Raw genomic sequence first — 72,089 nt, 5'->3', positions numbered from 1 at the left:
TTTTTTTTTTATATTTTAGTAGAATGATCGTAGAATAGCAGCATTAGACACCAGCAAATGGTAAATTGTGTCCAGAAGATGAGATGACTCAAGACAAGATCATAGCACCTCCTACACACTGCTGTCAGGGATGGCACATTTATAGTGGGCCTTGCAAACACAATGAACTACCACACATAATCTTTGCCTTCCTCCCTCGGTCTCCCTTGTGTTCGATTTTAGCATTTTGGCATGTTTTGAGTCCAGTTCAGCGTTCAGTTCATGGTGCTTCTCGATGTGGTTTTGTTACTTTTTGTTTGCTTTTGTTATTATACGTGTTCAGCCAGTTGCTGAGGTAACTGAGACCGGAGACTTTATGATCTCTAATATCAAGTGAAACAAACAAGCCAATGAGAAAATGTAGGATCTTATCAGCCCTCAGCTCCGGTCACACAACATGAGTGGTGTCAGCACTTAATGAAATACATGTGAGCTGTACTTTGGGCAACGGCAGCAAGACGCTACATGAATGAAAGGACAACAACGTAAAGTCAACAAATCTGGCTCTGTGTTCATATCCTTTGACTCTATATCTAAGTCCTGTACTGGTTTTTGAACACTCCATTGGCACATTGAGAGCTCAATTTTGAACATTTGCATAAATTCTCTGCCAAATTACTAATCACATGGGGACCTTTAGCCAAACTACCCGGCAAACATTTTGATGTTGAATAGATGTCGAGACAATCGCTTGCACTAACAACAAGTATAAATTTAGCGCTAAAATGAAAGTAGAGACGACATCCATGGACATCCATAGCTACTACCTGCTTTGTTCTGTGCAATTAAGACCTAAATGTCTATCTGATATCAGTTTAAATCAGTTTCCAAAGCTGTTTTAATATGAATTGTGCACATCACCGTCCACTGAATACTCACTGTCTGCTACCTGCATCGATTTGAGAAATCATGACCTAAATACCTTTCTGACATCAGTTCAAAGCAGCTTCCAAAGCTGTTGTAACATTAATTTTTACCATGACATAATTTCCTATATTGGAAAATGTTGTGCTCATTTGGGTTGGTGTTGAACTTGTGCTGTACTCGGATCACACACTCTACAGTAAATCATGAGTGGAATGAGGAGTGGAAGGTCTTGTTTTTTTTCAACCGCAGTCTCTTTATTCCAGTTGTGCTTAACCAGTTGTTTGCAGATGACTGGTCATTCTCATGATGTTTACCAGTTCTATTCTGCAATAATCTGACTTGTTTACACATGGTGATCTAGTACATTTCTGTAGCTGGGACTTTGCTCCCGGCATCGCTCTACAGCGGCTCCCTGCAGAGGTTGGACGGCCTTTTATCCCTCAGCCTGAAGTCGCAATCAGATAATTGTTTCTCAGAGCAGCCATTTGAGACTCCAAGCCCATGTAATCCCCAGCGCTGCTCTGATGGCGCTACAATAGCACAAGACTGTTCAAATGCTAAGGGTCTTGTTGAAACTTGCTTCTGAAAAGAACTGCGCTTCACAATTTGTTAGCCTAAGACAGGAACCACACATACTTTGAAATAGTGAACTTCCACAAGGATAACACAAGTTTTGAAACTTGGCACTTTCTCTCTCTCCTGAAGGCTGTTTCTGCGTTAGAGAGGCAGCAATCCCTTCTGAGGCATTTATCTGTCACATTTTATTGTTGCTATAAAAGCTTGTAATGGATGTAAAGCCTAAAATTTGTTCTTCTATTAGAATCCTGAAGTCTGCTTTTACTAGTACTTGAAACCCTTTTTCTTTTGCATCATGCACATTTGCCATCTTACATTCAGTGTCCCCCTGGCATTTATCATTATTATACTGCCTGTCAGCTCCCTGGCTCTGTCATGTCCCTTTCACGCCATATGGGAATTTCTGTTTGCATGTTTGACTCAAGCAGACAGTGTTGCCCTATGTGGGCTGCTCTAAGGATGCAAATGTAGCACTGCTGCCGATTCAGGCTCAGATGAAAGCATTTCACAGGCCGGATTATGTGTTACTTGATCTAGCGAAAATCTCAGAGAACGAAAAAACAAAAACAGGCCATTTAGAGAGAGATTTCGCGAATGTGCGTGTGGTCTGTGGTAAGAGGACAGAGATTGTTAGAGGGGGGAGAGACGCATCTGACCTTTGGAGACAGACACTGTGAAATCACAGACATGGCATTCCAACTAAGCCAAATTATATCTGGAAATGAAATGACTAATTGCAATAGAGGGCTTCAATTCCCCTTTCTCATTATTTATTTTGACTAAATCATTACCCTGAGTAAAGAATTGATTGAACTGTACCAAGGAGAGTGTTTTTTTTTTTCTCTCTGTAAGAAACAAGTATACATAAGCACACTCCAATATAGTGTGTTTGGTATGTGCTGGCACAATCTAGTTGTCATTGCCTGAGTGGTTCAGTTGTGTGATCAAGCAGAACAAGGAAAGGTTTTGTATTCAGATGTAATTTTCCATTGTTCTTCTAGTGTAGTGAATTGTCTATTTATAAACCCGCTGAAAACACTGGCCACTTTTCAGCTTTTTTCCAGTTTAAAGTGTTGTTATTCCCCATGGGCAATCAATTTTTCATGGGAGCTTTTGGTTGCAGCCCTTAATGCTTTTAAAAGCACAGAGGAACAAAAAAGCTTTTCTGCAGATTGCTTTTGTTTTCTTAATTTAAAATTTAATTTAAAACAATAGATTTTGCTGACTACTTGCAGAACAAATATTTGTGACGGTGAGAAGCGTTGGTCGGGAAATGTAAAACCCCACCGGCATAAAAAAAATGGTTTTAGAATAGTTATTCCAAAATCAATTGATTATATTTTAGTTGATTTACTTAAGTCAAATTTACAGTTAAATCCCCATAGTTTCATTGCAATGCAATAGCCCTACTAATGGCTTTCTGTCCATGTCTGTATCACTAAAGCTTATTTTTTACTAATTTTGGGGTGAGCTATGTCCAAATGAAGAATACAGCCTCATATTTCATTTCAAACTGGAGTCAGGCTATTACAAAGCCACCAGTTTAGAACTATAGAAATCTGTCAATGCCACTGTCAAGGCCTCAGGTGTTGGTCTGTCTAAAAGCAATGATGAGACGTGCAGTGGTGTACGCTTGTCTCAAAGGTGTCAGTCATGTTGGCGAGGGCCAGTGTGCAGCTTCCTCTCGATGTGAGTCTGGAAGCCTTGAGTCCTGATGGACAGGTGCACCGCACATCCAGCCAATTCAGAGAAGTCTGCTGCCGAATCGGACGAGAGACAATGTTCCCACCAGAGGAGTTTAACTGACTCCATCTCCCATACACTACAGCATGGTCAACACTTACAATTACGGTTTGTGGTATGAGCTGTGAAATGTGTTGGCATGAAATACACAAGCTGGAGACACTTGAATGGAGGTCATTCAAGCATACTTGCCCTGCATTTTGAAGAAATTCCACCAAATGTACAAAATTGTAATAAAATCCGTAGTACATTTTCCCTTCACTGCACAGTTCATCCATTATAGTTATTCAAGTTGGCATTACTAAATTCTACTTTAATTCAACAGTGGAGATGTTGGGTGCAGATACAGTAACCAGACTTTCTCATTTCTTTATTCTTATATATTTCATATTTCAGCTAATATGAAGGCGATTTTACTACTGATTTCGCCTGTTTTGAGTGAGCATGGCAGCTTATTGTTTTACCTGTTTGTACCCCTAACTCTAGTCTCCTAATTTCTACTACTGTAATTCAACATACCAGTTTCAGCGGGCTGTGATTTATATCAGAGAAATGCCACCAACAGTTTCAGTAGAGAGATGAAAACCACGGTAACACCAACATGGCTGTATTGTGAGACATCAGCATTCGACCGTAAGTGCGGTGGCTCTGAAATGTTTATTTGGAGTTGTGTGTGGGTGTGCTGTTTTAAAATCCCACTACAAAAACGAGTTTTGCATCGTGCTTGTGAATCATGCCAAGAGGCACCCTCAAAGTCCTATTCAAATGCTAAAATCTTCCTCGATAACATAAAACAGTGTGTAACCGTCATGAACGCGTCAAAACAGTGTGTAACCATCACCGGCGTGTCAATAATGGATATTCGCCTCTAGGAAGAAGGATCACAGGTGTTTAATTTTTGAGAAATCGAGTCAAGCCTGGAGCACGAGTGTTGCATATATAGCGTGGCAGATAATGAAATGCATATCTCAAGAATGCTGTCAAATCATTAATACGAGTCAGCAGGCATATTGGCTGTGATCTGTGTGCTTTGTGAAAGATGAAGGCTGACAAAGAAATGAGGTGTAAGCGTTCGGCGCGGCAATTTGTAATGTCATGCTGAAGAGATGTCCTCATGGAAGAAAATGGCACTCAGGTATGCAACGTGATTTACAAGTTTGTAACTTTGCTGATATGATTTACTGGTTGCAAACAACTATTCATCTATTCCCTCTATTGTCTATTCCCCCTGTTTCCTCCATCTATCCGCTCTGTCTCTGGGAACAGCGAGACAGCCTGGCACCATGTGTAGCAAAACCGGCGGATGTTGCCCGATGCTTATTTCCCTGCAATCCTGTGGAAATTGCAGAGCCACTTCTCTATTTCCACTCTCACTGTAAATTCATGTGCATAGATCAGAAGGCTATCTGGCCCCAGCTCTGTGGGCTAAGATTGTTGTCCAGGCCCTGCCGATCTAATCCGGGCCACAGTATTTGTTGTATGGTGAGAATAATGAGCAGATTCTTGGCGGGTGCTGTGAGCGCGCCAGAGGCAAATCTGCCCTCCATGTGTCTCTCCAAGCATGAAAACTGTGAACGGGGAGACCCTACAAGTTTACCAAGAGCACCGAGGGACCGTGAGCGTAAGGGAACTTGATTAAACAAAGTGTGATGCATGTTTGAATACAGTATGTCCATAAGAGGCTCACTGATTTCGCTGTATGATTAGATTCTCTCGGGATAAGTAGATTACGTCGGAACCGGGGCGCGACTGATATGGGGTTTTGAAAGTCGATACTGATACCAATATATTTGGACTGGAGCTGACAGTAGCTGATATTTTGTGCCGATAATCAGTATCTTTTAATTTGACCATTTTCGTGCCAAAAATACAAACATTCAGTGTTTCTCCTAGAATTGTATTCTTATCAGGGTGGAAAACCCTCTGAATCAGCATTTAGACCATCATGGGACAGTAAAACTTTCCACTGAAACACAGACTGATGAAATTCTTGGTAACGCCTTATTTTACAGCCCGCTAATTATGGTGTAAAAAAACAAAAAACAAAAAGATAAACAGAAAAACAGATGTGTGGTGAGGTGTGGCGGAGGGCCCATCTAGAAGTACAATTGTCAGATTGTAACCTTAACCTTTGAGTCATTCTTTCCATTTCTTGTACTTCTTCTAAGGTGTTGGGAGTTTGGATAGTTTTCCAGTCACTATGCTTTTGGAGAAAGTGTCTAAGCTGCAGGTATCTATAAAAATCTTTTTGGGAATGGCATATTTATCCACAGTCTCCTGAAATGACAACATCTGTCCATCATGAAGGAGTTGGTGGACAAACATCAGGCCATATTTGGCCCATTTCTTAAAGCCAACATCTAGTGTAGATGGGGGATAGTTATCTAAATAAGCAATTGAGGACAAACTGGATATTGATGTGGACATTTTAAGTTTTTCTTGTATTTCTCTCCACACTTTGATTGTGAATAGAGTCCATTTGTTAAAATCAGGATCTCTTAAATTCGGATTGGAGAAAGGGAGAGCTGCTAAAGGTGCAAAAAGAGGACTTAAATCGTCTGTCATCCATACAACTAGTGGTTTTAGTTGTGCTGCCCAGTAATAGAGTTTAAAATTGGGAACAGCTAATCCACCACATCTTTTAGGGAGCAGCAATGTTTTGTAACATATTGGGCATTTCCCTTGCCAAATAAAACGTGACGTTATTTTATTTACTGAATCAAAAATATGGTTGGGGATATGTATAGGTAGCATTTGGAAAGGGTAAAGAAGTCTCGGTAAAATATTCATCCTCACTGTCTCCACCAAAGACAGGGGTAGGATATTCCATCTGTCCAAATCTATCTTGATTCTATCTAAAAGTTTCTTATAATTGGCCTCAAACAATTTATCTAACTGGGGAGGGACAAAAATACCCAAGTATTTAATACCAGTAATAGGCCATGGGTTAGGGTTTCCTTAGTGTGTTGGGAAACAATGCCTCCTATCACCATGGCTTCTATTTTATCCACATTAACCTTATATCCCGAATAGTATCCATATTCTTTCACCATTTTCATGTGGTGGGGGACTGATATATGAAGCTCTATTAAGTAGAGGTGTACATCATCTGCGTACATCAAGATTTTGTGTTCCTCTCCTCCAATATTTATTTATTTATTTTTTTTAAGCTTTATTGATAGCGACAGTGTGAGAGAGACACAGGAAGGTATGGGAGAGAGAGAGGGGAGGACATGCAGCAAATGACCGCGGGCCGGATTTGAACCCGGGCTGCTGCAGGAAGGACTGAGCCTTATGGTTCCCTTATCAATTGTGCCAATGATTCAATGCATAGATTAAATAGTAAAGGTGAGAGGCTGCAGCCTTGTCTTATGCCACGTTCTACAATAAAAGAGTCTGAAGTCACACCATTTACACGCACTGCTGCCTTAGGGTTGCAGTACACTATTTTGACCCACTTGATGAAGTTAGGGTCAAATCCAAACTGTACCAGCGACTGAAAAAGGAATTCCCAAGACACTCAGTCAAATGCAGACTTCATTGAACATACAAGAGCTTTATTGAATGTAATATACAGTATGTTGAGATGAAATATCAAATATGTCAATTTTATAATATAAAATGTACAATAAAAACCTTCATAATCCTTTTATAAAACAATTTAGGGTCTTAATACTTACTCCATAACTACAGGGGGAAAAAGTACAGATAACATTTGTTTAGTCCCCCCTAATTACATTATTGTACCCTGTAATTATTTTTTTAAGTATGCAGTAATTACAAAAACAGTTACACCATAACTACCTTATAAAACTCTCATAATTACAAAATTGTTACCTCTTAATTGCCGGACTTCTTGTTTTGTTACCCTATCTACAGCATTGTTATTTTACTAGTCCCCCATAATTACAAACTATTTACACCGTAATTAGCAGGCTGTAAAATAAAGCGTTACCAAATTCTTTTAGGGTTATCAGCTCCTTAAGGCAAGGAGACCCATCACTATTCAATGGCAGGGAAGCTCTAGGATATATTACTGCCGTTAAATGCAGAATTAATTTACAAAAAAACATTATTGAACAATTAAATGAATGAATAATTTATACAAAGAAAATCAAATTTCATTTTCAAGTTTTACAGACTGTTTATGTAGCTGTGATCAGGGAACGTATGCATGACATTGACTGGCCGATATCAAATATTAAATAAAAGGGCAATATTGACCTGATATATCAGTCTAACCTCAATCTGAACCTAATTTTGTAACAGTGACAACTTGTTCTTGTATATATAGGCTAAACCCATACAGATAGATAGAGAGATAGATATTAGCATATGAAAATTGGAGAACTGTGTATGCCCTCGCCCATGTGACGAAACCTCCCTCTAACACTGTAAGATATGATGATAGACCGGCGAACATGCAAACGTGGGAATGTATTTTGAATGCAGTGCTGGGGAACCTGCGGTTGGATGTGACATGTGCTGGATGTGATTGATTGTGTTGTTATTGCTAAGGACTCTCTTCCGGCTGCCTCCGGGACCCTTTTCGATCCATCCACTGTCTGTTTGTACTGCTGCTCATAAATTTTACAGCCTGCGCTGGAACCTACGGGGAGCTTAAACAATTGCTTTATTGATGAATTCCCTCATACAAGGAAGAACACCACACCAGCTCGGTATGGGACTTTCCACCACACCAAATCTATTCCTTGTTTGTACAAAATGAATATTGCTGGGCTTTTTTTTTTGTTTTTTTGATGAAATCCGATTTGTGACTGACATTAAAAAGTTATTGCTGGTATTTTACAGCTTTATTTGTTGAAATGTATCTTTAAATTGAGAGGAGTTAATGGTCAAAATGCTGAATGTCAATTGAAACACAGCAACATTGTAAAATCACCGGTTTATGTTGTTGGCAATGTTATGTTGTTTCAGTAGTTTCATTGCCTTCCCTTAAACTGAATTGTGTAAATATGTGTAAAACTCTAATATTAAATAAAGAATTGTCTTTTTGAATTAACATTAAAGGCTCACATTATTTTTAAAACTAACCTCAGTCTTTTATATTGCTCTGTAGGAAAGATTAATACATTTCAGGTTATGGGCTACTGTGTATGTCTGTGTGTGTGTGTGTGTGTGTGTGTGTGTGTGACACAATTTATGGTGTGTGTGATACTGTTTATAGGTGTTGAGTAGGGCAGGGGAGATGTTATGTTAGTGGGAAGATTATTAGTCTTGTGCTACTAACCTACATGAGAGGGAGCGCAGGGAGAATATATTATGTCAGCGGACTGAGCTTCTTTAAATGGACACCAGATCAAGCACAGTCACAGTAACCTCTTGAAATCAACGATTCAGCAAGGCACTCGCTGTTTTTAAAGAATAAATATTGCAAGCAAAACATGTTTAATTCTCGCCAGGATCAGCTCTAGGTTCCTGGTGAGTCAACCGGGGGTTGGGGAAATGGAGTGCTGAAATATTTATCAGTGCGATGCATATTCAGCTGAGGGTCCTTTGTGCGTGTTCGTGTGATCTTCCGCAACACGTTCGCAAATTAAATATTTATCGCATTTAAATAAAAAGGCGAGCGCCGGGTCCCGACGAGGGGGGGATGCCTGAGTGAATGAGGGGAGCAGCGAGTCGTGTGCTATCAGGGATGATTGGTGTGGAGTCCCGGGAGGCGGGGGTGTGTTGAGCCTGTCAGGGTGGAGATATGAGACTCACCTCCCTATCTACTCATTCACAGGGAGAGGAATCCGCCTCAGCTTAACCGGTGCGCTGTGGCTACTGAGGGGGCTGAAACAAACAAAAAGAGCACTGTCCTCTAGTCCCTGACCTGAAGCTGCAGCACGCCACTGCACACAGCCTTGCATATGGAAACAAGTGGCATTTCGGAAGCAGAACACTTTATTTTAATGAAATGAATGTGAGCTTCTAACATCTTTGTTGACTTGTGATTTTGTATTCTCACATACACCGAATGTGCAAAATATCAGGGACGTCTTCCTGATATTGAGTTGCAGCCTCTTTTGCATAATCCATATCTCACTTGTCTCAAAGCTTAAAAATCCTTCTCTAACTCACCTGCTTGTCTTTATCTACACTTTGTGATTGGTACAGATTCAATAAGGGAAAAGGGATGTTGGCTCAAAAAAATGTCTTCTGCTGGGGATTCAACATGAAAGGGTTATTGAAATGTATGTAGGTATCATATACAAGGCTGGAGGCCTTTCTCCAAAAAAACAGTCTGAAGCCAAAACGGTCATGTCTGAAGCAATAGTTGGATCCCTGAATGTTGTTCGTTATCCAGTAAGATTCAACAATACTGCAGGCCAATGGGGTCAATGTGAACCGTCGATCATGCAACCACTTATCCTTGAGGCATGTCTGAATTGGTGCATACTGACATACAGTAGCCTTTTCTCCCTAGCAACTGGGCAAGCTTACATAATTGTTAATTCATTTCTGAGGGATAAATGTCAGTGAACTACCACATCAGTACTAACGCATCCAAGAACCGGCGTAAGTAGCATAATACGCATTGAAAAATACAACAACAGCAAGGACATATGAGTAACAGCAAGTTCAGGTCACATCCTTTCTGTGGTGGCAGATATTTTGCCCTTTTGAGACATGCAGGTATAACTAAAATCACCTTTGAAGGTAGATTCATAGCAAGAATAGCATGAAGATGGCTTTTCACTCCTCTTGGGGTGAACCTGAAGTATGGGTCAGCACTAGCTGTGAGCAGAAGCTGGTTGGAAAGGGCTCAGGTTCTCCTCGACGGTGGCACTGTGAGAGGAGCTGACCCGCTGAGACAAAGACATCAAAAATGAGCCAAACATAATTAGCATTGAAATAATCAGCATGTGGGGTGTTTTATGTGCAGAATGATACCTCATCAACATCAACAACAGCTATTACAGTTTGACGGAATGCCTCCATTGATGAGCACAGCCCAGCGTGGAGCGCACTGTAAATCACCGGATGATCCCTCTGAGGTTTAAATCAGCTCTTGCCTTCAGAGAAACCCTGCATGGTTATGCATATGACTTGACAAACACCATAGTAAACATTGTAAATTCAGGTAAATTAAGTTTCCATGTCCAAAAGGAGCTCTACGACTATACTGCATATTACTGATACATTGTCAAAGAAATTCATGTTGACAAGGACACACTAGGAAGAGGAAATTCACCTCTTCAGAACAGCTTTGACCTGAAAATTTGCTGAAATGAACTTTTGAGTCTTTGGATGTGGAGGCTTTTCCAGTGGTCAATGCGGCAATAGAGTTCTGTGCAGGAAAATGGCAAAAGTTTTTAGAGACAGGATTTACAACTCAAGGTACTTGTATTCTAACCTCACCAGACTTGTCACTAAATCTTCTTGTATTGAGAGGATAAATCTAAGACACTATGATCCGTTTATGGCTCAGTGTCTCAGTGTTGCTGTAGGCAGCAGCAATGGGTGATCAGATAACATAGCATCACTGGTGACTTAGAAATTCTTGAATTTTAGACCTATGTCCAATCTCCCATTTTTGGCTCTAGTTCTAGAGAAAGTTGTGTGTAAACAATTCATTGCTGCAAAATTTAATTATGGAATACCTCACACTACGTTCACACTGCCATCAACCTGGTTTATGGGTTAACAACTAACAACAAAGTTTTGATTACTATTGACAACTATTCATTCTTATGCTAATTGTGTAATGTATAGGTGCTTTTTGTTTTGCTATCTTGTGCAACTTACACACGTTAGCTTACACACTGTATCATAATCTAAATTCAATAGGCTACAGCAATCACGTAGTAAAATGTAATATTTCAGCTCCAAATAAATTATTTCCCTCCTAAAAATAATACACAAGAACTTATTAGCCCCAATAATGGAGGCCACCGATCTCCAAGTGTCGTTTTTAAATGTTTGATTCTTATATTAAGTAATAATTATCCAATGCGGGAAAACCCGATCACTGTGATCAACTTCTCATCATCCATTTTTTGAATCGGATTGCATTTATTTACAGAATTGTCATCATGTTGGTAGGAAAAAGCTTTTTTCTGCAACTTAATAATGACAAGTCTGAAGTTGTTATTTTTGGCCCTTCAAATATAGCTTCTACAATTCTAGAAAATCTTGGAAACCTAGCAACTATCATTAAACATTTAACATTAAATTCAGGTCAGTCAGTCAGTCAGGTAACGCTTAGTAAGATGATGTGTGTCGTCAGATGGCCTCTAGAGGGCATTTTTGACTGGAGATGCAGTGTTTTCCATACAGAGGCACAAAATCAAAAGTTGGTCAGTGTGTAGAAATGGATCTATGTAAATCGATATCTAATGCGCCTGATGTGGCATCACATCATGTCTGTAATTTGGAGATGTACAGACAGCAGACCAGCAGCATTTAACTCAATCCACAGAGTCTCTCGCTGTGAAAACAAAAGTGAAACTGAACATTCCACAGTCAGTGACGGGGATTTGCAGACAGTAACTCGTCTTCGCTGCCATACAAACTTTAACGGTAGGTGACGTCATCTTGTGGTATTTAATTAATGTTAGTGGAATTAGGTAATTTAACCGTGTCGCAGTGCTTCAATGCATAGAATTGAACACGCGCCATGGGTCTGTACAGGATCTGTGCTTGCTGATTTTGAGAAGCAAATCCAAACAGTTGTTCAGTCTTGCTTCTCTCAGTTAAATTAATATCTCTAAAATTAGATGATTTCTTTCTACTACTGACCTGGAGAAAGCCATGATGCCTTCATCTCATGGCGCATCGACAACTGTTATTTGTATTCCAATTGAAAAGTTTTATCTCGTCTGCAACTTGTTCAAAATGCTGCGGTCAGGCTTTTAACTAGACCAATAAAGAAGAGATCATATTAGTCCCATCCTAGCCACCTGGCTTCCAGTCAATTTTAGGATTGATTTAAACATTTTATTGATAGCTTTCAAAGCAATCCATGGCCTGGCTCCAGCATACATTTCAGAGCTGTTATCTCCTTCTGTGCAGAAAAGCCAGATTAAAGACTAAAGGGGATCCAGCCCTTGCAGTCTGGTCACCTAAACTTTGGAACAGTTTGGAATATGTTTATCTCACTCTGTATCTTCTCTCAAGAGCCAACTGAAAACTCACTCTATTATGATTGTTATGATTATTCTGATTATTATTATTATTTTGATTGCCCTTTCAAATGCTTCTTTTGTGTATTTTGAGTGTGTTATTCTTTTAATTGTGAAGCACTTTGTACCTTGTGAAAGACAGTGCTATTGAAAGACAAGTGCTATTGAAATAAAGTGTATTATTATCATTATCATTATTATTGCTCTTGTTGAACTGCCATGTCAGCAGTATCTATGGTAGTAGGTATTGCTGGCAGCCGAGGCCCATAAGCTACTGCTCCTCAGTCCATACGGCTAATTTTCCAATAGACTGCTTTTTCCCCTTCACATTTCTCTACAATTGATCTAGTCAAGAGGCGCCACTCTTGCTTTTCCGAAACGTCAATGAAATTATTTTAATAGTATGGCCTAAATAAATTGTGAGCAAGAGTGGTGCCTCTTCAATAGATCTATTAACGTTGTTTTTTGGCTGCTCCTTGGCTCACAGTGGTGTGAGGCTGTCTTCAGCCTGACACATTGCTCTACAGTTCAAGCTGTGTGTGGAAGCGTTTCGCTAGTAGTTTCCTGATAGGGTAAGTAAGTCTTGTCAGTTTGTATACTGTGTCTTGTGCTTCTTTGTTGTAAGTGGCTTAATCTTTTGTTGAGGATGTAACTTTACTGTAGGCCTTGCTAAGTGTATGTTAACAGTAATCTTATTTGTTAGGTTGTAGCAGTGTACTGTTATTGGTGATTGGTGATATTGGTGAAGACGCTCTGGAAAGCATATAGCTAGCACTAAGCTAGTTTTCACTTGTTCATTCAAATTAAAAAAATTGTAAAAAACTGAGCTTTCTGTCAATAGTTGTAATGTCAGTAGTAAATAATATTTTTTCTCAAAGACGCACTACCTTCTAAGCTGGTGTAAGCATCCACGAGAGCCAGAAGAATGCCACTGTCTCCAAAAAATAACTGCTGACAGAAAGCTCGGTTTTTTACAATTTTTTTCAAGATAACATAGTGACACCGGTATGATTATACTATGAGTGTCGTGTTTTGCAAAACAACGTTTATAATAGTTTTCAAAGACTGTGGCGTATGCCCCTAGGTTTCTATTGCAGTAGAGTAGGAGGGGGCTTCCCGGTGTTACGGGCGGAGCAGGCGGCTAGCGAAGTTCTGGTTTCTACTAATAGGGATCATGATGGAAAACATGTTATTTAGGCCCAGGATTCAAAATACTGAACTATCCCTTTATTGTCTCACCAGAGAACTGAAGTTTGGGAACATTCTTGACATTGTTACTTGTTATCGACTGACCTCAATTCTCTTAAATTGTATTAGCTAGAATCCAAGAAAACATCTTGTATGGCAGCTAATTGAGGAAGTCTGAGGCCGGCCAAGGTTGTGCTGAGAAGCTCTTTGGTTTTAATTAATACCAGAGGGCCTCCGAAAGCTCTGAGTGAGAAGTCATGGAAGACAGGTGCTCATTCAACCATATTGTTACAGAAGTGTAAAATCCACAGACCCAGGCAAACGTATTGATCTTTGGTAGAATGTATACTGTATCTGTGCACCATATGTGAATATGCTATATTGACGCTTTGCTATAACATGTGATGTGAAAAGTTTTTCTGCCGCGTTACACTGCCGGCTGCCAGACTCCCTTCATTATCTTTTGATGGATAACATCATTGAACACTTATTTCAGTAATTAATGCTGAGCCCAAATCATTTCGCAGTTATGCTCTGCCTTTTGTCCTCTAGTTGGTTCCATGTGGTTTCTTCTGAACAGACAAATGTGCTGTTTCCAGCAGGGTCAGCCATTCCATTAGCCTACTGTTATTGAGATTAATGTTGTTGGGATTGTTATTACCTGTACTAATGTTACGCGGGAGGGGGGTGTGTGGGGGTGGAACTTACACTTGCGGCTCCTGGAAGTTTTGTGGGCCTAATTCAACACAACATCTGTGATGGGAAGTGTCCACTTGTTCACCCCGGTGCCCTATCCCCGCCACCCACCACCCACCACCCACCACCCACCACCAGCTCATCCACCATCCAAGCCAGGTTTCCACATTTCTACATAGGTGCTCACCGCATAGTTTAAAAACAGCTTGCAAAAAGCTTACAAAGGATAGATCTTGTGTTTTGGTCTGCGCAGACATATGCTTTGTGTCCAGCTGTGCAATATTGTCTGCTGAATTTGGCCCAGATCAGTCAGCTTTGCTACAGGAAAATGTTTGAGACTTGAGGTGATGAGTCTCTCTCTCTCTCTCTCTCTGTCTCTCTCTCTCTCTCTCTCTCTCTCCCTCCCTCTCCCTCTCTCTCTCTGTCTCTGGAAACTTTTCAGTGACTGATTAGGAACAAGAGAATTTAATTGTCACTGCAAAGACAATAACAGAGGGCCGCCTCCTGATTCACTATGTATATACAGGAGACTCATGTGTTGAGTTATTCTTTGAATTCTTGTTTCTCCAACTTTTTACTGCTGGAGCAACACATACAGCATGGATATGAGCAGAGATCATGGATGAACAGCTATTCTCAGCTTACACAAAGCAGCGGGGCCCGAGGGTGAGTGTGTGCCCTTAATAGATGGGTGGTGATATACATAATATTTCAGTTTTGACAGCAAATCTGTTCTTAAGTTGCTGTGACAACCGCTCAAATCCATGCCAGAAACCTATCAAAAAGAATGGATTATTCTCTGCTTTCCTTGTCTACAAACCAAGCTGACTGGGGCTCGACACAGTTCCTCTGGCAGTGGTTTGTTGGGTGGCACGCTGCCAAGGAACAAAGGCCCTAGCTTGGCAGGGCCATGTGATGGAACAACAGGAACATCTTCATAGCCCGGCTCAACCTTCACACTTGTACAGGTAAAGAAAAACAGCTGTGCACAGTCGCAGCTACCAAGGATCACACTCTCACTCTGCACTTAGCTGGATGTGAAAGCACAGCTGCTTATTGTGCTCGGCACCGGAGTGAATCATACCTCTTAGCGTCCTCATGATTCTTACTTCCCCGCAAATTCAGACAGATGCTGCCATCGGCCCTGTCTTTCCCTTGGAAGCGCTCGCGTCCCCAAACATCAGCGCGTGAACATCTGAGGAGAAGGCCACCGGTAATCTTTGTGAGAGGCTCTCAGCTTCATACACTGTTTATGCTTCTTGCTGAAGTGTTTCTGCTCTTGTGACTTGTAGGTTACCAAACTGAGTCAAGGGACAGCGATGTAAGCTTAACATTCATGGAAATACATTCAATTTAGTAGAAGTAATCATGATGAAAACTATTATTTTTTATCAACCCCCTAATATGAAGGTATTTTTGCCCCAACATGTTCCATCATCACCTTTAATACGAGACAATTTAATTAACATATGTGCTTCTGTATTACTTCAATTCAATTCATCTGATCTCAAACTTAATTGAAATCTGATGTGCACACACGGTTCACAGTACACATGCACAATAAAAACAAAATAAAAAATAATAAAAAAACACATAAGATAAAATACATTAGGATTGGCAACAACAACCATACAGACAAGCATCAGTTGATCAGACTAGACAGGGAGTCAATAATAAAAATGTCACTTTACACATCACTGCATGTGTAAATTAAGCGGTCTAATTGAATCCTTGGTTCTTTGGGTGCCTCCGAAAGTGGCACCCAGAGGGCATCAAGGCAGGACACAATAGCATTAGCCTTCCTCACTACATGCCTCTCGAAGACTCCAGTTACTTGTGCCTGGTTCACACCAGTAATCACATTGCCGATTTTCACCAAGCTCCCCTGTCTGTTTTTTATTGCCTAGGCTAAAGCAGCCAAACCAGGATACAATATTTATCAAATTCAGATAAAACAAGTTCATCATTTTACCGCACATGATAAAAGAGTTCGGCTTCTGTAGGAAAAACAAATGCTGCTGCACTTTATTTCTGTATTTGTCTCAAAGCAAAGTTTGCCACCCACAACAGCTCCCAGATATTTATAGTCCACCAATTCAGTTTCCTTGGCTTTTATTACAGTGGGTTTGGGAACGGGTTGCAACCTTCTGAAATCAATTGCCATGTCCTTAGTTTTGGGAACTGTCAACTCAAGGAAGGGCTCATCTCACTATGGCACAAAGGCATCAGCAGTACGGCCGTGTCTGTTTTCCCTCACCTGCAAGAGACTGAAAATGACAAACTATTGGCATTTTAAAATATACAAGAGCGTGGAACCTGAGGGGATGAAAAAAGCTGCTCTGAGAGGATACCACAGTTCTGAACACACTGAGATCTGTCAGTAAGAAAGTCCAGTATGCAGCTTAATAAAGCACTGTATTTATTTATTACTCACAATTGTATCTAACTCCCCATAAAGGCTATAGGAACCATCTAGTGAGTCATCATCCCCACCTCTCCGACCAAAAAGCTCATTTCCAAACTTTATTGTGATGTTTTTTTTTTCCTTTGCTTTCTATCTGTACAATTTCCTCCCTCTAATTCCAGCGGCTGCCTGCAGTGAATTAGTTTGTCGACGGCTGCTCGAGGTGTCTAATGGCTAATGTTTTCTAGGCAGTCTAATTTGTTCACATTTTATCTCTATCACCAGTCTTTATCCCTCTCTAACCTCCCTCTAACCTCCCAGCCCTTTCTTTCTACTTCTCTCTCTCCATCTTAGGGGGCTGCAGTGTCTGAGCAGCATGACTCTGCAGTGCTTCATAAATTCAGTGTTCATAAAGTGTTCGTCAAGTTCATGCTTAGGTCAATGAAAGCTGCAGCATTCTTGAATCAGAATTGAATATTACTCTACCTACATTAGTGGTTGAGGATGCTCACTTACATTCAACCCAACGCTCCTGCAATAAACAGTGACCACTGCTGTTGGTAACACTTTCTGCTAAGAGGATTATTATTATCATTAATTAAAGTATGAATTAATGCATGAATTATTGTGCATGATTTAAGGCATGAGCTATCAGCAATTGATGTTGCTACAACATTAATATATGACTGACATACTGTATAACCGATACAAGTCATACTTTGTCATTAGTAAGCAGTCAGCAAAAATATGTAATAATGACCATGAATTAATTACTGATATTAATTCATTAAATTAATTAATATATTAACTACCTAGGTGCCTCAAATAGGCAGGAAATCCTATGAGCCCATCGTGGCATATTTCAAAATAAATAGTAATTCAGGTTCCCTTAATGGAAAGTGTTAATTCACAAAATTAGTTAATCGTATACTGTATCTGTAAATGACTTTAACCCTACAAAACCCTTAGTATTTAAACATACACATGACACTGAGTTAGAGTCGCATGACTAAGTTCTAGCTTGTTCTGTCAAATATTGTGCCCAATAGTGATGACTGAACTACTAGTTTGTACAGGATAGTGGTATTATACAGTTTAACCTTAAGATGACAATGTTAGAATTTATCTCAGTTTTGGTAAGTTTGTCCTTCATTCCCTTCTTTATAGATCTTATTATGTTTTCTCTTTCTCACTATATACGTATACATATGAGGTCCTGATGTGGTCATGAAAGATCCACTGGCAATAATCACAAGATCGGGGCTGGGGACCGTCCTGTCCCAGATATCCAATTCTATTTTAAACGGTTGGTAGGTCATATGCCCTGACCAAATTTAGCTACAAGACCATTTAATGGCCCCTCAAATTTGGACCTTGCGACACAAAGTGCATTTCTGTACCAAGGAGCAAATGTGAACATGGTCATAAGGCCGTGTCTGGAGCTGTCTCCGGCAGCAGCAGAGAAACCATATGGAATCTTCCATACCCGCTTGCTTTTGAAGTGATAAATCCCAGCAGGTAGCCCACCAGATGAGGAACCGAATTCTGTTTGATGCTTTCTCCCCCAACATCGTATGATAAAATAAATCTTTGAAAATAGTTGTGTGGTGCATCCGTGGGTAGCAGATTGCTCAGCCCAAAATAAAGCTTTCCGTTTATTCACTTAGGGAGATGAAAACAAAGTGGGTCACAATCTCAGTCCAACGAAGGTGACTCATATGATCAACTGGATAAAATATGCAGCTTAACAAGGAGACCAAATGAATATGCTTTGATTCTGTGAGAGCTATTACATTTCAACTGTAATAAACTTTTCAGGATTGCAGATACAATCCTTAGAGGTCCAGTGCATAGTGTTTCACCAAAACAGGTCAATGAATATGTGGAAAACACTGATGTGGACACTCAGACCATTACTGAGCCAATCAGGTGCTGTATTCTGTACTGCACCGCAGAACCACAGGCCCCTTGCCCACTGAACTGCATTGCAGTGTGTGATGAAACAGTTGTCTTCAATACATATCAACACTTGAAGCAAATATTTACCCAGTTTGTGGTGAGGATTATTTCAGCATTTTAAATATGAATTCTGACCATTTTTGCTGCTTTATATTGCACGCTATTTATAGTGAACATAAGCTTTATGTAGCACCTATAGTTGATGCCTCGCCATTTTGATTTATCACAATGTGTTGGAAAAGTTTACTTATTGTAAATTCTATTAACTAAACAAGTACAGATTTTTTGTAGTCCCATGGTGCATTCATGGGTCTATACATCATATAGATCTGATTAATGATCAGTTTACCTGAATGTGATCTCAGCTCTTTGGCTTCCTAGTTGATCAGCTACCCTCTTCTATGGAGAATACAGTAGCGTTAGGAAACTTCACTTGCTAGTTCACGTTAGCAAACATAGTTTAAAACATATTACATACACAAAATACATAGAAGCACTGCTTATACAACAATGTGCTTTGTTATAAATGCCCCAATGCCCCAGGGCAGAAACAGGGACTCTGTCCTGTGAGTGAGCACCGTCCTTCGGATGGGACGCTAAACCGAGGTCCTGACTCTGTGGTCAATAAAGATCCCATCGGCACTCATCGCAAGAGTAGGGGTGTAACCCCGGTGCCCTGGCAAAATTCCCAAAAACAGGCCTTCCTTCCATCATGGTCACCTAATCATCCCTTGTTACCTAATTGGCTCTTTCAGTCCTCTACTCTCCACTGAGACAGCTGATGTGTCCTGGCGCAAACTGGCTGCCGTGCACCGGTGGTGGTTGGGTTATTATTATTATAAAATGCCAATGTGTTTTCTTATGATAAAAAGATCACCATCCATCACTATATGGCAGCAGTACATGCAAACTAATAGATGGAGAACCAAGAAGTGATTTCTCCCATTGTGAGATGTCAGGTGAATTTGAATACAGGAAGAGGATTGTGGGAGTTGTGTGAAAGCATACTAAGGTGTGAAGATTCACAAACATTCACGTTACAGTGAATGCTCCCTGTTATTAATTTGATACTGCTCAATCAAGAACAGAACAGAGATGATTTGCTAGATGTATTTTTCTGAAGCGTTGCACACTGCGATAGCACACAGATATAGGCTGAAGTGTCACACCTATAACTGTGAAGCTGGAGGGGTAAATGCTAAATCTGTCATCAGAGTAAGACATGAGCCTGGCAAAGAATATACAAAATGTAAATGTATCTCTTTAATATAATAACATGCTTAACAGTCTATATAATGACATAGACCAACACTTAAAAAATAGCCAGCTTGGATTGTTGTTATAAATGGCAAGTATGAACAAGATTGAAGAGCAGTCAATATGAAATACTAAAAAGAAAATTAAAATACATTTATCATCTGAAGTATACAGTATATGCCTATTTAATAAAAAAAAATATCCAAGAAAAATCAGGTAACTACAGTCTGAGATGACCAATTCAGATTCAAAACTGTCAACCCACAGTGTGTCACCCCACTATGACAATCCTAGTTACTGCAGCGCAAGGCACCACACCAGAGAGTCTAGCGGGCTAGCCCTTTTAGAATAAGTGTATCTCCTAAGTAGTTTTCATGTTTTCTCACAGTCACACACTCACACACTCTTGCGCTGAAACTTTGGGCTAAGTCACCATCCAGTGCATCCTCAGCAAACTTCTGGGATCTTTAGTGGTCCTTGCCGTTCTGTTGTTTTGTAATCGTATTGCCTCGAACATGTCATGGAGGACAGAAGAACGCACAAAACACATATTGTGAACAACCTCAAATTTGTCCATGGTCCAGCATCAGTAGAGTGGACTTGTCTCACTCTGTGACTGGTATCTCAATGTACGTAAGTTCACTCTTGTCATTCAGGACCTTCAGCTGGAGTCCTAAATGCCCAGCTTGATCTGTTGAATCCTGCTGCAAGTGTTGGGCACATTTTGTCGAATAAACTCCCATATTGACCCGCTGTGTGCCTCTGCGGCTCTTTATTGACTGAACTCTGTCTTAGTCAGAATTAGTTTCTCCCTGGGTCTTTGAGTCTGACTGAGCTTTGAAAACCCTTGAACCCAGTTTTTGAATCCTTTATCTTCCAAGAAAAAGTGGAAAAAGTTCTTTGCATGCAAACGTTTGAAAGGATCCTTGGCTACCTCGCAGTGAACTGAAACAACAAACACACAAAAAATTACTTGTGTAATACATCAAGGACAATCTGGAAAAGTAATGAAGTAATGATGTTTCAAGTAGGTCTCTACTCAAGCAAACTACTTAAAACATTCAAGCCATTTTATGTATTTTACTATTTTTCCTTGAAACAACATAATCAAACAAACTCAGTTACACTTTCCAATTACCTTATTCCAGTGTGTTATGCTGTGTATTAACCTATGGAAAAGTATTGTTAAGTACATAATCATTAATCCACTATTAATATGCACTATGGCCATTTTGTTTCTTAACTTAAGTTCTGAAAGAAATGTGGGCATTTGCCAACTGGGTGACAAAAAAATATTCATTATTCAAGAGGGCTTCAACTCTATAACTACTTATTTTAGTACATTATGTTTGAATACATTGTGCATGCATTGCCTTGTTACAAGTAGGCGTAGGCACATTATGTATTAAGAGAGATTTGCAAATTTGCAAAGTATTGCTATTACAAAAATTGTGCATCATTGTCAAGTAGTAGTAGTAGTAGTAGTAGTAGAAATCTTTATTGTCCCCAATGGGGCAATTCTGTTCACAGCAAGCACAATACATCAACAACATCACAGAAACATAATCACATATCAAAAAAACACAGACAATATGACACAATATCAATTTATGCCAAGAAGAAAACTGTAGGCCTACATCCTGCCCCCAGTATGCATAAGTAGGGAAGAGGCCCTTGTTCCACACACCTAACTGCACATAGCCTACACATTCAATCTGTGGATTGCCTCAGGGATAAAAGAGCGCCGGAATCTGTTACTGCTACCTTTAGTAGAAGTAAGGAATTACATTGATTCTTGTTGCTGTTTCTGTGTTGCTGAACTTTTTTAGTATTTTTTGAAGTCAGTAATTTCACCTTTTTCTTAAGTATGTTTTGCTATAAGTATTATACTTCACTACAGTTCAGATTGCATCCATTAACAATTTTGTAGCTACTCTGTTACATCAGAAGTCTAGTCTTTTTTTTATAGCCCTTTATCACAGTCAAGTCTCAAAGGGCTTTACATACCACCATATACCATACTACATCATACATATTCATACACATCACATACATCAGTGATTCTCAACCTTTTTCATATCAAGGACCCCTAATTTAGTCCACATTAGGGCCACGGACCCCCATTTGATGAGATTTTCTCTCTCAAACTCAAATCTGAGAATATTTTTATTGTTAGATATGATTTTGTCCAGAATTCCATGACTATCTGTATTGTAGGTAGCGAGATAACAGTGAAGCTATGACCAAAATAGTCATTCTTCTACATTCTCTAATTGTGTTAACTTCTTGTAAGTGAAATAATGGTGAAGTTTAACAATTCATCAATTTGCTGGGGACCCCCTGGAACCCCGGCAAGGATCCCTGGTGGTCCCCGGACCCCACGTTGAGAACCACTGACACACATCATATACATACTATACATTATATACTACATCATATACCATACTACATCATACGTATACATACATACTACATACTGTATTCACATCACATACATCATATACATACTATACATTACATACTACATCATATACCATACTATGGAGATTCGAATCCACGATCTACTGGCTGTGAGGTGACAGGTCTAGTCCATTAGAGTTGCCCATTAGAATTTTACACCAGTAACTTTACTTCTGCTTTGGTAAAATTTTAGCAAAGTAACAGTACTACTTCTACTCGACTAGGATATTTTGGTACTCTTCCACTCTCTTTCCACAGACAACTGGACAGTAAAAGTGTTGCCCACAACTCTCTTTCTTTCAGCACAAACCCAAAGTGCGATGATAAAAAAAAAAAGAAAGTGCTCTTCTCACAAGTGGGTGCTGTTACACCTCAAGCACGCTGCTTTACAGAGCCACGAACTGGCAGTAACACCAGTGAAGGGAGTACTGGATGCTGCCATGCCTAGAGCTCACAAACCTACCGCTCTCTTGCTCTAAACTGTCCATCACCCCGTACCAAGTCCAGCTTCAGGTGGTTCTATTCTTCTGACCACGTTTCTCGTCTTCTTCTCTCTACTGTACCTCAATATATGGTGTCATTTTTATAATAAAATGTGTGCTGAAGTACAAGGTAGCATGAGCCTCAAAGCGTCAGCACTCTGGTAGGGATTCAGTGTCAAATGTTCCTCGTTTGGTACAACAGCCGCAACCAACAACTTTGTACAGCAATTATAAGACGTCATGGGTCTTGAGAATGACTTTTATAAGCGATAATCGAAGATGGAAGATGACATGCCACACTCTTCTCTGTCATTATCAAAAGGCGAGATTCAGTGCTTATATGTTTACAGACAGAATATTGCTACATACTGTAGAATAAAAGTTCTAGGTTCTTTGCGATGATAACACTTGTGCAGATGTTGCCGCTGTAGAACTCCCACTTTTTTTACTGCAGTCATGCTGAACTAATGCTGACACTTTTGTTCCGTCCCCAAGAGGAATCATTTGGGAAGATCCAGTTATGCTGGGGGGTTTTCTAGCTGTTGGTTTCAAGGACTGGTCTGGTAGCAATGGAAAGGCATTGGAATTCTACTTTAAGATTTCACTAATTTGCTTCCACTTTAAAAAATGTAAGAAAGAATTGTCTGGAGTATTAATGTAAGGTAAAATGTGATACTTTATGATCCCCAATAGGGAAAACTGTCTGTTGTCTTGCCTCCTCTCCACAGGGAGGTCAAAGGTCAGGTTCAGCTACAGAACAACAGTCATGCAGTCAACGTGTTGCTCAAGGACACTTCGGCGGGGGTTACGCTTGCCGAAAAGGGGGCTTCAGCCTGGGCCCTCCTGGTGCAGGACGATCTCCCTGCTCATTACGCTACCTTGTTACTGAAGGATAAAGGGGGATTTCTACAATAGCGCTATATGTGACCTTGAATTGTCTTTATTCCAAACACAAACCCCCCACTCCCACACTCCTCTCTAACCAGTAGGATGCCAAATGACCCTAATTAATGAGGTTTCAACCCTGCTATATCCTCCACCAGTCCCCCTAAAAAAAAACTAAAAAAAACCCATACTGCCCCCGGCAACTTTAAATATTAACATCTCCATCATTTTAATACTAGAATCAATCAAATGGATCGTACCAGATAGAACTAACAGCAATTATCTACACAGTGATAGCAAGATTTATCTGGCGTATTGAGTGGCAGTTGGTGAAACACGAGTCTGAATGTCAGTCTCTCTCTCCATCTTTCGCACCTATTTTCACTTGACGACTTGTTCTTTCAAGGCTTCCCTTAACTTGAAAGAGAATCACTGGCACATAGCATATGAAGGGCTTTGGAAATGAGATATCCACCTTTTGAACAAAAAGTGACAGGCTTAGAAAATCACTGCCAGCATTAGAATTAAAACAAATTGTGATATTTTTTAAAGGATGGTAAATAGTTGTGATTGACAAAATGGTTAACAAAATAACACTGATTCCTAACAGACTGAATCCTATATATTTTAGAGATATTGAATGACGGTGTGTTTTGGAAATGATCTCTTCATATGCTGTACTGTTAGATATTGTATATTGGGCTGAAAGGAGGCTATAATAAGGTGGCACTTGAGAATTTCTCCAATATATCTGCAGCTACATGTTACATGTCAGAAATCAAAGCCTGGCGATTTAATTATGTGCTTTTTTCCCCTCATATGAAAGGATGTTAGATCTCTGTAATGGAGGAAAAAATATTATATCTCAATCAATTTTGTCCAGTGACCCCAAACTAATGGCCTAACTCTCAATTAGTCTGAAAAATGATGGATTGGATTGGTGCTCGGTATCGATGACACTTACAGTTTAGTCTGCTGTATCCATATTGATGCTGAAAATCGGGCATACATCCATATCCTGATATTTGGTACATACAGCACATTATAACAGGTCAAAACGAGATGTGAGACATGATTCTTGGGGTCTTGAAGTTCATGGAGATGATTTGCCAGATATTTTCGCAAAAACGTCTGCATAAATTTCTAGATGCACTTGATGAATGGGATTTTTTTTTTTTTTTACCAGGTATATTGCGTTTTTAGGTCTCTTGGTAGATTTTAGGTGTGGATTTCTGAGTGTGCGCGTGTGTGTGTCTATTAGTGTGCATGAATCCATGAATATGCATATATCAGCTCAAATGTGTGTAATAAACCTGTGATAAACAGAATAATTGCTACCCAATGGAGTTTCCCATCGTCTGAGTTACCCTATAGTGTTTATTGAGCACCCGCCAATTACTGAATAGCATTCTCAAAAAATAAAATGTTAAGGCCTGCCATTTGTGAAGCAGCATGTCCTAAATTCATATATAAATTCCTACCGTTATTAAGACCTTGAAATGAGCTGTGATAATGTTCACCAAAACACTAAGTCTGTATGATTTCTGATGGTTGCATCATGAAAACAATGAAAGCTAAATTAGGTGAGATCCTCTTCATAGACCAAAAGGCACCATAGCATCTGTCTATGTGGTCCTCTACCTTGAAGTGCTTAAGCCTAGTTTTCAGACCTAACAATCTAGGATGAATCCCATTAAAACCTATAGGAAGGCCTTGGCTGAAAACATGTAATGCCAAACCCATTAACGATGATCCTGCCTGTAGGCAATCTAATTTCTGCCTAACATCCCATAAATGTTGATTCGATGGATCAACCTCATAATAACCTCTTTGGGTCATTTCTGTTAATGCACATAATACATCACTTTTTAAAAAAAAATATTATTAACCACGCTCATCCTTCCTTTTCCGTTTACTCTCACTGATTATCAGCAAAGCCATTGGCAAAGCAAGGATGGTAATACACTAAAGCCTATGGCAAAGTCCCTGCTTCTCATATCATTTACCACCAAAACTTGCCAAATTCGCTTATATCGACTAAATTCCAGGTGACAGAGTGGAGCAATGACTGATGAGAAGATATGAGGCTATTATTTATTTTAAATGATTAGACTTAGGTCAGGGAACATTAGTCCTGAATGCTCCCCTGATGTGATTTTTGTGTAGATGGCTTCCGAATAGATTTCTGGCAATTTTTTAACTCGATTTCTGCTCTCCACTTCAAAAAAAACTCAAACAAGATCAAATCCACTTAAAGGAATGGCCAGTGTCCATAGGTTGGTGGCGCATTAGGGCTGCGATGGGTGTTTTCACGCGTCACCAGTGGGCGCTTCTTCCTACGCACAAAGAGACCGGAGCCCGGGGATGCGCACAATGTGAATCTCAGCTCAGAGGCACCGCTATGCTCTTCTTCTTCTTGGCAGCGTCTTGTGGAGTGTAATGCAGGGCGGTCCTAGGTCGAAGAACAATCCGGTGTAGCGCCTATATCATCTTAACCCAGCTAATTCACTGGTCGGGGGATATACCGAGGTGCATTATCCTCAGTCACAGACCGAGAGGCGCACTTATACCCGGGGCTCAGAGTAAGTGCAGAGCGCACGGACTGCAAATACTGGAGCAGAGAGAAACCTCTTCTTTGGCTTCTGAGAGACCAAGAGTTGATGTGAAAAAATGTTATCCGGCCACTAGCACCCTATATTCCACATCTTCATCTAACGGATATTGGAATTACAATCAATCACATTTAATGAAGAGGAAAAAAATTGCATCCTAAAACAAGTAAGTACACGGCTCCGGTTTTCATCAGTCCCAAACGGGACTTGCAGAAATCATCTTTGGCACTGTAGCCCATCTACGCGTCTTTTCCGTGCCTTTTAATTTTGTCATAGGATCTATACGCTGCTAAGTTTGCTGCCTTTGATTTCCAGTGCAATATTGGACTATGCAACTTAATTCGAGGATGCACGCCAAAATAAAATAACCTATAGTGGGATATCCGTATCTTGAAACATCTTTATCTAAATGTGTCCAAAACCGGCGAAAAGGGCACCGGGACCGAGCGTGTGGCAGAGAGTGGTCACACACGCATGATACTGATGATTGCGTTTCTAGACGAGTCTCAAATGGTTTGTATGGTTCTACTGGGATTCCTACTGTCGGGGCTCATTTCCCTCATCTAGCACACAAGTCCATATGGTGCTGCTCTGCTCAGTCACACAGAGAAACAGCATCAGGATTGTCCGCCTGTAGATAAGCTCTCTGACTTGCTCATTATTAAAGGTAATTACTTTAGTCTTTAGAAGAAAAAATGAAAATGGAGAAAAAAAAGAGGCTTATTTCCCCAACGAAAAATCATTATAATAGTCCCACAATAATCCTATGGGGACTTGTAGTGTGTCTATGATACTCAGTAGTGAGTTTATAGTGACCTTATCGTACTTCATGGTATTTTTATGCCCTATGGTATCATAATATTCACAATTTTGCTGTGATATTTGTATCGCATCCTTCCAAAATGTATTATAGGTTTACTATGGTTCTTTTTCATGAGTGCCTGTGTTATATGTTCTGATTAAAGCAATGATGTTAACCGCCCAGCCTCACCCTCAAATATTGCCCCACCGCTGGTCTGCACACAAGTATGCTGGCTATTTTTTTTTTTTTTTTTTTTTACCCAGACTGAAGAAGGAGAGACCCAACAGCAAGAGAAAATGCTCAGCGTGCTGCATCTTCAAAGTATCCCAACTATTCAGCAGGGATTGTAATCGTTCTCCCCTCTATTCATGTTTATTTATAGATCCCTTGCACATATTTCTGAGAATAACAAGCGGTAGCCAAATGAGAGGTGAAAGCATCTTTGAAGCCATGTCGTGAATTAATCTCCAACACAGCAATATCAGGTATGCCTGGCAGTGGCGAGGATGAGCTTGTACCCCTTATTCCTGTCTAACCTGCAATTGCTTTGAAAGCCCCTTTGATAGAATCAGAGTGGCAATTACGGTGTGTGTGACCGGTTACTGTCCAGGAAAGGCTGCGCGCTGTATATGTGGCGAAATGGATTGAAGAGCACACAGATATGTAAAGAGAGCCAGCCGGAGAGCATCCACAGCGTTCCACCCCCCCCCCCTCATCCTTGACCTCCAGTCATGCGTTTGCGGCTGTATCTGGGATGAGGGTCTGGGGATGTGCCACGCTGATGATGGGGTTGAGAAATGGATCGCTGCTCCCATCTCCCATCTCCCTCTCTTTTAAGTGCACTTACTCCCCTGCCCTGTGTTGGGCGGCAGCTGAGGGATGCAGCCTTGTTTAACATTGGAGGGAGTCACTGGGGGGGCGTCCCGCTGTCTTCCAGGGATTCGATGATTTTTCGCCTGAAAATACACAGCTGCACACTTGTCTGCTGTGGCTGCCCGAGTGTCCGGCCCAGATGTTTTGTTTGTTTTGCGGTAAACAAACATTTCATGGGTTAAAAAACGGGTTAATGGTAAATTATAGTTTTTTAAAATGCTGCATTTGCTTTGTGTGTGTGTGTGTGTGTGTGTGGGGGGGGGGGGGGGGGGGGGGGGGGGAGCACCGTGTGTTAACGCGGTAATGCCATAATGTCACAGGTGTTCATTTGAGGGACGCGTTTCAGAAGCAGTTTTTTTTTTTTTTTTTTTGCAGCTCCCACTGCTACTACTACTCTGCTCGATGTTGTCCTCTGCCATCCGTATCCGGCCTCAGTCACAGAGTGCGTCAGCCCCTAATCATCACGTTATCTCATTCATATAGGCTACTGTACATGCACGGAGGTGACATGTCGGCCACGCGTGTGAAGTGGCCACTTTTTTTTCCCCACGAGCCCTCCGAGGCTGTGCTTGAAACGGGAGAAGCTTTGCGCGCGAGAGGGAAACGCGTTCAAGCAAGTCCTTTTCATGAATGTAAATGTTAACTGTTGAGATGGGGGAGCAGGGTGGGAGGAGAGAGGGGGGGGGGGGGCATTTACATGGAATGCCTTTTCATTTGAAGCCCCAATGCTTAATTTGTCTCAGCAAGCATCCTTCAGTTACCTCAGGAATGGATGCGGATGGATATGGCGCAATCAATACCAAACAATTACTCCGTCTTCGCCCTTGTTTTCATCTGACAAGTATTTTTTTCGAGGCAGACAAACACACCTGAGCCGTGGGATGCAGACGTTAAAGCCGCACTTTTATTTGTTAATGACTTGAGTTATTTCCTCGCTGCTCCGTGTGAAATAAGACTTCTTACGGGTCTTCAGTTAAGACCAAACTGGCAGCAGGGCACAGCCGAGTGTGAATTCCTCCGCCACCGGCCAAATCACAGAGCAGCTGTGTATTCAGATTGTGTCAGTCCCAAGTGGTGGCTCCTTCTCTCCTGCTGAGTGCTATAATGGAGATGGCAGCAGACAGTCATATCCTTTGTGGGAAAAAGACAATAACTCCATGTGAATGAATGGGCCAACGGAGTAAACACTACCTGTATGCCACCGGTGTTTTGAGAGCGCGACAGTTTTTGCTTCATCGGATGTAATTGGTTCCTCCCGCTCGGCGCTGCCTGTGTCCTGCATGTGATCTGAATGCAGACCCTGAGTACACACAGCCCCTATGATTGAACCTCTCTCCTTTACTCCCTCCCTTATTAGATTCTTTTGCAATTACGCTGCCCTCGGGGGGAAATGGATGCCTTTAACCACCTCGCCTATCAATTATGTGCCAAACAACAGTCCCGCTAACCAAGAACTCATCTCATTTGCTCTGGAATGCGTTTAGCCAATGACTTCCATTAGGCTTAGCTACTGTGGAGGTGCAAGTGTGATGCCTCATTACGTTTGGCAGAGCGATCTTGTGCTCATCATTTCAGTTCGGAACGCCAAGAAGGAGTGATACCTCACCTTTATCACCGTGAGGCCCAGGAGGAGCTAGGTCGTCTTTAGCTTTCTCAGTGTCCTCAATTTGTTTGTTTTTTCAAACTTAGCTAAAACTTCAGTTGATATACAGCATTGTAGGGATTGACTGATATAGATTTTTGAAGAGTAATACCGATAATATTTCTAGACTGAAGCTGACGATTTCCAATATTGTCTGCCGATATTCAATGTCCTTACATTTGAGCATTTTCATGCAAAAAAAAAAGACAAGGATTCAGTTTCTCCCAGAATTTCATTCTTGTCGGTGTGGAAAAGCCTGTGAAACAGCATTTAAAACCATCATGGGAGACCACAACCCAGACTGATGAAATTCTTTTCGGGTTAGCAGCTCCTTAAGCAGGGTGACCCAGCCAAATCTATTCAATAGTAGGGAAACCTGCCTGAAATTCTGCAAAAGCTGAAAAAGAATTTCTGGGTTTTACAGACTGTTTTTGTGTAGCTGTGGTCAGCGATGAATGTTCCATCATATCAGCAGTGGGCAAGACTGACTGGTTTTATGAAAAGCCAATATGGGCAAACCAACATATCGGTCTAACCCTACAGCACTGTACTGTTTACTGTATAACGCCCAACTTGCAAGCAAAGTCTTTTGAAGGAGATTTTCCTCCCAGGATCTTGACGCAGTTTGGACGGATGGGACGGGATGACGACGTTGGATCCTCCAGACGTGGGGATGGCAGTTAATACCGCACTCAAGCTGAAAAATGTAGCACACATTTTTCCAGTAGAATCTCAAACCGTGTAATCCAATGTGATGGGTTTTTAGAGTGGCAAAATGCCCCTTAAATTTTGAAAGACACCAGGAAATCCACTCTGAATCTCGCTGTGCCTGCAATTACAGCAGATGAGGAACAATTACTGGCACCGGGACTGTTGAGCTAAGCCAGCGCTGGCCTGACCATTATGTTATGACTAGGCAAATGAGATGATGCCCCCCCCCCCCCCCCCTGTAGATTCTACTGTGCGGCTGCTCAGCACCAGCACGCCGCTTTATAGGTTTCTTGCAAAGATATAGCACTCTAAGATTACGTCTTAACTCCGACGACTACTCTTCACGTCAAACCGCAGCCGTAATCCTGCAGTTACAACTTGGTGAAACAAGTCACTGGTGGTATTTTAGGTCTGTTTCAAGGATTCCAAAGATAGTACTGGGTTAATCCACACAACAGGGTTACGTTGTAAGGATGAGGGGATGGGTTGAATTCTTAATCCTGAGAGGCATATCACTTTCCACTTACTGTGATGTAGGTCGAAGCTTCAGCAAAGCCCCTTCTGCGCCACTGATACTGCAATTACAATGCTGGAGCTTTCTGTTCCTCCTCCATGTTAGAAAAGTTTTAATGGCCATTTAGGTCATTGATCAGCATTTAATGGGACTTTTGATGCAGCGCTTTGTGGGTGTTCGCCCTTTTGCCAGCATGACACGAATGAGTGTAGTGCGCCGAGACACTGGAAGATTTTGAGAGTGACAATGTAATGTGACACGTTGAAGATGGCTCTCATTAAGTGGTCATTCTCGCAGTGATGTTGTGATTTTTTTTTGTATATGGAGCCCACCTATAATTTCTGCTGATCTAAGGGAGTGTGATGCGTGTATACTAAAATGGAAGCAGTCAGCTCGCTAAGATTCAGTTGGCCACCAAACCCTTTGTTGTACGAAGTGGCATTTTGCTGCAGAGTAGAGTACAAGTACACTGTCTGCCAGCTCCTATTAATAGTGAGATAGGGAGAGAGAAGTATCTTTTGAGGTCAATCATTTCCTTCCTCACTTCTCTTCTCTTTTGAGAAGCCGAATTGGGCTTGTTATGCAGGATGAAATGTGCATGCTAAAGGAAAACACACTCATTTAGCAGCTGTTTCTGAGTTCCTGGGTTGTATCCTAAAGTTTTGCCTGCTGCATAGTGCTCCTTACTTCTTTAGGATTCACTTTCACTTCACTCACAATAACTCAGAAATAATGAAAACTAATTATGTAACTTAGCAGTGCTGTAATCATGTTTTTGCTGTTGAATGCTTGTCATATTTGGTGCGAAATGTCATATTTTAATTATATCCATAATTACTTTCCCTTCAGATTAAAATTCGGGAATTGAAGGGAGAGCATTCCATTCACAAGCAATTGGATGAGAGTCTTATTTGCCCTCGGCAACTAAAGATGATGTTACTATGGAAACGAATTGTTCTGCTATCAATCACTGGATGCCTTGCAGGTAAGATGTTTTACCACATATTTCATTTGAGACTGCATTTGCTATTACGCTTATATGTGTATTAACATCATAATTTCAAATGTGTATCGATTCCAGAATAACATTAGGGTTGGTTTTATAATTATCCCACATGGAAGAAATATCACAGACTAATTCCATGTCTCTAAGGTGCGAGTTAGAGGATTTTGTAAAAAAAATAATATCGTCTCATAACTGATAACCAGTGTCCACATAAAATATACAGTCTCATCTGCTGGGTGAGGAAGAGACAGAATCAGAACGGTTGTAAATAACCTTAGCAAAGCTCTTCTTCTTGACCAAAAAGGTTACACTGATTAAGTTGCAGTCATTACATGTACAGTATACCTCAGTGTCCTTCAGCAGTCCCCAGAGCGGCCTCCTACTGTACATTTACAGTACACTGTCAGGGACTTCTGGGATACCAATCCCATTCCTGTTTATGACTTGTCCAGATCATTATCAGGATCCTTGGAATGAAACTGGCTCTGCATTTTAGCACAATCTACTTGCCACCGTGCCTCGCTCTGCCCTTGCGGCCACCTGGGATTCGAGCGGGAGAAATACAGACACTCTACCAGAATGTCAACCCTTGTGCAAATGACATTGTAAATCCCAATGAATGTTATTCAAATTGGCTCATGGGTAATTCACACCCAGCTCTCGAGGGAGCGAGTTCCAAGCGAACTCACCTTCCAAGCAGAAAACAGCAGCATTTTTAACATCTAGGTTCTTTGGTGTTGCCTATGGGTGCTAGTCAATACATATTCATCATCGCGAAAATGTATCTTAATGAATCCAAAAACCCTTTGAAAACCACATTTATAAAATAACTTTGACATCTGCGGGATCACGTTTTGTGCAAGTTTGCTTCCCGTGAAGAAGAGGTAGAGGAGGCAACAACTTCACAAAACACACTGACACCTTAGGTGTTAGCCTGGCATTTTCATCAAATTAATTTCATTAGGGTAGGAATGTTTAACCATTTATTATGGTTAAACATTTATTAATAGGTCATTATACAATTTATTAATAGGTCATTGTACATTATCTTATTGGAATATACATTAACTTCTGACAGTATCTTCCTGTCACATTTCTCCCACTTTACTGCAATTTGGTTCAAGGTTAATGAATTTCCCCATATTTCACAACCGTTCTAAGTGTTCCTCCTCAATTCATGTTCACATCTTGTTCCTCAGTTATCGACGATGACAAAAAGTGTTGATTCTTTCACGTATTACTCTGCCTAAAACCGTTTGTGGAGTTGATAGCCACATGCTGCAGTAGGACATTAATTAGGCCTACTATGGGCGTCTGTTGACTTTACTTTCATTTTGCACCAGACTGTGTTCCACATCCTCTCCTTTTAAGTCGCTGGCAAATGAGTGCATCGCTATGGCCTCAATTAACTAGTATGATATAGATGTTCTGAAAATCGACCACTGCTTTAATAATCGATTCACTCAGTTACAGGAAATCAGTAATTAATCTGTGAACTTATTACTTAAGGCCTCAACTGTTTGTGCTTGTCAAGCAACCGACATTGACTGCCTCAGTTCGATCGCAAGCACCCAAAACACAGCCATGCTCGCTGACTTGTTATAAGTCAAGATGTTTTTACTACCGCTCCATATCATCTTGTAAGCGGTCTGTGCAACTGCATAAAACTCTCCCAAACTCCTTAGCCAGCTAAATATTTACATAGTAATCAGAGAAAAATATTACTTATTTGCAATATTTTTTATTTACTCGCATTTTTACCAGGGAGTTTTGAGGAGGGGAAATTAATCACATCTTGCATACTAACAACAGTGCGATGATTTATCATAATGATGAAGCGACTGAGTGAGGCCTGGCAGTCCAGCATGGCAAATGGACCCTGTGTGCCACACTGGAGCAAATACAAACAGGTCTGTTTTTTTTTTTTTTAGTTTTCTAGGTGTCTAAAAGATATTTTCAGATGAAGCCTATGGCAATGTTGAAGCAGCATACAGCGAAACAGATACCAAATATTTCAGCGATGGAAAACAATGGTCGGCGGTGTTTACTCTTCTCAAGGCGAGAAAAACACTGGGCCGACATGTCAGATCGCAGCCACTGTCCTCATGCATTTCCTTGTTTTTCTTGGGATGGAGCAAAACTGTTCAGAGAGTAGCAGTTCCATATACTGGATCATAAAACTAATATGTGTTGAGGATCTGTGGGTGTTGAGTTGCAGTATTTCAGTTTCACTGATTAGATTTTTTTTGCTGTTGAATCATCCCTTCAAGGAGAGGAGCAATGCATTATAGAAAATACCCTCCAGTAACCATGCAGTTTGGAGAATGTCTGTTTACCCCCATCCACTTTTTTTTTGTTTGTCCAGACCCTGGCTGTAGCTTTTGGTGAATTGTTTCAGTATAAAGGTCAAAGAGACAATTTTTTTTCCGGGTTGTACTACTATGGACTTTTTCCCCTTTCTCCAGCCTGTACAGAGGATGTCATATTTCAAGGGCCAAGATGGAAGACGGAGCCCAGTGACCTCATTTTACCAATCAACTCCCCCGACCAGCAAGCCACCATTAGATGCGAGGCGGAGGGGAGCCCTTCTCCACAGTACAGGTAAATTACCGACCAAGTCACGGAAACCCGTCTACCTGATCTCTGCTCTCCATCCCCATCACATCATGAAAATCCACTGCTGCTTAATTGCTTGTAAATCTTCATTGCTGCTTTCCGCGGAAATCAAACGGGGGGGCTACCGATAGCGCTGATTGCTATTGATTTGGTGAAGAACAACGTTTTCTGGACGTGAATGCTCCAGAGAGATTATGTACCATCCAGCAAAAAAAGAGCTTCAAAGAGTAACTGCTTAATTGAGCATCCATTTCTAATTGAAAAAGCTTAGAGTCAATTTTCAGTCTGAGCTGTGATGTAGAGGTAGAGTCAGGGAGCCACCGCCGTAGCTGATGAATATGCTAACACCCCAGATATGAGTGAGGTTAACTTTATTAATGATAAGATTTAAGCCGCTGTATGATTGAAGCTGATGACTTATAATGTGGTGCACGGCTTAAGAAATCATTAGGAGGGTAAAGGAGATTCCAGCGACTAATTTGCACCGCAGATCCTTTGATATCTCCCCGGCTGTTCCCCTCGCAGCGGAGCCGGCCTGGAAATGGCAGCCGGCGCTGTTTTTGTGGTGGATTGTGTTTCGTAGCTTGGTCAGCATCATGTAAATGCACAGCAAGCAGTGGGGAGAGGCAATAACCTTGTGAGTGACATTCCGTTAAACGCTTACATTTCCTATAATGTGTCCGCGCTGAAAACATGGTCTAAGAGCAGCAGCAGGGGGTATCATTATACTTGTTGTGCAACCCGAGCTATCCCAGGCTGAGGTCTGAACCACCGCTCGCATCCTAAGCACGTGAAACCGTTTTGACATTCACTTCCATCGTTCATGTGGTTTTTCTCTTGTCCATTTGGTTGCGTTGCTAGTGCCATGGTAGTAAAATATTCTGTTGTCGATATGATCTGCAGCCTTTTCCCCAGCTGCGAACAAGCTGAGGTCCAACTTAAATTATAGCAGCAGTTCTCCACAGATCCCTGCTGTGAGAGCAGAACATCTGTTCCACACAGAAGATACGGGTCTTTGATTTGATTTTCTAATAATGTGAAGTGGTATATAAAACGGTTCAGTTGCTCATTGTAAGTGAAACATTTTTTGGTTTGTTTATTGATAATACAACACAAAATAAACTTGTCTTACCCTCAATTATGGATTAATATTGTGAAACTGGGTTTAAAAAGACAAATTGATATTTGAGTGAGCAAACTTGGTGCAGTGGATTGGCATTTCTGGTAATGCTTTTAAAGACACTAGTGCTTTGTCCTTAGTTTTACTTTGAGGAAGGAATCGTTTTTTAGGTTTATTTGGGTTGCATCAGTTTTTTTTTTGACACTGATTGTCTTTGACTCGTTTCCCTTTGGGCAAGGAGAGGACTTTTTTGTCCTGATGATAAAATACAAAGTGTAAATGCTCAGCAATATATTTCACTAACACTGAAATTAGAACCTCAAATGACTGCCATGCATACCCCTAGGAAGTGGCCATGCTGTGACTTTCACCAGCATCTGCAGACTATGCATAGCACCAGACCATGCAAATGACTAATATTTGTATAATTAGATAGGCCAGGCAAAAGGGTATAACATTAGGAATTTTATACTTAATCTCCTTAGTTACTGTAATAATTGGTCCTTGGACTATTTTGTATGCAGAACTACCTTTCAAATTGTACTTCCAACAGTTTGGTCAGTGTTGTGAATTTGTCAGCACAGTTGATGCTAACCCTTGCCAGCGAGCCACGAATGGGCTATCTGCATAATGCATGTCAGTCCAGTCAGAATGAGGTGATTCAGCCCTCCCAGACGTCCCGCAATGACCCATATAGCATCTGGTTAAAATGGAAAAATCCACCCTGAAACACTTTAACACTGTTAAAAAACAGTTACTGGCGATATGCGTTGCATTCCTGGGTCCGTTTTGTTATTCGGCGGTGTGTTTTTCTTTTTCCCACGAGCTAACTGGAAAGCATACACGACATGATGTCACGTCCAGATATTTCCAGCGGCTACAATGGAGTTTGATAGCAGAAAGTCTAAACATCAGCAGTAAATGTCAGTTTTTGGTGTCAGTCCCTCAGAATCTTCTTCTGTCTAGAGCCGCCATTTTGCACCGACGTTCAATAATCATACAAGGAGAAATCCATCATATAAGACGTAGACGTAGATACCAATTTCATCAACAGTAGCTTCAATAGACCAGAATGCAATGCAGCTACAAGACATGTTGCCTTCCAATGTTCACAAACTAGCCGGCTAGCTAGCTATATTTCTATACCCATACACCCATCTGTGATTGAAAGCAACAAGTTCATACCGTTTCTCTGGCGGTTGTCGAAAGGCATTTTAGGAAACACAGGAAATCACTAACTAAAGTAGAAGTGGACGAGGCAGGCTGAGGGAAAGTGGGTTCACCAAAAATGTAATTACAACACTTCATCACAAAATAACCCCTGGAATGCATTGAACATCACAAATCGATGGTTAACAGTGTGTGAGTACTCAAGGGTGGAATTTTCCTTCAAAAGGCTGTCGGCCATGTTTGGAAATCCCACTCCCATTTGAAAAGAGAGATTGTTGAATGGGTGCAGCTATGAAGAAATGAAGATGTCAAGGTGTCATTGTCACCGGTCACACTTTTACGCTAATAAACCTTATGGGTTGCAGTTGAGTCAAATGGCTGTGGTGAGTTAGCTGTCTTTTGAACGCTCAGATGCTCTGCTCCACCTGAACCTCGCCCAGGGTTTGCTCTGAACGCTCTGACAGGCCCAATATAGGAATGGGAACTCTGACAGTACTTCAGTTGACAAATAGTCCTGTGTGGTGCCAGAGCACACTCGGGCGCTCGGAGTGGCGGTTTATGAATACACCTGTCATTGTGTTTACTATGAATCTACTGTAATACAGAATCAAGGGCATAGCAGTGATTGGAAAGGAGGAATAAACAGTTCTCTGCCGGTGTCTCCTGTCATCTAATGTGACTTCAGGGAGACGGTGTGACTCTGCTTTGTTTATGGGTTTGTGCAGGGTAAGAGGGACATAAATAGCACTCGGATATAAAGGATTAGCAGATGCTATTTTCTCAATGAACTGAGACACAGTCACAGCATGGAGCTGGATAATAGCAGAGATCCTGCAAATTGTTTCAAACATGCACTTAAAGCATATTCACTTAAAGCAGTTTTCTGCATATATTGTGCCTGTTCACAAATGCATGCGTGTGTGTGTGTGTGTGTATCCGTGTATATGTGTGTGTGTGTTTGTGGGTTCCTGATATCTGTTAATATTTATTTTCAGCTCCCGCAGCCTGAGACACACAGACACACACACACACACACGCACTGATATAGGGTTTTGGATTATTTATTGTATTACATTTGGGTTGAAAACCAAATGAAATATCAATTTAATAAAAAGCGACAGCAATAAGTACTAAACTTAATTGTAGAGAGTACCCTGGTCAGCAGTTGAATTTCCATTATCAGCTCTAAGCTCTGCATGTGTGTGTGTGTGTGTGTGCGTGTGTGTGTGTGTGTAGTCACTAGCGTCTCTGTGGGTGTCTGGCCTCAAGGAAACCCAGGTGAGACAGTGCTGCAGCACAATCCCTAGTCTGTATTTGATGAAGAGACCTCATGCAAAATTGATGTGAACCTCAAGGTCAGGCAGAGTTCATTCAGAGCATGCCCAGATCAGCCTCCGCCTGCAGCACACCGCGGCAAATAGGACTGTTCTCCTGGACTCTCTGTTGGACTTAAGCTCCCCTCTGCCTGATGTGTTAGATTCAATATACTCAGTTTCTGCACTAATACTAAGACGACCTCTGCCTATCGCAGCGTCTCTTTTTTTCTGTCAATTCTGTAAGGAATTGAAAGGAGATGAAGGTAAATATTATTTGACCTGCAGACATCTCTGTGTTGTCATGTTGTGTTGTGCACATTAATACAGTAAACGGTATGGAACAAGTTGGAAGAAACTACCTGTTGACCCAGCCCTCTTTTTTTAAATGAATGTTAAAAAAAAATCAAAATCATTGTTGATGTGATTATATTGTAGTTGTTTCAGTTTAATTTTCTTTTTCCAAATGGATGTAGATATGGTATCGAACAGGTGGGATATAGGTGGGTAGGCTGAAAACATTTTAACAGATGATGATGATTAATTAATGAAATCAATGAAAGCTGCCATTTTATGGGGGTGAGAGTGGGAGGTCGTCTCCAAAGCCTGAAGATTGTCTGAGCATTCTGACGTCTAACTAGATCTGATCTTTGTACAAGAACAAACATTGCTTGCAACTAGCATAGCTAACATTATTGTTGAATCCACTGGCATAGTAGCCATTTTGAGAAATGGCAGGATATCAAATTTTTTCTGTATATAAAGATAGTAAAAATATTTATATACAGTAATAGCTTGAGTCACTAGCAAGTACTTTGGCTGTTGTTCTGGAGTTGGCTGTGTTCACTGGCAAGATTCTTATGTAAAAATAGATCCTTTGCAGCCTAAATCACAAAGTGGGGCTGCAACAGATGAGATTGAGACGCCGTAGATTTATCCTGTTTCCCCAATTGAAATCCTGGTGCTGTGTATTGTCACTGGTGGGATATCTTCTCCACCCACGGGAAGTGTTGAAACGTAAGAGTGAAATCCAAACTGTCTCCTACACCAGTGGCTCTCAAAGTGGGGTCCGGGGACCGCCAGGGGTCCTTAATGGGTTCCATGGGTTCCCCAGCATATTGACTTCACCATTATTTCATTTACAAGACGTTATCACAATTAGAGAATGTAGAAGAATGACTGTTTTGATCATAGTTTCACTGTTATCTCTTTACCTACAATACAGATAGTAATGAAATTCTGGACAAAATCATATCTAACAATGAAAATGTTCTCAGATTTGGGTCTGAGAGACAAAATCTCATCAAATGGGGGTCCGTGGCCCTATGAAAAAAGGTTGAGAATCACTGTCCTAAACAGCAGTGAGCAGCTCTTTGTCCAGAGAAAGCTGGACTCACCAACGTTAGATCTTTTCCTCTCTCATCTCTTTGGTATCTTTGGTATAAAGCATCACAGACTGGCCGGGTTGGTAAACATGAGCATGCTGTGTGCAGTTTACTGCCGTCACATGATTTCAGTTACAGTTACCTCTGTTGCCGCCAATGTGCGAAGTTGCCTTGTGTGGATTTATTATGTTGTTCACAACTGGTAAATCATGATCTGGATTGCAAAACTGCTCCCTCTACATAGGAATAATCCTTTGAATAGCTCAGACTGCATGGATGTTAAGTGGCTGAGGCAATCTACACCGTAAAAAAGATCTCAAATTGTGTAACGAAAGCCGCTGCTTATGGTAGAACGACATCAGCCTCGCTTTGCTCCCCTTGATCTTCTGCACTTTCGCTTTCCTCATCATCCCCTCTCACACAACCTTCGCCTGGAGTTCACAGTGATGGTAAACGAGGGGTGTTGGTGACAGGTTCCTCGTGTCTTATAATACTACAGCAGGCTGGCCTTTCTCAGGTGTTCCTGCTGCAAGAGTAGGTGGCTCACTGATGGTGTCAGCGGTGCAAAGACACCCTCACACCCAGCCAACTGTCTGCTCCAGGGGTGTGTGTGATCTGCTCCGGCTGCCCACCATCCTCCCCCATTAATTTCAATCACGCTGTGTGGCTGCAAATACATGCAGCTTCCCCATCCTTTTTCATTCAGTCTCCTCTCCGAGATCTTCCCTTCTGCACAGACCCAGAGGATTATGTCAGCCTGAAATGGAGAATGGAGTTGAAATGCAGACGAAGAGTGATTTCCTTAAAGGGAATTTAGATATAATACCATTGTTTTATTTTAAATCTTCATATTATGTATTATATACGTGTTCATATATATTCTCAGAAACATGAGCTTTGCCATGCGTCTTCAAACATTTGAAAAGTAATTCAGTGCTTGGAGCGGTGACAAAATCAGTCAGATTAAGTGAATGGCACAGGCTGTTAGATGAATAATGCAGGCAACAACATGAAAGACAGTATCATCTTTTGTAGTCTGTCAGGCAGGAAACTGAGGAGAGTCATGCCTGGTTTTAAGACTATACGTGAAGCACCATCCTAACGGCTTGTTAGTTTGCCGAGGGGGAAAAATAATATTGATGTTTATTTTTTTCCTCATTATTATTGTCATTTCACAGTCTTCAAGCCACGCTGCTCAAGCAGACTCACACATGGCATTCCAATCGTGCTCCACTTCTCACATTTTACAAGGAAAGAGGAGAGTAATGATGTCCATCACGTCTTCGCTAATTCGTCCTAGTGTGATCGCTGTTCATTCAGCGTGTTCTGAGATGGATGAAATCCCATCATCCCCCGCTCCTGTAGGATATCGCTCTCACTGAAACGCCATCAAATATGCTGCTGAGAGACATTGTAAATCTACATTGAGGTGAACCGAGTGGTATTCACTTTATATGGACGCATCGCACTTACTGTCAGGCAATGATGCTTGCAGTGAATTACCTAATGAGTAGCGTTTGATTGCTCAGCATAAACCATATTCAGTGGTTTCTCTCGATATTGATAGCTGTAATTGATAGCTGTCACCTCCCTAGGTTTTTATGAACTCATTTGATTGAGTATCTCATGACCTTTCATTAAAAGGAGCAGAAAATGGTCTGTTAGACAATGCAATATAAAGGTGTCATGAGGGCAATGAGTCAAAAAGTGAAAATAAAAAAAACAAAACCTTCCCTAACTGAGATAAAATAAGTAGGAAATAATCCACACTTATCATACCATATGGGTAATTTATTTTCTATGATTTGGAATTTGCCTGAATTAAAAGAAAGACAAAATATTGAGTTTTAAGTTCTAAAAAACCCTCTGAAAAGTTAGACTGTGAGCTTTAGCTTCCCTCATAGTCAGCGCCTGTTCAATCATTCTCTGTTCCTAACTTGCCGTGGGGGATATTCATGACATTTTACTTTGATTTCTCTGCATGAAGTTGGTTAATAATATAGATCCCGGCTCTTATTACTCACCTTTGTGTTCTCTGCATGACGTGGGCGGGCCAATCAAATCGATCCCCGCGACAAATGTTGTGAGTGCACATCTCCAGAGGCCCGGCTGCTGATTGTGTTTGCGTCTTTGCAGATGGTCACTAAACGGAACGCTCATTGATCTGGGGAACGACTACCGGCGTCACATGTCTGGGGGCAACCTGATCATTAGCAGTCTGGACAGGGACCAAGACACAGGGATTTACCAATGCACGGCCTTCAACACGTGGGGGTCCATCCTCAGCCGCAGAGCCAGCCTCCAATTTGCATGTAAGTGATCCTGCAACTGATAACATGTTTCTGGCATTAACCTTCAACATATAATGGTGCGGGCAGACACGTGATTGTGCAATCAGGTTGTAGATGCTCTATGTCGCTCTGACATGCATGTACTATGGTTGTGTTCCAGACCTTTTTTCTTTTTTTCTTTTTCTTTTTTTCGTTTAGCATTCCTCATTTGGATTGCCTGGGAATAGATTTTCGAGAGGGAAATGGTAATCGAATGAAATGTCAGATGCAACAAACACAGTGGGTGAGGCAGCTTCTGACTGCCTCTGAACTCCATTGATTCTCATTAGCGGTTCCAACTCTGACAGCATCTATGCTCAGTCCGAATTGACTCATATTTTGCCAAGCGATATGCCAGCTCCTGTGATCTGCACTTGAAAGGAGACCAACCCAAATAATGCTTAAGAAGTGTTTGTGTCTTTGTAATCAGCAGCCAGTTTGTTATACATACATATATATATATATATATATATATGGCAGATAGTGAGCGGATCAGACAGTGACGGGCTGTCTGCCGGTCTGCCAGCCTACGGGTTGAAAGGGGAGGGGGGGTTGGGTGGGTAGGTGGGTGGGTGGGGGGGGGGTGGAATGTGATGCTGTGGAGTGGGGTCCTGCCTTCCAGACAGGCGGTGTCGAGGCACCTCTCTCCTCCCCTGATCAAGACTGCCGGCTATTGATCATGTCCCAAGGATAGAGAGCCTTTCACTTCCTCTCAGGAGATGGGCTGCCATTATCCCTATAGCACAGTAATGAATCTCACTTGTGGGGACTGGGTGAAGAGCAGAGCTGCTTGACATTTATTGTCTTGCCTAATGCACAGTGAGGGAGGTCTAGGAGATCAGCATGGCTGATACTCTGACTGTTTTTCCTTGTAATGAGGCCACTGCCCTAAGATAGAAATGCCTCACCTTCTTCCTCGCTTTGCCTGCCTCCTAAATTCAACTGCAACTACTGTAAGTTAACAAAGGCATCCACAGCTGTTTTTCTTTTAAAGAAAAAAACAATTGAAGTATATGATTAGAATTAATTCCTAACCTGCGCACCTCAGCATCAAAATACATATTAATGATGCATTAATTAATGATTCCCATGTTGATCTTTTTTCCATACTGCCTTAAAATAGCCTATTCTCAGAAGGTTAGCTGCACTGCAGTGCGGAGCCTCTGGGACGGGTAAAACTCCAATGCCTTGCTCAAGAACACGTCTGTAGTGCTGGTGGACATTGTACATGGCAGGGAATGTCTATCCCTTACAGGAAAGTCACATGTGAAAACCCACATGTGAATTCAAAGCACATCTGCTTTCTGGACACATGTTGGTTTTCATATGTGAACAGATTTTATTTTTTCACATTTTCAGCTGCCATTAGATATGCTGGATATTTGCTTCACAGTCGATAACTTCATTTCACACACAAAGGGAGAATTGGTGAAAATGTCAATGGGAAATTTCACATGTTCACGTATGAAAACCCATGTGTCCAAAAACCACAAAAGCTTTGAATTCACACGTGGGTTTTCACATGTGACTTTTTTTCCAAGGGATATAGCAGCACCATTAACCAGACCAATCATCCTCAAGCTGTGATGGTGGGCCAGCCAGTCTTGTATGCTCGAGACTGATTCTGCTTAGAGAGGCATTGCTGCAGCTGGGCCCGGCCTGCGGCTCTCACAGTTTGAGTGTGTGGTCAGTTCACCCCGGTGAAGCCCATTATTCTTCTGCTCAGAGACGAGAGGACTGTATCCCCTACAGCACCTCCCCCCCCCCCCCCCCCCTCTTCCCCACCACTTGGTGAAATCCGGGGCGAAGGAGTCACCCTCTCCTCGTTCCCTAAGTAATTATTAGCCGCTCTCTGATTCACCTCCCGCTGTTTCCAAAAAAAGGAGCGCTGTTGTAATTATCAACGGCTGTTTTAATATGCTTTTTCTTTTCAATCAGCCGGGTACGCGAGGCTCGCTCCAGCCTTCGGAATCATAAATGTCTTTAGGAGGTGGACTCTGTGTTTACCCAGGCGGCCTGTCGAGATCAGAAGCGAACTCGCCTCTGTCCGCGTTTCAAGTCGGCCGTCTCCTCCTGTGGCCTCCTCCGTGTCCCGCCGCGACTCGGCTGTTTGATTCCGCCGCGGTCATCGGAGAGCCGCTCATTAATCTTACCCCGCGCTCTGTCCCACTTCTCTCCATAATCTTCCCCCTCCTAATTTCTCTTATCGGTCACACTGACTTTCTTTTGTTTGTGTTTGGAAGGCTCACTCCAGGCTGCTCGCCAGAGGGTGCAGACAGAGCACAGAGCGGACTGCGGCAGCTCTCCCCCCCCCCCCCCCCCCATCAGTCATGAAGCCAGGGGGTGGTTTATCATCCCAGGTTTAGGTTTTGTCTGCCAGCAACTCCTCATTCATTTGCAGGGGATAAGTTGCGCTGAGAGTATTGATGGGGAAGCTAATGCTTTTAAGTGCAAGATTACACCACATTTAATAATGATGTTGCTTATTGCTCCTGGCACTGCAAACTGTCATTTGTCACGCACGCTCCCCCGTGTTTGTTCAGTCCGCGGAAAGCGTTCCCCCCCCCCGCCCTTCTTCATTTTATCCCGTTTCAGCCTAATCTCTTACTTGCACAAAAGTGTTGTGTTGCAGGGTAAACGTCACCAAGTGAGGGCCATCTATTTCATCAGCACCCCAGATGGCTTTGAAAGCTTTGGAGGCTGTCAGGAGGTGTCCCAAGGCAATCAATGATGCCCTACTAAAGTCCCACAGCTCAAAATGTAACATCAAAAACAAGCAAGTTTAGGAAAAGTTATGTCCCCTAGATATAGATTTTGAACTCTACTTATCAAAGAAATTAATGAGAATCTTTTTTTTTAATTTCATTTTAGATGCCTGATATCTGATATGATCTTACATTCTTTGAGCTTTCTGTCTGATGCGAGATCTTATTTGATTCTTCAGACCTTGATAACTTCAAAACCCAAACAGTGAGGAGTGCTGTCAACGTCCGTGAGGGCCAAGGAGTGGTTTTGTTATGTGGGCCACCTATGCATTCTGGAGGTAAGTTCACCACATGTCTGCTCTCATGGTTTTGCATCATACCAAGCGTGAGTTTAACACGTGTAAATCATCTACTCACCATCTCTTATTAATACATGACTCATACTCTGCCTGAAGAACCTCCAATCTGTTTCCCATGGCAACCTTTGATAAAGGATTACCTCCTTACTCACAAAGCTAATCTTGTTTTTATAGCCATTTATGTGTAAACATGGTTTTAGTAATCATTTCCTTATTTCATACAGAAAGCTACTAAGCAAATCCCTGCTTGGTTGTTTTTTTTTCCCCCTTCATTTTTGATTTTGATTCTTTGCCTCATTCGAGCAATATATTCCTCAAATTGGAGTCTTAACCCACTGGTAAGGCAATGTGGTCCTGGATGTGGTGTGAATCCTGGATTAGGTAATCAATTTCAACTTTTCCCAGCTAATTGGAATGCTGAACATAAAGGAATTCAGACCTTAGTTGCACTCTACCCCAAGAGAAGTAACACAGGGAGAAACTTTTTGGATTTTTGCTTTGTGCATGACTTACCAGTCTTACTTAAACATATATTATATCTATCTCTATCTCTATCTTACTTACTACTTTTTGGAATAATAATTTGGTGGTTATACTGCATATTTGGCTAACCCTTAAGTAATATCCAGGTAAACTAGATGTAATCACTAATTATTGAATTAGAATGACTGGTAATTACTGAGTAATATACAAGTGAAAAAAAGGTGCTTTTAGCAGTAGTTGTATTAGATTGGCACTACCACACACTTTTGAAAACTTAAAAAGGTGCTGCCATGAAGGATAAACTAGTTGAAAAAGGAAGAAAAGCACTGACTGCATTGATTTCTCTTCCACAGAGTCATTACAGAAAGTGACGACATCTGTGCAGAAACAATCAATGTTTTTTCATTAGGTTTTCATTTGCTCATAATGTAGAATACATACAATAATACATTATATATTTTAGAAAAGACATACCAGTACTGACTGTGTACAATATTCACATAGGTGTACACACATACTCTATAGTAACAAACACAAATAACAACAGAAAACAACAAAAACACCAGAACAGGCCTATATTTTTTTATTGTATATTGTATATTACTCAGTAATTACCAGTCATTCTAATGCTATAACTAGTTATTACATCTTTTTTACTTGGATATTACTTAGTTATTTCCATTTACTACATAATTAATGGCCTGTAATATAAAGGGTTACTCATATTTGCTTTCTTTTTATGCATATGTTATCCACATGGAAGGATGTTCTAATAAGTCCAAATGTAGTTTAGAATTGCATATCATCTACTCAACATACTTAGAGATACAACATATATAGAGTCTTGCATTGCAGCAGGTATTTCTTGCCCATGTTTATTATTATGTTCTTTTATTATCACAAAGTGATATTTTTTTCACCATTATACAATCTGTAGACAGCTAAGATAGACAATAGCTGGCATCATGACAGGCCAACAAAAATCCAAAATAGATCTTTAGATTTCAGTCACTGACAAGCTAAAAATACATGGTTTGAACGGGAGTCTACAAGTGGGAGACTAAGGTGTACGCTGCTGGTGTGTTCTCTCTGCTTGGCCCCACCTCTCTGTGTGTATCTACAGGAAACTGAGAACATGGACAATGGCTGCTGCAAAGCTTGTCACCCTGGTGATACAGTAGCTTGCACACTGGGATGGCCAATTCTCTTCACAAGAGTACAGTTTGTAGCGCAGTGCATTGTACAGCTGGTCTATGGGATAATGGGTCAGAGTACCTTGTGTGAAATACAGTTTGACAGCTTTCCATTCTGGCATAAGCTTATACGTGGTTGGCTGCTGTTACCGTAGAGCTATTGTGTTTTCTCACATTCTCAGAAGTGAATGAAAGTAAGGCAGAGCTCAACATGCTCTCTCTCTCTCCTCTCTCTCTTTGTCTCTCTTTCTCCCTTTCCCCCCTCTCTCTCCTCCTTTTGCATTTTGATGCATGGGTGTTGTACATAACCTTGAACTCCAATGAACCTTCATTATCTAACAACTATAAGGCATCCCTGCAGGTCTTCATTCCGCCTCACTGGCTTTGAAGCCTGCAATAGACTTTGCCTCCACTAGCACATTAGTTATCACATTACATAGACATGGCCACAAATGAAATATTGTCGCAAGCTAAAGTGATTGCATTACTTTTGTGCTCCATCATAAATATTTGTTTACTCTGGAGGGCTCAATTACGAGATGTTTCCTTTCTTGTGTCACAGCCATGGCACATTAGTAGCTTTTTCTGTTGCATAAAAGCCATTGTGTTCAACAATAAGTGAGGTTGTTGCACTGTATTTGCCGTCCTCCCCTTGACTTACATTTGCTTGACAAATGCTATCACTGCTCATTACGGCCACATAGCTCAGAGTCAGGGATACCCTGCTCCTGCTTGCTTAATCAGAAGGAGTTTGTGTCTGCATCGCTGCACCCACCTCCGAGACTCAATCCCATCCAAAGCCCGGAGGCTCGCTTCCTCGGGGGACCGGATATGATTGACAGTCATTGCATACACCTTTTGACTTGGAAGCCCTCACCTCCAAAGTGGTAGATTACACAGAGCATCTCCTCGCTTCTGCAATTCTGCGCAGTGTGCTCTTCTCGAAATGACACAGTAATGCATCTTGGCAGGCCTCTCCTTTCTTAAATTAGACCTGCTGCTTGAGAAGGGGCATGGCATGAATGAGTCAGATCTTGAGGACGCCCCCACACCCACCTGTCCCTACCTCTGTCCACCCATCCATCCATCCATTCATCCATCCATCTATCCATTCATCCATTCGTCCGTACATCCGTCTGTCCATCCGTCCATCCATCCATCCATGTACCAAGTCACTCAGGGACCCGGGGAATGGAGGCCATGTGTCAGGGGAGGGCCAGTGAGGCGCTGTAATCCGTTTTGTTTCGCTCCCTTTCCTTAGGTCCGCTTTTTCTTTTGCACCGATAGCTATTACATTTCCCATGTCTTGGTATCTCTTCCGAAGAAAACTGAGATAAGGGAAGGGAAATTGTGTGATATGCTAACATTATATGCCCGCAGTGGGGTATGTTTCATTCTGTTCAACCATTTCGCAGCCATAGAGGCTGATGTATCTAATATGTGTGGAATTGGTCGGGCTTAGAAAGAGGAATGAATGTGGACCACCACCGCACTGAATTTAATTGTGTTTCTCTCCATCCTAGAGCTGACTTTTGCGTGGATCTTCAATGAATATCCATACTTTGTCCAACAAGACACTCGTCGGTTTGTCTCCCAAGAGACTGGGAGTCTGTACATCGCCAAAGTGGAGACATCAGATGTGGGAAACTACACCTGTGTGGTCAACAACACTATCACTAGGGAGAAGGTCCTCAGCTCTCCCACACCGCTGGTCCTCAGAAATGATGGTAAAAACAGTGTGTCCAGTACTGGGATGTCTTTTTCCTTGGATTTTCTGTTGATGAAGTTGGAGTTTTTCTTTGTCTGCTCAGCCATGGTGGCTATCAATGCTCATGCTAACTACCCAGTTCCTCTTCTATTGATTCCAAACAAACCACTGCTGGAAAAGTAAAATGCATCACTTCCTGAGTGCCAGAGGATTTCTTGTAAAGACCCGACACCGGGTGTTTACAACAATAAATGTTAAAGCTTTCAACTGAGCGCAGGCAGAATCACTTGTGTTATATCAATCAGGGACAAAGAGCAGTAGAATGGACTGCAGATTTATTTACATAAAAATTTCACAGAATCATTCAAATCACTGAGACATGGATTGTTGTTAAAGGGGTAGAGAACATTTTTTACACTGAGTGTAGATGTCATCACTTATCACAGCTTTTAGAAGTCTTTAGTGACCTTTAATCTGAAAACATGTGCATGCCCCCAAATCAGCTATTACTGTCAGACTGTGGGGTTGTAATTGGTAATAGTAAAGGGCATAGTACTGTCTCTCAAAAGAGAAGTCTTTGTGAATATGAAATACAGTCTGAAACGAAGTCACATTGCCACAGGTGATAAATCTCTACCAAGCACGCCTTTCCCCTGGTGTGTTCTCTGAATCTTTTATAAACCACTTCCGATTCTCTCCCTTATACCAACCTTTCAGTGGTCACTTCTGCTCCGCGCGCGCGCGCACACACACACACACACACACACACACACACACACACACACACACAGACACAAAGACCTTTGTGTTGTGTTTGCTGGCTCCCTGTGTTATTGCTTTGTCTTTGATCCAGGGTGTGAGGAATATATGCCATTAATCATTGATGTAAAAGGCTGTTCTTCTATTGTCTCCCTTTTGTAGGAGTAATGGGTGAATATGAACCCAAAATAGAAGTTCATTTCCCTGATTCGGTTCCAGCTGCGAAGGGATCAGTGGTGAAACTGGAATGCTTTGCTCTGGGAAAGTAAGTCAGTCTCAGTGTGAATGTGGCACCAGCTGCAGGCACATTTATGCATGAATTAGTGCTACTCAAGACGCTTTGAGGATGGGAAGGTGCAACCTGTTTGATGCGCGAACATGCAGTAGCATTACTAATCACAGTATCATCAATCCATAGGAGAGCAAGGACTACAGTATAAAAAACACATGGAAACAGAAATCAAAGTTCTTTTCCCAGCTAGTGAAATCTGAGTGAAAATGGATGATAGCCCCGATTTGTCGGGAACAATAATTCAAAAGGCTTTTGCTTCATAGACTCCTCTGCATGCTTTATCGCATTTTGATCACTGGGATTGACAGTTGTCATCATGGGGACTTTTTGTTCCTCTGTTGCAGCCCTGTCCCAGAAATAAGCTGGAGGAGAACCAGCGGAGTCCCTTTCCCCAGCAAAGTCAAAATGAAGAACTCCAATGCCGTCCTTGAAATCCCTAATTTCCAGCAGGAAGACACAGGGACCTATGAATGTGTGGCGGAGAATAGCCGAGGCAAAAACGCTGCACGGGGTCGCATTTCTTTCCATGGTAAGTGAACCATTTCAAATTGCATGAGAGAGAATCCGTAGAGACTCTCTCTCTCATGTGTTTCTGTAACAGATATCCACATTTGTAAAGGAAACATGCATGTGACCAGCAGCTCCAATGTCACTTGTTGGACAGAAAACCTATAGCTGTCTATAATGTGTTGGTGTGAAATGACGTGGTGTTCATTTAGACTGTAAAGGTGAAAATAGTGAATTTTAGAGGCTCTCAATAATTCATTTCCAGTCAGTATTGAGGTTTTCCATCTCTGGTGAGAATAACGTTGATATTACTGTTTACCAAGCCATATTTCTCATTACGCTGATAATGCAATTGTTGAGTTCGAACTGCCATGATGTATTGTAAGGCTGCTGCCATGCTGTCTGGCTGTATGATTCCTGATATCACTAGGAATCCAGTGCTTGCAGATTTAAAATGCAATTGTCTTTGTAAAAGCGATCCTTTCATTTATTCACAGCAAAACCTCACTGGCTCCAGACAGTGACTGACACCGCTCTGTCCATTGAGGAAAACCTCCTCTGGGAGTGTAAGGCCAATGGAAAGCCTAAGCCATCCTACAGCTGGCTGAAGAATGGAGAGAATGTAATGGCTGAGGTATGGAGACCTGTTAGACTGTTCATAATATGGATACACATGGGCTGTATGGGTACTTGCTTAGTACAACTAAAGCTTGAGTTGCTACCAGTCTCTCTCTATCCCTGTTTCCCTGTGTTCACATAGCCAACAACTTAGCTGATGGTTCGCTCCATCCTGACTGATTGTGGGCGGCATGAGAGGCTTCAATTGCATCTATGTGTTAGCCTGCAGCTACAGAGTTTATGTATTTTTTGCTGCTTTGGTATTGCCTTTTAAAATGTTGCATTGCTTTGATGGGTTAACAGCTAGCTAGCAAGTACTAACTATGGAACATTCATTGAAAATAAACAGAAAAAAATCTATAAAATTAATTCAGAGCTTAACATTGACCCCAACGATGGATCTAACCATCCTCCAAGCATCGTTTTTGAGACATTTTTCCTGTAGTCTTTCAAATAATAGTTATAGAGAACTGGGAAGCTTTGAACGGCTGGAATCAATTCCCTGGTTACTCAGCTCTGTGACTTGTTGATCATGTTCCTCTCAGTGTTAGCTTTATAGTTATTAATTCTTAAAGAGAGAGAGAGTAAAATATGCCAATGCTGACATGGCTGTTACTATACGACAGGCTATAAAATCCAAAATAGATGTTAAGATTTGGCTCACAGTGTTTACATGGTATCTATGTATGGAGGGCAGGTTTGTACCTAACTAATGTATTTTTCCCACTAAGCCCCACCTCCTCATGTGCATCCACAGTGTCGAATGCAACCTGCAAAGCCACTCCCACTGACAGATCAAATTAGCATCCCAGTATTGTGGTATGCTGCGTTCAGGATCTCTGAACAGCTGATCGGGTTAAAATTCACTCCTAAGACATCAGCAGACCTGTCCTCGTGGCTTTTCCAACTGAGTAGCCACAGCAAATAAATGACTTATTAATGTGCTACTGCTGCTATTGCTTTTTTTGTTTGTGTCTATGTTGCTGGTCAGCAGTTTTTGTTTTTTTTTGCCACTGCCTCCTCATCCCTTCCCCCATCCCAATCTGATCGTACATGGAACAACACACGGCTATAAAGGCCTTTTTTCTATTTCTCCTCTCCCGCTGTCCTCATCCCTTCATGGTGTACCAGTAATTGCCCCTGTGCCTTTGGACATAGACTGGCCTAGCACTGGATATGCAGAACTGCCTCTCTCTCCTCTGCAGGGACGGATACAAATCGAAAATGGGGCCCTCTCTATAGCTGCGTTAAACCTGTCAGATGCCGGGATGTATCAGTGTGTGGCGGAAAACAAACATGGCATTATTTATTCCAGCGCCGAACTAATGGTGTTAGGTAAGATTGCCTTCCTCCCTGCTTTTATCCTCCTTATCTGTCCGTGCGTTTGATCATCTCCTTAGATAAAACCACCAGCCTGCTATAGCTCTCCTCAGCAATCAGTCTGCAGACTCATTTGATGTCACTATGGGCTCTGCCAGCAAAAATATGAATCTGATGGAGTGTCTCATTTTACTTTCAATCGTTTCATCATATTGATTTGGATACTACAAACGCATTTCTTTGTGGCATTGCGCGGGCTTTCTCATGTAGATGGTGTATTGATTTATTTGCCGAGCTTTGATGACTTCTATCTGACTGGCTCGATGAGAAATTCAATTCTGTCTTGATATGCGATGACACTTGGGGGTCCAAATGATGGCTGACAAAATGTGATGATGGCAGACAAAGTCTAGTGTAGACACCCATCGGAGCCTGCGGGTCGGAGGCTGGGTGGGGGTTGGGTCTGTGTGTATGTGTGTGTGTGTGTGTGTGTGTATTGTGTTCATAGCCTTAAGCCCAGTAGGCATTTGTGCTGAGAGTCAGCTGAGATTTCGAGCGGCTCTCGCTGGGGACCGAGGGAGAGTCACTCCCAATACAGCACAGATGATCTGTAAAGGTTCAAGTCGCCTATGTTTTTTTAATCTGTTGTGTTTCTCTACCCCCTCGCACACAGCTTCACCTCCGAGTTTCTCCAAGAGTCCGTTAAGGGCCTTCTTAAAAGCTCGCTCAGGCAGCGAAGTCACTCTTGAGTGCAAGCCCCAGGCCTCACCCCCAGCAATTAGCCTGTGGAAGAAAGGCAATGAGATCCTGCAGAGAACTGAGAGGTAGGATAAAAGTCTGAGTGAATATTCCTAGCAGCTTTCATTCACATTCAATGCGCGTGGACTTGTGTGCAGACGCATAGGAGGAAAAGCTAATGAAGAGAATGAGAGCAAAGCACCCACTAGGAAAATTGCACATGGCTAACATACAGCATGCCTTCCCTCATGTGCAAATAGCGTGGGGTGAGGAATGAAGATGCTGCCTGGAAGTATCAACACAGTATGCATAAAACATTGTAGATGATAAAAGATTACCAAATGGAGTGGCTGTTGAATAATGTCTGTCTGTCAAATGGCATTTATTTATAGGGGGGATTTGAAAAGTAAAGCTAAAGCACATGTACCTGCAATAGTCAGAAGTAATGGGGTTCTACTTTATCATGATATACACACAGAATGTGATGCAGGCAATCACTGAAGCTGCGCAGCCTTCATATTTTAGAGAAAGCATTGTTTTAAATTGAAGAGCAGAGGTGGATCACTAAACCAGAGCAAAATTGCACACATATGACACGATTCAGACCTTGAGCAGACCTTAAGCATCACTTAATTATGTAAAGTGCCATAAAACAGTGCTTAATTTGGTGTGCTGTTCTTCTCTGTCTGTTTTCCAATGAAATACAGAAACAGGTGAATTCCCAACGTTATGTCACTCAAAAGATTTCCGGCATCGCTAAAGACCCAGTTAAAGGTGGAAAAGTCTAAAAGCAAAGGCCTCAGCGGCAAGACATGACAAATTTGATCAATCCGTCACCAGACTTTTCCATCAGGGACAAAAAAAAGCCAAGATGGTGACTAAACTCTCCTGCAAGCCGGTTGCGCATCGAAAATTCTCAGCACACACACCAGGCGGGAGGGACTGAATAGGAACAACCCAAACACAGGCATCCCAATGCACTGAAGAAATGTGTAACTTTGTGCTGTTTGAATCGCTCCCATGCTGCTTATTCAAAAGGAGATCTGAAACAGAACAATGCGAGCCGAGCATCTTGTCAATACAGTGCTGAGGCTCCTTTGTCGGATTCAGATGAGCAGTTGCATCTACAGCTATAGAAACTGGTAGAAATGCAAATTCCCAAGCTGGCTGACATTTAGGCACACGGCGTAACAATGGATCCACTGAATGTGAAGCCCACGTAGTTCTTCAAGGTGGACTACAGTATGTTGGTTGGGAAATTGTGTATACATGTTAGCTTAACACTGTGTCCGTATGAACATGCCAAGCCAGATGCATTGTTCTCAACAGAGGATGGCAATTTACAAGTATGAGCATTTGATAATCGATCACATTAGTGATTACATCCCATTAAAATTGGATCATCATTACATTCATTCTAATATATAAACACACATACATAATTGTTGGCTTGTTCTATTCAATTGTTCTAATGATGTAAGGTATTGTTTTTAATCCTCTTGATCACTTATTTGTGTGTTTTTTTCCAACACTGGGTTTCACAACTGCTCTTGCTTGTGCAGTAATGTACTAAATCATATTAAGGTTAGACTGATGTATTGGGCCGATATTGGGCTTTTATTAAATATCAGATATCAGCCAGTCAGTGTCGTCCACCTCTGATATAATGGAGGTTCCTCCTGACCACAGCTACATAAAAACAGTCAGTAAACTACGTTTTATTAATCTGTTTAATTGTTCAATAAGGTTCTTTGTAAGTTCATTCTTCATTTAAAGGCAGTAATGTATCCCAGAGTTTCCCCTACCACTGAATAGGTGGAGTGGGTCACCCTGCTTTAAAGAGCTGCTCACCCTAAAAAGAATTTCATTAGTCTGAGCCTCAGTGGAGAGTTTTAGTGTCCCATGGCGGTCTAAATGCTGATTCAGAGGCTTTTCCACCCTAACTAGAATACAATTCTGGGGGAAACACTGAATACTTGTATTTTCTGGGCATGAAAATGGTCAAATTTACAGATGCTGAATATCAGCACAAAATATCAGCTATCAGCAGGTTGGAAACATATCATGTGTGGGTTGTTTTGGAGTGACATATGAAACTATCTATCTATCTGTCTGTCTGTCTATGATTGCTTCCTTTGCATGCATTTGTCTTCAGTAGAGCAGTCTTCCTCTTTGACTGAACTGCAGCCCTTCAGTCTTAACTGTACCCACTCCACCTTAGTCAAAACAGTGAAAAGCTGCTTTGCCTCCCTCAGGATTACCCTGCTTCCCAACGGGACGCTGAAGATTGCCAATGTAACCAGGCGGGATGCAGCCAGCTACACGTGCATCGCTAAGAATCAGTTTGGGACGGCGAGCACAACCGGGATGCTGATTATCACCGGTGAGCCTGTACAATATCCTGCTCCTCTCCCTCAGCAACGCCCTCAAAATGAATTAGCCTTTATTGCCTCTCGGCTCTTCCAAGTTAAAGGTCAACCGTTCGTCGTGACTCTCTCTGCACTTCCGACTCTTTTCCTGAGCCTATTGTTAAGAGGTAGCTTCGATACGGTGCATGTGTAACGTTATGCGAGGTGATTTTCAAATCAAAGTAACTCGTATGCATTATACTAAATAGCGTTTAAGCAAACAACAAAACATTATCCTTAATTTAGTGAAAGGTTATCATTTACAGATATGGCAACATAACAGGTTAATGTAGTCCTCCAGTTGAATCCGCTGCGTGTGTGTGTAGCTACCGCACTTATTTTTCTCATTAGCTTCTTTTCCTGTCATACACCGACAGCTGAACCATTTAATGTCGTAGAATTTAATTACCGTGACCTTTCCTCGACTAGGCTAGCATACTCCGCAGCCTCCGATTCACCACAGCCACAAACGGGGAACGCGCTCCCATCTCCGTAATCCTGCTTCAAACATTTTCTCCCCAATTGACCACGGAAGACACAAAGTGTGAACCGGAGATGTCATTAAATGTTGTTAATGAACGGCCATGGAATGTAAGCGCTTATTAAAATCAGGAAAGGCACGCGCGCCCGTGGCCGGCGGAGCTCGGTTTAGTCATGAATGGGAGCAAGATGGCGGTCGCGGCGGTCACGGTGGTGTTAAAGGTTCCCGTGGCAGAGGCATTAACATGCGTACACTGTCGTCTGTTGTCTGGCCAGAGCCCACCAGAATCACCCTGAGGCCCACTAACATGGAGATTATTGTTGGCGAGAGCATCGTGTTGCCCTGCCAGATTGCCTGCGATCCAGCTCTGGATGTCTCTTTCTCCTGGGCGTTCAACGGCCAGCTCATCGACTTCCAGCGGGACGGCGATCATTTTGAGAGAGTGGGCGGGGTGAGTCATCTCGAGCATTAAACTCAACTACTCTCCGGCTATTCTGGGATTAATTGGGACATACTGTGTGATATGCTCCGCTGCCCTGCTGAGGGCTTATTAGACACCAATAACACCCAAGCAGAGAAAGTTATGCCAAGACTTGCCCAGTTGAAAAGTTTCCTCATGGTCACTGGTGTATGGAATATCAGAACGATAGAGATATCTATTAAGAATCGGTTACATTCCTCCATTCATATCCTGTAAAAGCCTCAATGAATGGCACTATGAGGTCAATAATCGGGATACTTACCTGTGGAATTGGCTGTGAGAGCTGCCATGTGTTACATTTCTGAAAATCTATTGGTGAAATGCCATTTCAGGCAGAGAGAGGGGCCACATTAATAAAGTCTTTATACTTTTCATCCCTTCAACTTCTAATTTCCTCACCTCAAGGGAGAACATTTTCTTATCGTTTTCCTCTGCTATAATTGAATTTGCATACCTATTTATGAGTCTTGTGCCCCGAAATAATTAAGTAATGAGTTGGCTGGCATTAACCAAGGGCAGGCCTGGCACAAGTAAATGTTCATTTGAAATCCTTATGCCTTGAAATAATGATAAGTGACAACTCTTTGTTGAATATTTGTTCCTTTTGATGAAGGGCAAAGTCAATTGTTCAGAGCTTGTCTGTACCAAATTACTTTACACTGCCTTTTTGTGTTTTTATAGTGCCATTTATCATCCAAGGTCAGTAGTCTGATCGCTCTGCCATCCATGGTTAAGGCTAACATCATAACTGAGCTCCCCTCACCATGATGTGATCATGCTAAGTTCATAGCTGCATGGATGCAAATGGCAATTACAAATGACATTGAAATATGTGGATAGGCATATAATGAGATATAGTTTTCACAGAATCTGTTTCCCCTGCCCAGAGAGATTACCAGCCCCTTGCTCAACAGCTTCTGATGAATTAATTAACATAATTAAAGCAAATCTGCCTCATCACTTCCTGCCTGCCAAGGCAGGACGCCTTGCTCTCGACCGCTAGCTCTCGGCGCAGCCAGCTGGTGGCTGCCATTGGAGAGAGAAGCAAACGCGGTGACCTGAGCATATACGCTGTCAGGGTAAAGGAGATGAAAGGGAGAGGAAAAGGGAAAAGAGAGAGGCAGTCCTTAGCCCATGGCCACATATAAGTGCCATTCAGCTTTGCTCTGCTTTGTCAGTGCCTCAGAGAGGTGGAGATCCACAGACATTCATGGCCAGTTTCTATAGAGCTGAGCTATGGTCACCGGCCGCTGGGGATGATGAAATCTGCCATGACTGCAGTGAGTCTTACCTGGCTCGCCCCCAGTTGACTCGTCTCCAAACTAACACACTCCATTTCGCAGGCTGACATGCTTTGTGACAGGCCACTTCAAGAGGTAACGTTTAGGATGTGGCTTCCCATGCAGAGTGAAAATGAGACAATATAGCTGCTTCAGGAGAATGATAGGGTCTGGGTGGCATGTGCGTTATTGCACCGCCATAAATTACCTCTTCCCTCTGCATACAGTACGTCATTTTGAAATTCTCCTCCGTGAAGCCACACATAACTGTGGCGCACATACACAGACGACAAAGTTAACAACGTCTTATTATTTGTTGTGATTCTCTGCTTTCTTTCCCCCATGGCATTCAAGTGCATACAGCTCATGTAGAATAATATTTGCTCTTTAGACTGGGAGTTATACTCCTATCTCGCTTGGGCTTATGTAATTACAGAATAATTAGGATCGTCTTGCCAATTAACTAGAGTATGTTTGTTTTGCGGGTCCTGTGTGTAGCTGGTAGCAGGTCGGTGGGGGGTGGGGGGTGGGGGTGGGGGGTGCGGGGGGGGGGGGGGGGGGGGTGCCTGAAGGACAGCCAATAGCAATGTTTGTTCAGAGTACATCTGGCATATCTGTTGGCTTTCAAGTGACACAAAAATCAGCGGCTTGGGGACGGCGTGATAAAGTGTTATAAATGTTAGATATTCCACAGCCGAAAGCAGAAAATACTGGTCGAAGATGATGAAGATGAAACTATGTTGCTTAGGTAATGGCGCTGTTCCATTGTTTGTATTGACCTTATTTTATCTATGATATTATGCCCTACCAGAGTATATCAGGGGATCTGATGATTCGTAACATCCAGCTGAACCATGGAGGGAAGTATGTCTGTGTTATTGACACCGACGTGGAGAGCCTGTCTACCTCTGCTATTTTGGTTGTCAAAGGTAAGAGAACCAAGTGATTTTATGGGTATGCACTCATACGTTCATATTAGCTAGTGCATGAATACAGTATATTCAGATATTATAATGTGACATTAAAGCCTCTGTAGGAGTAGTCAGACTGCTGAAGGTATGCTTGGGAAGTTTGACATGGAGAGATCTACATATACATGTTCTGTGAAAAAGACCCTGAGGCATCCTGTAAATATAATGGTGCGGTAAAGAATAATGGATGCTACCTTAGTGACAGTTGTGTCAGGTTCTGTTTTCGTCATATTCGCGCTGCTGAAATTTAAAAATGGCACACATTGAAGACGTTGGTACATGTGTGACTTCAGCCACAGCAAAGGCAGCTTAGTTGATATGTGTTTGGTGTATCTAGCACACCATGGTGGCTTATCTCTGGTGATTTACATTGGTATTCATGCCCTTAACAAACTGTAATAGCTGTCCCAGGTGCTTAGGGAAGGCAATGTTTATCACAGAAAATGGCTATAATTGGCTCATTTACACATCGGCAAAATACCATGGAAAGCATCTGAATAATGGAACAGTAGAGCTAACAACAACAACGCGGTAATGCCACTACATGTAACATTCATAAACACTTGCCTCTCTCTCTCTCTCTATTGCCCCCCCTCTTTTCTTTCTTTCCTCTGGTGCCCCTTCCCCTCAAGCCCAATTCCACCCTCTTTCCCATCCAATATCTCCTTCCAGTGTTGCCAGTCCCACGTTCAGTAATCACTTCTTAGCCCCACGCATCTCACACATAAAACTAAAGGTCCCTGCACGCACAGACCAAGGACTTAGGCCTTAATTATAGGAGGTGTGATGGCCTTGATGCGTACCAAGGGGCAGAAGTAGAATCTGATAAGGGGGAGGTGTCTAGGGATGGACGGATACAGCAAGAGGATGAGGCATGACGTGAGACAGGAAGCTCACTCTGCTTATTGTCTGATTGAGTTAGGTCCCCCCGGTCCTCCGGACAAGGTAACGGTGGAGGAGATCACAGACAGCACAGCCCAGCTTTCCTGGACTCCCGGCAGGGACAACGGCAGCCCCATCACCGGTTACATCATCCAGGCCCGAACTCCCTTTACTGTGGGCTGGCAAGCTGTTGACACAGGTACCCTCACCTGCTGGAGTAAGCATGAACGTAAATAGTAACAGGGCATTAAAGGAGAGGTTTGGTGATTTTGGACCTATATATAATTGGTCTCTTGTAATAATACTGCTTTGTCATTTGCTTTTCTGGTTCGAGAACAAGGCTTATTAGCCTACATGGTTGAAATGTCTTGCCTGTAGCACCGTTCCTCCATTGTTGAGCAGTAAAAACATTGTAAAGCTGCACTGGGCAACTTTGGTGGTCCCGAATAGCAGCGAGGTGGCTGGTTGAAATTTAGGAACTTCAATACCCAGAAATCATGCAGTGTGACATCAGTAAAATGCACACACCATGCTCATGTTTACCAACCCGACCGATCTGTGATGCTTTATACAAAAGAAAACCAAAAGGACGAGAGAGGAAAAGACCTAACGTTGGTGTGTCCAGCTTTGTCTGGACAAAGAGCTGCTCACCGCTGTTTAGAAGTTTCAATGCGTCACTTCCTTTGGGTGGAGAAGTGTCCATACCAGAATTTCATTTTGGGCAATTAAGGCGACTGTGCAGCGTCTCATTAGGGGGATGGGACGCTCTTCTCTACAGCAGCCCCACTTTGTTAATTAGGCTGATAGGATGGGTGTGTTTTTGCATACAAATTTTGCCTGGTGCAGCTTTAAAATTAGAATGTATTCCCTATTCATCAGGCAACATGGTAATTTGATAACCCTTCGATGAAAAAAATCTTACGTGGTGCATGTGGTGCTTTCTTTTTTACGATGCGGGTCCTGTTTTGTGACGACCGCACTTTCTAAGGGTCCAATTTCCACTTTGCAGTGCCTGAGGTGGTAAACGGTAACATGCTGACAGCCACAGTGGTGGGTCTGAATGCCTGGGTGGAGTATGAGTTCAGGGTGGTGGCTCGCAACGCTGTCGGCATGGGAGAGCCCAGCCCCGCCTCTGCCAAGACCAGGACGGAGGATGCCAGTACGTGAAACTCTCTCACTGCAATAAAAGAAAACACACACACACACACACCCCTACACACACACACTCCCACACAAGGACGCTAGGCATCTGACATTAAAAGCTGCTTGAACCATTTGCTGATTTGACAGATTAAATGTGATGCTCCATTTACTTAAGGATGCCACATACACACATGAGGATGTGCACGAGCGCTCCTCCACTTGCAGTATCGGCGGTGCCATCGCACTGCAATGCACAGATAGTCGAGTGGGAACGGGAATGGAGTGGGTTGAGTCGAAATGCCATTTGCAAAATATTTTACCAGACAGGTCTTGGCTTGCTGTGAACGCATGGTGACATTTGGGCGATATCAGTAAGTTGCCGCGAATGTTAGTTTATTTGCACAGGGTGAGGGATTTGTGGCCTGTAAAATAGAAAACAATATTTGCTGCATGCAGCCTTGTCATAAGGCTACAAGTACAGTGTAGGCTTGTCGCTGAGCTTTGTAAACTGTGTTCTAATTGCTCCCCTCTGGGCTTTACCTCTCAGTTCCCGATACAGCTCCCACTGATGTCGGAGGTGGAGGCGGCACAAAGTCTGAATTAGTGATAACATGGGAGGTAAGTCATCTGTCACATTTTACTGTTCTCTCCATCGCCGAGTAATGGTTTTGCTTAATTGTGCAGAATTGAATGGAGCAATTTTATGACCCGCATTAGAGCGAGACACCTCCCCTCTGGCTTAGCCTCCAAGTGCCATTTCTCCCTCCAAATGGGATTCCAGTCAGGGATACAGAGTATTTCCTCTGAAGACGTCTACACTTCATCCACAATTACATACCCGCGCAGGCGAAAGGTGATGCCGGAGCGGTCCTGGGTGGTGATGGAGCGAGAGCGGCTGTGTCTAATCGCGGCGGGCCTCGTGTACAGGCTCGTTTGGCTAACGCGTTTGGCGCAGAGACGGGCCCGTCTGTGTCCTCGTCTGTATGCGTTTTAATATCACTATAGTTTTGTGTTTTGCTCCCAGCCTGTGCCGGAGGAGCTGCAGAACGGGGAGGGCTTCGGCTACATCATCGCCTTCAGGCCGGTGGGCAGCGTCACCTGGACGCGCGCGGTGATCTCCACGCCGGGGGTGTCGCGCTACGCCTTCCGCAACGACACCATCCCGCCCTTCGCGCCGTTCGACGTGAAAGTGGGGGCGTACAACAACCGAGGGGAGGGGCCCTTCAGCTCTATCGGCGCCGTGTACTCGGCGGAGGAAGGTACAGTAAAGGCAACACGGAGAGTAACGCTTAAATAAGCCATAATCTCTCCCCTTACAAGTACGACCTTGAATAGTAATGATGAAATAAGTTTTTTTTCTCCAGCACTGCTTTTTCCCTCCCCTCTCAAGCTGGGAGTGTCAACTTGATATTAGTTATTGCGGCGGTAGATTACAGGAAATCCTAGTAGACACTTACCACACCGCGCTGTCAGGGAGGTATCCTGTTAATTGAATTTGCCGGGCAGATAGTCTTCCCTTATGTCAGTCACAGATCCCATTAAAAGAGAGTGGTGGAAATAGCTTTTCAGTGAAACTACAGGTCTATTCTGTGCCTTCTTCTCATTGCTATTAGTGTGTGTGATGGTGTTGGATGAGTCTCTGGGATTCTCACCAGCGCTCTATTTCTGCAGTCCCCAGTGTGGCTCCTAAGAGGGTTAGGGCTAGAAGTGTGTCTGCAGCTCAAATTGAAGTGATCTGGGAAGCTCTCCCCTCCACCCCCGAAAGAGTCCTCGGATATGAGGTACGTTGTGATTCACTGAATAAGAGCAAAATAAGAGCAAAATCTTTTTTCTTTTGTTGTTTCAAATAACATGGTAATGGTTCTATTCCCTATGGTTTGTTTATCAGCTCATAATCACTCTTTCATCGTTCTTTAAATTAGATTTCATGTTTTTTTTTTTTTAAGTTATAATATTCTACTATATCTTCGCATGTCTCCCTACAGAGGTTTTGTCTTATGAGTAATAATATCATGAAATGACCTCGCCACTTCAGTGCACCAACAGCAGCCCCATAGAGGGGGGAAAAAATCCCTCATCCTTTTAAGAATGCAAAGAGAGCTTTGCATTTTCTCCCAGTGCTCTTTCAATATCTGTCACCTCTGCCCCTCGGCACAAAGCTCCCCCGGTTGCCATAGCGCTGGACACATTGTCCTTTTAGAATAGGGCTCATTTCTCCAAACACAGCCCCCGGAGTGGATTTAACCCGCCGAATCTCGATAGGCGGCCGTCAGCATGGATCTGGAGCCGTAGACTGCACATGTACGGAGCTCATGATGCTCCTCCAATTGGATGTTCTCGCCAATTGCCAGTACAATCCAGTTTCAAAATAATGTAATCACTTATTACTCTCCATTACTTTAAATTGAATTTTGGTCATGCGATAGTCAATCCTCATCATGCACCGTCTTAATTGATAACAAATCTGAAAATAATTTATTGCAGATGCATCGGGTACATGGAATAGCAGGAGTATCCCAAGGGTGGACTTCACATTTCTGTTTAATTATTTATTGACTTAACTCTTATGTCACTTAATACCAGACACATGAATATTGAATATGACCCAAAGCAAGCATTGGATTACTTCATTTGCTTCATCAAATACGTCTTCACCTGCGCCCTTAATTGGAAGTTTATACCCTGAAGGAAAGCAATTAAACGCTGTGCATCTTTTTTTTGGGGAGAATACACTATCCCGCCTTGCTGTAGCGTTGCATTGTTAGTACAGGTACAGGATGTTTGAAAGGCACGCATTTAACCATAACCACTGTACTTTCAGCGCTCAACCTGCTGAGACAATGGTAAGAACTGAACTTGTGATAGCATACCACAGAACAGGCGATAAATCATCGGTTTCCCCTCTGGGGTTGGTTATCGTATGGCCCACTAATGACCTGTTTATATGAACAGGATGGGGTTGAGAGGATGTGCATCAGCAATTGAGAACCCAGTAGTGAAAGATTTATTATTCATCAGCCCCCCCCCCCCCCCCCCTCCGCCCCACCTTCCCCTTCTGTAATACAAACAGCATTTCAGATTGGAATATGCATATCAATGATGCGGCAAAGGCATCACTTACAGGATCTTATGTTTCACGTGTATCGGAATCTGACTGTTTGTGTGTCTGTGGTCCGCGCCTCCGGGGGGGGGGGTGTGACTCGCTTAACAGGTAGTGTACTGGGAAGATGACACCAAGCCCGACACCGTTGGCAAAGTGAGAATATCTGGAAACTACACACTGGTTAACGTCACGGGGCTGATCGCGAACACGCCGTACTACCTGGCCGTGGCTGCTTTCAACACCGCCGGCTCCGGGCCTCAGTCGGCACCCATCAACACCACCACAAAGAAACCACGTGAGTCCATTGACATCATTTTTAAACAAGACCGTGTTCGTAAACCTTGTCAGACCTTTTGGATGACGTCATTCAGGCCTCAACGCGCTCGCTGTAGCGTTTCTTCAGCCTTGTCGGTTGTGCTCATGAAATTCAATCTGACACTGGTGTAAAAAGTGAGCACTCCATTTACCTTGAAAAAAAGCAAAAAAAATAAAATCATTGTGTTGGGTGGAAGCTAGCTGAAGTGCCAGCTTATGTATTTAAAAGGATCAAATGTGTCGGAAAAAAAAAAAAGTATTGTTAAAGCTGCACTTGGCAATAGCAGCCAGAGGTGGGTGTTTGAAATTGAAGGACTTCAGTACCCAGAAATCCTGCAACGTGACATCAGTAAACTGCACACAGCACGCTCATGTTTACCAAACTGCTCTGTGATGTTTCATAGCAATGCATACCAAAGGGACGGGAGAGGAAAAGATCTAATGCTGGTGAGTCCAGCTTTCTCTGGACGGAAGACGGGAGACAGTTTGGATTTGGAGTTTCGGATTGATACTCTTAAGTATCAATTCATTAGTTCCTGTGGGGGGAGAAGATTTTCCAGCAGTGACAATACCCGACAGCCGAATTTCATTTTGGGCAAAGAAAGTGAATCGGCTGCATCTAATGGGACGCTCCTCTCTGTTGCAGCCCCAATTTATGGTTTTAGACTAATAAGACGGTTGCATTTTTACATAAAATTCTTGCCTAGCGCAGCTGTAAAACAGGGAGCTGTGTATGCATGCCTACTATTACAACAACACTAAATACAAAATGCCCTGTACTTGGGAAATGTCTGCTGATATTGTTACCTTTGGATCTGTTGTAGCACCGGGTCAGCCTCCACGCAACGTAGAATGGACCATGATTGGCTCCATCCTCACCCTACACTGGGATCCCGTCGTAGCCATGGAGACGGAGTCAGAGGTCACCGGATATCTGGTAGGTCCCACATCACTGCGACGTTCTGATCCTTTCCTCAAAAACAAGAACAAGCGGGTTTTTTTTTTTACATCAGTTCATGCATTTCTCGCGCTCGCCCCTCCTCTGGCGCAGGTGCTGCTGAAGAGGCATCGCTACAACGACATCAACACTATCTTGACCAACAAAACCACCGCGGAGCTCAGCCTCTCCGCCAACGACAACTATCTCATCCAGATCAAGGCCCAGAGCGAGGGGGGCGAAGGCGTGGGCAGCGAACCCATCCACATCCATAAATTAAGTGAGTTTGCCCCTTCTCTCTCTCTCTCTCCCTCTCTCTCTCTCTCTCTCTCTCTGTCAGCTCTCTTTGACCATTGATAAAGCTTTAGTGATGATTCAATAATTTGAAAAAGAACATTTAATTTGGCTCCATTGCATCCCTTCCCAACCATGTGTAATAGACTTATTTCGGCTGCGAGAAAAGCGACCTTTTTAGAAATGCGTGCACGGTGTCATCCATCTCTGCCATTGGGTTATTATTCCTTGTTGACTGGCTGCACAGCGCTGCAGCATATAAAGCAGTCCTGTGCTCCCATCCCCCTGCTGTGCGAAATTGTAAGGCGGCTCAGTTTGCCGCTCTGCTCTTTGATGTGATACAAACCTTATCTTCTCAGTGTACTTTAATGGCCTCTCCTGTTGAAAGCCATTAATAATGTAGATATGGGAAAATTCACAGTTGCCGTTTGATTTATGATAACTTGTCAAGAAATTTAGAGGATGGCTTGGCGAGGCGATGTCTTTTTCCTCGTGTTGATCGGTGGGGATATTTTTGGTTCTTCAAGACGCCTCTCTCTCTCTCTGCTGCTTGTGGTTTCAGGCATGGGAGCGCGGGGCTCGGGAGCGGGCCGCCTCAGCCCGTCGTGCCTCTCCGCAGTCCTCATCAGCGCGCTGCTCCGCTCCTCGTGGTGATGTCTAATCAGAGCCCTTGGAGCGCCCTCCCTCCCTCCCTCCCTCCCTCCCGCCCTCCCGCCCTCCCTCCGCTGTCCCTTCAGTCAGCCTGTCCTCCGTTAACCCTCCGCTGGACTGGCAGAAGGCCCAGACTTCAGTGGGCACACCGGGGACGGAAGGGGACCGGAATGGACTTGGCCCGGATCGAACTCTTAAAGGGACCACGCCGCTTATTTTGAGGACGGTCAGATAGAGACATGATGATTTGTGTGCATGATATCTTTCAGTATTTCTTCCAGCGTCATAAGTGCCACCATGCTCTAGGTACATTTATAGTGTTTTTTTTGTTTTGGCCCATGAATATACTTCCGTTTGGAAGTTATGATGTCTACATGAGCTACGTTCGATGAGGATCCTTGAAGATACTAATGCCTTAAATCCATTTTACATATACATACCAAAGTAGGTGACAGAGACATTTGCTTTATGAAATTGTAAATTCAGTTTTCTGGGTGATCAGTGTTTTTTTGTATCCTATATTGAGGTTAGAAAATGTTTTGCAAAGCAGAAGTGTATTCAGAAGGATTTATCTTCTCAAGGTCAAACTCTCAACAGAAAGGTTAGCCTAAATTCATGGCAGATTGTCTTTCAGGAGGCCAAAAATGAATCTCTAAATTAAAGGCAATTCCATCCACAGAATATCTCGATTATCTAATATCCCCACTTTGCAAGATGCCCTGTTGAATCATAGAATATTTTTGTGATTTTTCCACCTGCTGCAAAAAAAAAAACCCTTCCCATTGCATGCTTAATGTTTTTAGCTGGCTTTTTCAAATGGACGGGGGATGCATAGCAAATTGATCAACTGTGCCTCAAACCCACTTATCTCTACATATTGAAATAATATTAGCCCTCTTACAGAGCCACGGGCTCTTCAGCTGAAGACCCTCTCTGCAGTGCGCTGATAGGTCTTGGCATTTTGTTCTCTATCTCATGCTCCTCTAAATAATAAATGCCTATCATACTCTGCTTTCTCAGTCTAGAGAAATGTTAGGATTGCAGAGAATAGAGTAGTGTGGTGTTACTATGTCAAGCAGATCCCATGTGTACTGTTCCTCCTCTACATTTAGACGACCTGTGTTCTAGATACGTATATCATATTACAACAACATGTACTACACCCCAGATGACCAGTTGGCCCAGTGCACAAAGGACTACAGGATACTAGTGCCTTCACTAGAACTCACGTTGTTGTTTTTCTTTTGTTTTCTTTCCAAATGTCTTAGAAGAGGCATTTGTGTTTCAGAAGAGTCATTGTTTGCTTTTCTTAGGAAATTAGACAAGGAACAAAGAGAGAGGAGTCTCAGTGGCAGAGTGGGGGAGCCCATTAATGGAAAGGGTATGTTGATTAAATTTTCATAGAGACAAATGCTGGAGCACCTGCAACAAAAATGGGGTTGAAAGCTTTAGGAAAGCCACAACGGATTGAGATATACGGCGGAAATTTGGGTCGTAATATTTATGGTCTGTGGCATAATAAATGTTTGATTCCATCCGTAGCATAATTTATGGGCTATTAAGGCATCTGAATAAATGATGCCAGCGCAAGAGCCCTGACTGGAAATGGAGCGAAAGGTTGGGCTGTCATTTTAAACTCCAACCCCCCCCCCCCCCTCACCCCCCCACCTATTGGACATGTACCATTGTACCATACTCAGAGGAACATTGCTTCTCTGCTGAGGGAGCCACTTTTCCCTCTCTTTCATCACACGGATGGCTCTGTCAAAAGTCACCTAACTAAGAGCCGAGGTGTGATTATCGGAGACCCGACGATGTTCGCGGGATCTTCAAGGATACAGTCAACCGCACCGCTACACATTACTGTGCCTTTGCCGAATACCGAGGGAGGGGGGGGGGGGGGGTTAGCTCGGCGGCTGTCATCGTCTGTATTTTGCGCTCCCCTCCCCCTCCCAGCCCCAAAGTCGAATGAAAGCACAAGGAGTTGATGCAAGGTGACTGGATGTCCTCGCTTAGCCGTTGGAACAGGTGTGCGGACCCCAGAGGCCTCGTAAAAGTCCAACCAGCCGACATAATCAGGCTGTCCTATCTGCTCCTCGGCCGGTTTCATAAAGCTCCGCGCCCGTTGATTAGGCTGCTGCAGACCAGTCAATGGGATATTGATTTTCCTGCCCCATTATTACAGCTGTCACAGTTCGGCTGCTTGATTGACTGATGGCCGCGTTCCTTATTGCGCTTGGTTTGTTGTGTTACGGGCAGAGACGTTTGAGATGTCCTCCGATACTTCAGTCCCTATCAGATCATTTCATATGGTGTTTTCTTTTTTTTTTTTTGGTTTGGTTTGTTTGTTAGAAGGCAGACTGCATTTGCTCCATTACAACTGGGAACTGTGCTTTTCCACAGGTTTTAACAAGCATTTCCTAGAGTAGATGGTGAATTTGAATTTTGGCCATTGGCCTGAAAACTGACTGGCTGTTTAATGTCATTTGAAGTTAAATCTCACACACAACCACTCCAGGGATGTCCTGCTCTGTTGATAGAAGTATCTTTGTTTCATAAAGTAGAGCCAACACTGTAGATGTATTAACTTGTTTCTCCAAGAGATGAGAGCGCTTTTGAAAAAAGTACATTGGAACATAAGTTGATCCAAGTGGTGTAACATTCATTTTTTTTTAATACTATTCAAATAAGCTAAAAGCATCACTGAATTTGCCAGCTCATAAGTAATTAGTTTACAGTGCTTAATTGTGTGGCAGTTTCTCAAAGCTCTCCTATTATTTACATAGTTCTAGTTCTTGGTGTTCCTTGTTACCCATGCTCACATAAGAAAAAAAAAAGCTATAATTTTCTGTCCTTGTGCTTTGATAAATGCCACTGAGTACAAGCTAGAAAGTGAAGGACAAGATGGTAACCACCAGGTTGACAGAATGGTTAAATGTATTAATCACAACACAACAACACACAAGTCTATTTATATCCACAAAGTCTACTTGTTCAAATTGGTTTATACTGTGGATAAGGTAGTTGTTGCTAAAAAGGAGTGTACTTGGTGCAATGTAAATAGCTTGCATATATTTTTTAAACATGGCCAGCAAAGACAACCTATTGCTTTTATATAGTGTGTTCCTCGACCTTAATACTGGTGTATTAATCAATGATCTCTGTGAGATACTGACATGTAGAATGGCATTTTCATATTGAAAAGTAACAGTTTTGTCTTGTATACTAAAATTGTGCATGTTAATCATTGTTTTGTGAATTTGTGTTGACTTTTCTAAAACTATAACTTAATAAAAATGTTTATTCCGGCAAGCAGTCTGTTCACATGCCACCCACCCTCACCTGTCTTCCATTCAGGATAGGCTGAGGTTCGCCTTTGCCACTTGATGTTTTGATGGTTGTCAGCAGTCTTGTAGTCAAGACCACATTAGTCAAGTCCAAGTCAATTTCAAGACCAGGTCCAGTGGAGTTTGAGTCAAGACCGGGTCCAAAGAGTCAAAACCAAGACCAGAACAAATGGAGTCCTATTCAAGACTAGAATAGGAAATAAACTGTGTGCTTAAGGAGTTTCTTAAGGATGAACAGATGTAGATGTTTCTGCAGGAGCTTTGCACTACACCCTTCAACATCCAACTGATCAATGCATAGGAACTGACTAATCAATGCATTACATGCACAGCTTTTTACAGGTGAAATCCCTTAAACTGTTTGTGGCACTGGGGAGAAATTAAACCAAACATCAGTAAAATTACATTTTTATATTTTCAGACAGGCAGTTAAAAGTCAAGTCAACATCCAGCCAAGACCAAGACAAGTCAAAACAGGCACAAGACTGAAACAAGTCTGAGACACCAAAAAGTGGTGTTTAGACCAGACTCAAGTATTACAAAGTTAGTCGTCAGCATCCATAGTTAGACAATGCTGTTAACTAATTCAAATCGATAACTTGCCATGACTTTAAGAGACCGACTGAATTCTGATGTGTAAATACTGTATAATGCATTGCTGTGATGTGCACATCACAGCAATGCTTAATTGAGCCGAACGTGTTTCCTTCCATAAGGCGAGGCAAGGCGAGGCAAGGAGCGGCGTGTTCAGTAAGTCTTCAGAACGCTCTGCTCGTAGGATTCACACATCAATGGGAGGCAAGCCTTTTTAGTCAGTGGGATCCAAACAGGATTACTTTATGTCATAGCAGTTTGTAGAGCAAAGGAGTGTTTCAGTATAATCGCCCGTTTCATCAAAGTACAGTGTTTTACCCATCATTAGCCCCACACAGGCACAACGGTATCTGTGGAGAACGGATATTTCTTTATTTCTGACCTGAGTTGGTTTCTAAGTAATGCATGAGCCATGTGATTTGAACTTGTTTACGTGCTTCATGCAAGGTTGCTCAATTTTCTTTTACCCCTTGTTGACCTCCTTGCTTAGTTTGCATCCACTGAGAGATGAACTCTGTCAAACATATCATCATCATTTAATTTCCCGGTGTAATAAGAAAAGAAATACATGTTTATATATAAAAATATGCCTTTTTCTTTTGAGAAAAATGATATTTTGAGATAACTGACTGCAGTATATATGGATTACCAGCTCTATCGTGATTTTGTTAAATAAATCAATTTCATGAAAATTTTGGAAAATGAGTTGAAAAAATATTCTTATACACTAAAAGAGGAGGGCTGATCATGGTACATTCATAACAGTTTCATAAAATGCTCAGTGCTCAGGATTTCAAAATAAAAGTCACCATAAAACTATAAAAACTTGGTTTGTTGTAGTAGTGGTAATGGTAGTGGAAGTAATAGCAACAGAAGTAGCATTAGCATTTACAATAGGAATGTATGCAGAGCACATTCATTACAGTTTCATGAAATGCTTATGAATAACTTAGAGCAAATTCATGCTTCCTTATATATTTATGTAATAGGTTTTGTAAATGAAAGTCTCCTAACCTTTTCACATAAATCGTAGCAATGGCAGTGATATTAGTGGCAGGAGTAAAAGTCGTAGTAGTCGCACTATTTTCATATCACAACAATCCTTCACTGTCCATAATAGTCTGAAAAGATAGAAATGAAAATATTTTGCTTAATTCACCTCTTGTACGCTACTGTCAACTGAGGAGAGGATACAGTGACAAAGTGAACATTGATTAAAACCAGGCGCATTGTTTTCCTGCTTATATTTCACGCACTTAGGGAAATTCCTGATGATTTTGAACTTGTGTCTTGGGATCAGGTCATTCTTATCAGAAGACGGTACTTGCTCCAAATGGTGCATAATTAAGGGGGTGAGTGACACTGAGCGTTTCGCTAATTAAGAAGAAATGTCAGCCTCATCAGACAGTGTCCAATGTGAACCACAGACATTAGTGGCAAACACAGTGTCGGATTAAAGTGGGACACTTTTTCCCCACAGACTACAAAGGCGTGTTTTGTTTTACTTTAAAATGCACCAGTTTATCAAGTGCTGCAGCATCTACCGCATGCCGCAATGACACTTTATCATTATTTAATAGCAACACAGGACGTGGGATTGTTAAGTCAAATGGTTATTAAAATCTAAAGGGAAATCCTAAAAATAAAATCATGGGAGCATCCACCAGACTTCAGGTGTGAAGCTATAAATGGGTGAAGGATTCTGCCACGGCGAGGATTCATGGATTTCTTTTCAACAGTTACAGCGCTCCTTGGCTTTGTCCCTGGGCATTATGGATGCTCCATCAGTGTTCGCTAATTAGGAGGGCGCCTTTTCAACAGATGACAAGGGAAGGGACACAGGAGGGAGGTGTGGAAATTAATCACTGAAGTTTATTAATGAGGGGGTATCTGGCCCTGTGTGGCCGGAGAACAATATGAGAAGGAGCGATCAGAGGCGAGCTCCATCCATCACTCTGGAAACCGGAGACACGGACAGAGCGAAGCTTTCAGGAGCGATCTTTAATGTGGGAACGACTCGAGAAGAGAACACAAGTTTGTTCAATAACAAACACTTCAGAGAGAGATATAGCACATTTACTTTTTTCCCTTTCATTCAGTATCAGTATTTCTCCACTCAAACGTGGACTGTATATATAATTTCAGAACCGCTCTGTTCCCTCCGATATGTTTGCTATTGGTGAAAAGATGAATTTATATCTTCAATTTGAGTGTAAATACATAGATTTCTGTTCACCCTGTTCTCTTCCCCTTGCTATTTTCACCTATATTAAAAAAAAGCAGGTCTTCAGTGTTTACTCTTATCACAGCTGTTGGATACGAACTGTTGGATCCGGGGAACCTGATGTTTCGCACCATGCAGGCATAAGAGGACCGATGCAGTACTATCATAGAGTGAATGCATTTCTTGGAATGTGCTCTCCCTAAAATAATTATATCTTTCCACCTGACTAGACTCCAGCTTCCCCTGTTTATAACATCCAGGCACCACAAAATCAGCAGTATGAATTACATTAGGTTACTCCCTGACCACATCAGCAAGGGCCGATCCCACATAGATTGTCCTCTACTCCGATAATGTACACATCTATAAATAAATAAAGACGAGGCTGAAATTTGACACTGTGCAACATCTAATGATCTACACTCAGTATGAGGCTCACTATTCAGTCCATCCACCCATGTTAAAGCTGCACTAGGTGAGATTTGTATGCAAAAATGCACCCGCCTTATCAGCTT

The 72,089-nt window shown here is 42.2% G+C and overlaps 1 protein-coding gene across 1 annotated transcript; it reads left to right on the top strand.

Moving 5' to 3' along the window:
- The first annotated feature begins 31,771 nt into the window (after positions 1–31,771).
- On the top strand, positions 31,772–65,412 carry cntn3b (contactin 3b). Its single transcript, XM_071539965.1, has 22 exons — positions 31,772–31,826; positions 34,313–34,448; positions 41,588–41,763; positions 44,726–44,824; positions 48,045–48,248; positions 49,151–49,253; positions 49,625–49,809; positions 50,285–50,421; positions 51,611–51,740; positions 52,399–52,549; positions 54,719–54,846; positions 55,628–55,803; positions 57,925–58,042; positions 59,007–59,165; positions 59,976–60,125; positions 60,657–60,727; positions 61,134–61,368; positions 61,781–61,890; positions 63,321–63,507; positions 64,352–64,464; positions 64,579–64,744; positions 65,321–65,412. The coding sequence occupies exons 1-22, from the start codon at positions 31,772–31,774 to the stop codon at positions 65,410–65,412; spliced, it is 3,081 nt and encodes a 1,026-aa protein (XP_071396066.1).
- The last annotated feature ends 6,677 nt before the right edge of the window (positions 65,413–72,089 follow it).

This window comes from Centroberyx affinis, unplaced genomic scaffold (assembly GCF_046629955.1).
Source record: "Centroberyx affinis isolate AG114_WGS23_722 - 3 ecotype Tasmania unplaced genomic scaffold, CSIRO-AGI_Caff_v1 ptg000209l_1, whole genome shotgun sequence".
Lineage (NCBI taxonomy): Eukaryota > Metazoa > Chordata > Actinopteri > Beryciformes > Berycidae > Centroberyx > Centroberyx affinis.
Note: the sequence above shows the minus strand (reverse complement) of the source record. Positions and strands in the feature narration are given on the sequence as shown.

Excerpts from the sequence above, each read along its gene's own strand:
- cntn3b (XM_071539965.1), top strand. The coding sequence starts at position 31,772 with ATGATGTTACTATGGAAACGAATTGTTCTGCTATCAATCACTGGATGC. Across the intron at positions 52,550-54,718 it reads ATCCTGCAGAGAACTGAGAG|GATTACCCTGCTTCCCAACG; the intron begins GTAGGATAAAAG and ends TGCCTCCCTCAG. Across the intron at positions 64,465-64,578 it reads CAGAGGTCACCGGATATCTG|GTGCTGCTGAAGAGGCATCG; the intron begins GTAGGTCCCACA and ends CCTCTGGCGCAG.